At 42.5% G+C, this 50,677-nt stretch overlaps 2 protein-coding genes across 3 annotated transcripts; one reads left to right on the forward strand and one right to left on the reverse strand.

The window, feature by feature from the left end:
• The first annotated feature begins 297 nt into the window (after window positions 1-297).
• On the forward strand, window positions 298-43,564 carry SMIM13 (small integral membrane protein 13). Its single transcript, XM_003950720.5, has 2 exons — window positions 298-921; window positions 40,728-43,564. Exons 1-2 carry the CDS (start codon window positions 846-848, stop codon window positions 40,925-40,927), a joined length of 276 nt encoding a protein of 91 aa, XP_003950769.1. The 5' UTR covers window positions 298-845; the 3' UTR covers window positions 40,928-43,564.
• On the reverse strand, window positions 9,036-18,244 carry ERVFRD-1 (endogenous retrovirus group FRD member 1, envelope). 2 transcript variants are annotated; one of them, NM_001080784.2, is made up of 2 exons: window positions 18,195-18,244; window positions 9,036-12,177 (listed from the first exon to the last, which is right to left on the reverse strand). In NM_001080784.2, exon 2 carries the CDS (start codon window positions 11,855-11,857, stop codon window positions 10,241-10,243), a length of 1,617 nt encoding a protein of 538 aa, NP_001074253.1. In that variant the 5' UTR covers window positions 11,858-12,177; window positions 18,195-18,244; the 3' UTR covers window positions 9,036-10,240. The 2 variants fall into 2 exon arrangements, with proteins under 2 accessions (NP_001074253.1, XP_063668045.1); XM_063811975.1 differs by lacking the exon at window positions 18,195-18,244 and having other exon boundaries at window positions 9,036-10,309; window positions 10,453-12,177.
• Window positions 43,565-50,677: the final 7,113 nt, after the last annotated feature.

The raw sequence follows: 50,677 nt of genomic DNA on the forward strand, positions 1-50,677 counted from the left end.
GCCGCCTCCTCTTTCCTCTCTCGCCGTACTTCATCGATTACGGCTAGAAACAAAACGACTTTGTATACGGAGTAATGGTTGAAATCTCACTGGCGCCTCAGCAGGACGGGCAGCCAGATCCGCGGCCTTGGAGAAGGCCAGCCCACGGTCGTCCGACTGAGGCGACTTGGGCAAGACCAAAGGCAGAGCCGCCCGAGAATGAAAGCAGCGAATCCCGAGTGGCCGTGCATTCTGGGAGTTGTAGTCCCTGCGAGACAACGCCCTCCCGACTCCACCAGGCTCTGCACTCCATCTCCCAGCCGACCCCGCGCCGCGGAGGAGGCGAGCTTGGTGATGAGCTGCCGCAGCGGTAGGGGGCCTGGGGCGGAGAAGCCGCTACAGCCGCGGCTGGGCGACGCTGACATCTGGCATCCCTGGGGTCTCAGAGACACGGGTGGACAGCGACGAGGGCCTTGTGGCCGCCGTGTGTACCCGTGCTTACCCTCTGTCCTCCCTACAGGCGCACGGCGTCCGCCATGGAAGCGCATCCGACCGCTGGGGTCTCTGGGTGCCGCGGCCTCGGCTCTCCGGGGCGATGAGGGACTAGAGGCGCCCTGAGGCCCGCCTGCCTCCCGCGCTCTGGCCACCCCGGCGGGAAAAGGATCGGGCGGGCGGGCGGTCCCACAGTGCCCGCCTTTGCGCCGCCCCACCCCCTGGGGGCGCTGCCGAGGGGGCGCCAGCCGCCCATGCCGCCCCGGCGCCCAGCCGCGCCTGGCGCCCGCCGCTGAAGCGCAGGACGCGCCGCCGCCCGCGCTCACCGCCGTCCGCGCCAGCCGCCCCGAGCCGACTGCCCTTCTGCCCCCAAGATGTGGCACAGCGTCGGGCTGACTCTGCTTGTGTTCGTGGCCACGCTGCTGATCGTCCTGCTGCTGATGGTGTGCGGTGAGTGGGGGCGGTAGCCGCGAGGCAGTTCCACACGCCGGGTCGCTGATCTGCTGGGGGTTTTTTTGTTGTTGTTTTTTTGTTTTTTTGAAAAAAACAAAAGGGCGTGGACGGACAATTGTCTTAAAATCAACTGTTGTCCCTTAGCCTCTAGGGCTGAGCGCAGAGGTGGGCCCTTTACTCGTGGCCGGCCCTCGGGCATCCTGGGGAGGGAAAGGACAGGCTCCAGGGCTTCCTGCCTCTGAGTGAAACTCAGTCTTGCTTCACCGGCAGCGTCTGCTCTTTCATTCTCACCACAGGCTGCCCAGATTGTAACCTTGGCCTGCATTCGAAGGTGAAGTGATTGATTGGTCCTTTTTCATTTGCACAGATTCTGACCTTAATAATGAGAGGTGTCACCTTCGTTTCATCAGCGAGTGGGGTAGAGTTGGGTTTTCAGCACGCGTGAAATTGTTTACTTAGAGTTCAGCCTTAAAGTCAATTCCAAGCAGAGATGTGGAGACCAGGCAGAGCTTAAAAACACCGGCTATATTAAACTTGCAGGGTCGGGTAACCTAACTCTCAGTTCTATAATAATGGTGCTATTTCGAATGCTGTGCGTATTTTCCTTCTTGGAATGAGAGGACGTTCAACTTTTTTCTTAAAATAATGGTAGCCCAATTTTAGATCTTTTTGATTTCTTTGTACATGTATAGTAGCTGATAACCACAGGTCTCTTAGCAAAGTGGCTAAGCAATTGTGAAAATCTAAAAAGTATGTAGAACACGTGTCAGTGAGTTTACACATATTTATAAGACTGAAGTATGGGTTCAGGTTGATGTAATAATGGGTCAGAATTCATACAGATACTATAGGGCTTGTTCATTACACGATAAATGTACAAATTAGTGACGCTGTGGAATATATGTGTGCACTTGTGCATACGCATGTGTATGTATTTATAAACTTATATGTTTATTTTATTTTTTGAGATGGAGTCTCGCTCTTGTTGCCCAGGCAGGAGTGCAATGCAATGGCCTGATCTTGGCCCACTGCAACCTCTGCCTCCTGGGTTTAAGTGATTCTCCTGCCTCAGACTCTCGAGTAGCTGTAGTCGGGATTACAGGTGCCTGCCACCATGCCCAGCTAATTTTTGTATTTTTAGTAGAGATGGGGTTTAACCGTGTTGGTCAGGCTGGTCTTGAACTCCTGACCTCCTGTGATCTACCCGCCTTGGCCTCCCAAAGTGCTGGGATTACAGGCATGAGTCACTGCATCCGGCCTTGTATGTATGTTTAAAATTTGTTGTGCTTTTCTGTAACACCAGGTTAAAGCTTCTAATTTACAGCCTTTCTTTTCTGATGAGATAAAGCAATTGAATAACCTTTCTCAATTTTCTGCTTGTGATATCAACAAGCAGAAGAATATTAGAATATTGAACTAATTGTAGATGTTTAAGGTTCTTGAAGTAAGGAAAACAAAATCCTTGTGATATGTTTGGATGTGGGGAAGGAGGGAAAGCATTTATTATCCTTTCTAGTTTGAAAATGCGAGCTACGTGGACATGGGAATGAATGTGACACGTAGACCCTACCATACCTTCGCTAGGATATTTGCCAAATTTACCTTTATGGCTTCAGAAATCCAAATTGCTCTCTCATCTCTAAACAGCTGTTTGATGGTTTAATTATACACATTTTTCTAAAAGTGCTTTTAGTTTCAGAAACATTAAGGAATAAGAGAGATGAGGTGTGCTACGACAGCAGTCCCCAACCTTTTTGGTACCAGGGACTTGTTTTGTGGAGAACAATTTTTCCACAGACGGAGCAGGGATGGTTTTGGGATAAAATTATTCCAGCTCAGATCATCAGGCATTAGTTAGATTCTCATAAGGAGCGAGCAACCTAGATCCCTCCTATGCGCATTTCACAATAGGGTTTGTGCTCCTATGAGAATCTGATATGCCGCTGATCAGACAGGAGGCGGAGCTCAGAGGGTAATACTTGCCTCCTGCAGGGAGGAGGGATCTGTGTGCTAGGGCTGGAGAGCCCTGTGCTAGGACACCTTAGTTTTTGGAATAGTCAAGAACTAAAAGCTCTATGATGAAGTGATCAATACTTTTTTTGTTGTTGTTGGGAGAACTGATGATGGAGTAGCCTCATCTTTTGACTAGGATGGGGTGGGAACTTGGGGAGAGGAGGCAAGGATCAGACCAGACTTAAGAGAGAAATTAGAGTGCGATATTAGTTTGCCAGGGCTGCCATGACAAAATACCAGAGACTGGTGGGTGGCTTAAACAACTCATTTCTTTTCTTTGTTTTTCTTTTTTTTTTCTTTTTTCTTTTTTCTTTTTTTGAGTTGGAGTTTCACTCTCGTTGCCCAGGCTGGAGTGCAATGGCGTGATCTCGGCTCACCGCAACCTCTGCCACCCGGGTTCAAGCAATTCTCCTGCCTCAGCCTCCCGAGTAGCTGGGATCACAGGCATGTGCCTAGCTGATTTTCTGTTTTTAATAGAGATGGGGTTTCTCCATGTTGGCCAGGTTGGTCTCGAACTCCCAACCTCAGGTGATCCACCCGCCTCGGCTTCCCAAAGTGCTGGGATTACAGGCGTGAGCCACAGTGCCCGTCCCCAGTGCCTGGCTAATTTTGTATTTTTAGTAGAGATGCGGTTTCTCCATGTTGGTCAGGCTGGTCTCGAGCTCCTGACCTCAGGTGATCTGCCCACCTCGACCTCCCAAAGTGCTGGGATTACAGGCATGAGCCACCCATGCCCAGCCAAACGCATTTATTTTTTTACAGCTCTGGAAGCTAAAAGTCAGAGATCAGCAGGGTTGATTTTCTCCTGAGGCTTCTCCCCTTGGCTTGTAGATGGTGGTCTTCTCCTTATGTCTTCACATAGTCTCTCCTTTGTGTGTTCTAATTTCTTTATAAGGACATCAGTCACTGGATTATGGCTCCTCACCCTACGACTTTATTTAACCTTAATTACCTCTTTAAAAACCTTTATCTGCAGGCTGGGCATGGCGGCCCACGCCTGTAATCCCAGCCCTTTGGAAGGCAGAGGCAGGCAGATCACCTGAGATCAGGAGTTCGAGACCAGCCTGGCCAACATGGCGAATCCCCGTCAGTGCTAAAAAAAAAAAAGAATACCAAAAATTTGCCGGGCATGATGGCACATGCTTATAATCCCAGCTGCTCAGGAGGCTGAGGCAGGAGAACTGCTTGAACCCAGTAGGTGGAGGTTGCAGTGAGCCGACATTGCACCATAGCACTCCAGCCTGGGTGACAAGAGTGAAACTCCGTTTCAAAAAAAAAACAAAACCTTATTTCCAAATACAATGCAGTCACACTGGGGGTTAGGATTTCAACATATGAATTTGGATGGCACACGATTCACTCTATAACAAGCACCATGTCTTTAGCACTGGCTGAAAGCTAGGGAGTAGCTGTATGCCCATAAAACAGTTGTTTTTACCCTTCTAGCGGTCACAAGCCCTTTTGAGAGTCTGGTAAATGCTGTGAACCTTTCTTTTTTTTAAAAAAAGAAAAATTCACCCACATAACTTATCTGCTCCCTGCTCGCCGCCCCCCCACCCAATTTCTGAGATTTCATGGACTCCTCTTCCTTGAATACAAACATGGAGTTCAGATCAAGAGGCTCTGCTCTTTGGGCTGGGTCTCCTGTTTTCTTATTTCATTCAGTTCAACAAACTGAATATTGAGTGTCTACCAGGAACTGGGAACACAGTTCCTGTCCCTAGGAATTTATGTAGTTTTCTCTAGAGCTCTGACAGACTCCTTCACCTAGTGAATTCTGATGTCCAAAGTTCAGATTCCTAGGCAGGTTTCCCTTCTGTCTACATTGGTTGTCTCTGCTTTCTCACCTCTCATTCATTCCAAGGTGTTTTCTACCCCCACTATTCAGTGATGCTGCTGTTGTCAAAGTCAGTAACAGATGGCCTCCATATTACCCAGCCTGTGGTGGTCGCTTCTTAGTCCTAACTGAGCTTAAATTGTCATATTAATTCCTTACAGTTAAGTGATGTCTGCTAGAAACATTTAACGTTTCTTTTATTTACTTTTTTTGAGATGGAGTTTTGCTCTTGTTGCCCAGGCTGGAGTACAGTGGTGCAATCTTGGCTCACTGCAACTTCTACTCCTGGGTCTAAGTGATTCTCCTGCCTCAGCCTCCTGAGTAGCTGAGATTACAGGTGTCAGCCACCATGCCCAGCTAATTTTTTGTATTTTTAGTAGTGACGGGGTTTCACCATGTTGGCCAGGCTTGTCTTGAACTCCTGACCTCAGGTGATCCACTTGCCCCGGGCTCCCAGGGTGCTGGGACTACAGGCATGAGCCACCATGCCGGGTCCATTCAACATTTCTTTGGCTTTTATATACTGTATTTCCATGATGTTCTTCCTACCACAGTGGCTATTATTTTTTCTTAGCTTCTTCTCATTCCCTAGAATTTTCTTTTTTTGACCACAACCTACAATAGAAAATAGATTATTCCTAATATGTTCATAAGTATACAGATTACATGTGTTAGTCCATTAATACATCTATTTACTTATCGTCGATCTCTGAAATAAAATGTTTATGGACTAGTACTTGCCTACTTGCCCTTACTGTATGAGAAGATTCTATTTTTTTCTATTATGTTTCTATAATATACTGCAAATACATTTCCCTTTTCTTTTACTCCCCAAGGTCTCCTATCCAGTCCTAGAGATTTAAATGTCTGCTCTAGCTAATGACTCAAAAATTTGTTTCTCTAACTCTTATGTCTCTCCTGAGACCCAGGCTCATGCTTCAGACTTTTTTTTTTTGAGACGGAGTCTAGCTCTGTCGCCAGGCTGGAGTACAGTGGCGAGATCTCGGCTCACTGCAACCTCCGCCTCCTGGGTTCAAGGGATTCTTCTGCCTCAGCCTCCTGAGTAGCTGGGATTATAGGCGCCCGCCACCACACCCGGCTGATTTTTGTATTTTTAGTAGCGATGGGGTTTCACCATGTTGGCCAGGATGGTCTCAATCTCCTGACCTCGTGATCCACCCGCCTCAGCCTCCCAAAGTGCTGGGATTACAGGTGTGACCCACCGTGCCTGGCCCATACTACATGTTTTACTTGTCCATCATCTGTCTCCCACACTAGAGGGTAAGGCCCAATGAGGGCAGGCATTTTGTTTTCACTACCATATCCCTGACACCTACAGAAGTGTCTGGCACATAGTAGACACTCAATAAACATTTGTTCAACAAATGAATAGATGAATGCTGCAGAATACCCAAGCTCCTACAAATAAAACACCTGATATGCCCAATGGAGATCTCAATACAACAGATAAGAGTTTATTTTAATTCTGTTACTCCAGTTCTCCTAGTGGTAAGGGTAGAGGTAGAGAAGCATCATAAGCTTTACAGACCTAAATAGCCACTATATATTTTTAGACATTATTAACCATGGTAGATGCTCCATCCATTTCTTTCTCTGCTTGCCATTGATAATACATTTAGCTGACTTAATAGTGTGGATTTATATTTTGACTCTGTAAACATTATTCTCTGCTGGTTAAATAGTGTAATATGACCACACTTTCATTTTTACATGGTTCTTCAATTTTTTGAAGTTAATACATAATTGCCTTTTTAGCTTACCTAGTATTACTTTGGTACATTGTTTTTTTGTTTTTGTTTTTGTTTTTTTTTTTGAGAGGGAGTCTCACTCTGTTGCCCAGGCTGGAGTCCAGTGGCGCGATCTCGGCTCACTGCAACCTCCACCTCCTGGGTTCAAGCGATTCTCCTGCCTCAGCCTCCCGAGTAGCTGGGACTACAGGTGCCTGCCACCATGCCCAGCTAATTTTTTGTACTTTTAGTGGAGATGAGGTTTCACCGTGTTAGCCAGGATGGTCTCGATCTGCTGACCTCGTGATCCACCCGCCTTGGCCTCCCAAAGTACTGGGATTATAGGCATGAGCCACGGTGCCTGGCCTACTTTGGTATATTGTTATGTGCCCCCTACCAGATGTTCCACAATCTCTTACACTCATCAGTGGTATTTCCCACGTGTTCAAATGGATTGCTTTTCCCCTCCTTCCCCCACCCAGATCCAGAACCTTCCTTCTTTCTCAACAGCTGTCATTCTGCAGAAAGTTGTACTTTCTCTATTACCCTCTTCTGTACCCTGTTTTCTGGATCTCATGTCATTATCTTTTTCAGTTTCCATTCTTTTTTTGTTGGAGCACATTTTCTAGTAGCTTTCTAGGAAAGAATGCATGAAAAATATTTTTTTGAGCTAATGCATACCTGAAAATGTCTCTATTTATTTATATTTTACCTTTATACTTGATTGATAATTTGAATAGATTTTGGGGTTACAGATGATTTTCACCCAAAATTTAAAAATGGTTACCCCATTGATTTCTTGCTTCTAGGTCTGGTATTGAAAAATTTATTGCCTTCTGTTTCCTTGTCATTATACATGACTTGGTTTCTCTTTCAAGATGCTTTTTGGATAGCCTTTTTGTCATTGTATACTGAAATGTCATAATGATGTACCTTTGTGTGTGTCTCTTTCATTTTTCTAGGTCCCTTCAGTTCAGATTTTTTCCTCATTTGTGGAGAAATTTTCTACTAGATTTGTGATCAATTTCCTCCTCTCCATTTTCTTTTTTTTTTTTTTTTTTTTTCTGTTCTCTCTGAAACTTCTGGTAGTTGTATGCTGGACCTCTTGGGTTGATTCTTTAATTTTATCTTTTTATCTCCTAATTCCCTCCTCCCCCTTTCTTCTGGAGGATGTTTGGGGCTTTATCTTCTGTCTCTTAAATTGAATTTTTAATTTTAGCTGTCCAGTTTTTAATTTCAGAACTTGGTTGTTCTATGTTTAGCGTTGGACCTGGGCTGATCTGTGACTGTGTGATCAAGTCACACAGCTAGCGTTGCCGCTTGCTAGCTGTGTGGCTTGAGGAATGCAGTCAACCTCTCTTATTTCAGCAAGTAGATAAATTCACAAATAATTCAGGAATACTGAGGTTCGACTTTGTTTCTGCTTATTTATCTTACATTGAGGTACTATAACTGTAATAGAGCTGTTTCTCGCAATACCAGGTTGCAGTGAAGAGGTTCTATGGTAGGGCTTCCGAAGGAGGAGATGGAAGGAAACACCAAATCCATCTTGGAGGGGTTTGGGGCTAGGGTTTAAGGGTTTTGGAGTGGGCCGATTGATTGGTCAAAGAGTGCAGGGGTGAAACCATGGAACAGGGAGATGAAGACACTATTCTCATGCTGATTTGATTCCTCTGTAGGGTGTCTTTAAACTGGTCTTAAACTGGTGACAGCTGTTTTACTGTAATTCCAGAACCTGAAAAACATCTTAAGCAATTCTTTTTTTTTTTTTTTTTTTTTTTTTGAGACAGAGTCTCATCTGTCGCCCAGACTGGAGTGGAGTGGCACAATTGCCGCTCACTGCAACTTCCCCCTCCTGGGTTCAAGTGATTCTCCTGCCTCAGCCACCCAAGTAGCTGTATTACAGGCATGCGCCACCACACCCTGCTAACTTTTTGTATTTTTAGTAGAAACGGGGTTTCACTATGTTGTCCAGGCTGGTCTTGAACTCCTGATCTGGTGATCCGCCCACCTCAGCTTCCCAAAGTGCTGGGATTACAGGTGTGAGCCACCACGCATGGCCTCATCTTTAGCAATTCTTAAAAGCCTTATAATTCTAACTCAAAAATCTTATTTTTAGGAACCATGGAGATGTAAATGGTCAGTATCTAGTGTATTGTGACTTTCGGTTACAAGAAAATGGGTCAAAATGCAGCTTGATTAATGCTTAATTATAATTATGTTTCTGTCCAGAATTCTCATTAACCCTGTGAGGATGGCTTCAGTACAGGTGGATATATATGAATTAATTGACTTTTGAAAAATCAATTTTTAAAGATTAAATTTGGTTTTAGAAATTTAAACTATCCTTAGATTAATACAGTTTTACTTAGGATAATGTACACCTTTCAAAGATAGTAGACTGAGGTAAAATGTGTTGATTACAGAAAAGTGTGAACAAATTTTGTAGGTTGTCTAGTTCATTGGTTTTCCTACAATCTGCAAAGATGTGTTAAGAAATCAACTTAGGCACATTAGCATTTTAGAGAGTTTATTTGAGCAAGGGTGATTCATGAACAGGCAGGGCCAAACTGCAAGCAACTGGGTCTCTACTACAGAGGTACAAGGGGGAAAATTTTATAAGGTGCCCACAGAAGCAAGACAAAGAAAATACTTGGTTAAAGTTGAAAGGACCTAGTTAGAGGTTAGATGGTGGTTTCTAATTGGTTAAGCTTGTTTGGCTGTTTACACTGAGTCGGGTGTTAGTTTGCTTGGTGCTGGAACCTAAATGGTGGAACTGTTACCAGCAGCAAATCCGATGGGTCTGCAGCAGACTCCATCCTTGCCCCCCGGAGGAGAGGAGGGAATTTGGCCGGGGAGGTGTAAGGTAGCATGACAGTCCAAGGCAAGTTTTAGAGCAGGAGTAAAAGTTTTAGAGCAAGAACAAAAGGAAGCAAAGTGCACTTGAAGAGAGCCAAGCGGGTGACTTGAGAGATCCAATTGCCTTGCTAGGCCCTTGACTTGGGGTTTTATACATTGGCATGGTTCCGGGGTTTCCATTTCTCCTCCTCTGATTTTTCTTTGGGGCGGGCTGTCTGCATGCACAGTGGCCTGCCAGCACTTGGGAGGGGACGCATGTGCAGTGTTTTTACTGAAGTTGTGCACGTGTTCACTGGAGGAGTTTTTCCCTTACCAGTCAAGCCTTTCTAAAGGAAGGTCATATATGAGTTAAATGCCACTATTTTGCCTCTTAGGGTGCATGCTTGAGCCTGCGCGCCCAACTCCTGAGATCTTATCAGGAAGCGGCTGATCACCAGCTTCAGGTGTTTCCTATCTATTGGGAGGCCATCGTTCCCTGGCGCCAGCTGCCACTCATTATTATGTTAGAGACACAGCTTAACAACTGCCTGACCATCACCTGATGGTCGCCTGACATTCCTGGTGAGGGGGCCCTCCCCTGCCCTGCTCATGTCTGACTAGCTACCTGCTCCAACATTTCCCCCCCTCAAGAGTCCAAGACCCAATTATCTGGGAAAATGGACGAAGGTCAGTCTTCTTTAACTGCTTCCTGCTGACAGAGGGGCTGTAGTGGTTGTTCTGTGGGTCTTGGCCTCTTGCTAGCTGTCAGGGCAGGATGGCTCTGTGGATTGGCAAAAACCATATCCAGCCAGGTCCACGGGAGACGGGGCAGGATTTCGCCTCTGTCGTGTCCCACTAGCGAGCAGTCTAGGGGTCCTCCTTAGAAGGGTGACTCTTGAATATTGCGAGGATGGCGTCCTGCACTGAGATTCGTCTGGAGCTTTATGGCCTGAAGGCGAGAGGAGACAAATTGGGTTATTAGATTTAGGAGACATGGACCAAAAAGGAGCAAAAGTAGGAGACTAACAAGTGGGCCTGTAAGGGGAAGAACCCAAGAGAACCATTTCCAAGTTCCTTCCCAATTTAACCAACCCTGAGTGGCTCGTTCCCGTAAACTGGAGGCTTGATTTAGGAGTTGTCTGATGTTGTCTTGTACTTTTCCTGATTGATTTACCCAAAAGCAACATTTTTCATCTAAGGCCAAACAAATTCCTCCCTGTGCTGCCGTTAACATGTCTAGTCCTCGACGATTTTGAAGGACTACGGCTGCCAAAGAGTCGATTTGTTCTTGCATGGTCGTTAAGGCTTTAGCCATGGTGTCAATGTTGTTGGCTATTTCCTTTGAGAGCTGGCTATAGGTGAGGGAAGCTTTTGTGATTCCAGCAATTCCGGTTCCCGTACCAGCTAGAATGCCGAGTCCCGCAAGAAGGGGAATGAAATGGATTGCCCTCCTCACCCTGGGCAACTGGGAATTCCCATAGATTGGTATTGGAAGAGAGAGATTGCCAGGGGCTATGAAGATGTCTGGGGTTACATAGCCTATGGTACAAGTTCCAGTCCAGTTACTGGGGAGGCATTGGTGAATCGACTGGCCACAAATATAAAAGGCTCCTTGAGTTTTAAGGCATGTAGAGATATGGAAATGAAATAAGGGGGTGAGGGAGGTTCCAAAAAATTCTGAGACTGCTGATATGCCCAGGTAGCTGGTGGCTATAGTCATGCCTGCTAAGACTTGGACGCAGGGTGTTTGGCTCTGGTTAGCTCCCTTGGTTTTATTTTCCCAAAAAAGAGAATTTCGAGTTTGGTCCAATAGAACCCATTCCGCTGTAGAGCTGAGGTTGGAAATTTGCAGACATTGGTTATAATCAGCAGGCCGGAACCAGAAGTTTCGAGTACTGCATGAGCTTGGGCGTCCCTGGCAAAACCGGCTGGATTTATCTAGCAAAGTTCCCTGAGGAAAAGTAATATTTGGAGGTTTGGGGAATCTTGGTTGATGGCGGAATTGGTTGTGGGTGTATGTTTGGTAAGTCTGTTGGTTAGAATCTACAGTGAAAGTAACATTACAGACTGTACTTGGAAGAGTGCCTACATTTGTTCCATTTTTCCTTTTGGCCATAACACAAATAGGGGCTATTCCCATTAAGTTGATATTAGTAAAGATGGGTCCGAAAATGGGAGGTTTCTGGCGGATATCAGGGAAATCTTGCTTTACCATTGAAAGAAGGCTATTTGCAGGCCTCATCAGTCCTTTCAGATTAGGGTCCCATCGATAGGAAATATGTAATTCCGCCTCTATGCTTGTCCATTCTCTGGGCGAGGCTGGATAAGCTGTCCCTGGTGTTTCAGTGGAAGAGCTAGTACATAACCAGCAATTGGTGGAGTAAGGGGATCCTGTACTTTGGAGCAGTTGCTGAGCTTTTTCCAGTAACGGGAAATCAGGATGGCGGTAGGCTGCTAGTGAAGGCGTGAGAATGAGAACCAGCAGGAGCAGGCCCATGGTGACCTAAGAGAAACTGGTCACAAAACGAGCTGCCAATGGAACTCCTGGTGGTGTACAAGTTAGGGTTAAAATAGTGATAACAATCAGAGCAATTGCCAATAAAATTTCTAATATTGGGATCACCTTACTTTGAGGTGAAAGGATGTTGGTGGGGCATTACTTATCTTTTTGTTTAAAGAGGAATTTTAGATCTTCCAGTGCCTTGCAAGTGTATTCCGGAGCTGAGGTTGCTGGTTCTGGCTCTGGAGTTTAAGGGCTTTTCCACAGCTTCACTTGGGTGTGATGGATCTAGCTGGCAGTCTCCAGTACTGTAATGGCTGTAGGGGTAGATAATAGAATGGTGAAGGGGCCCTTTCAAATAGGAGTTTGTTGGGAATTTGGGGTTCCATCCTTCCAGGCGTTAATGAGAAGTTGTGAGCCTACGGGGTATAGAGGTGGGGATTTTTCCCCTTCAGATTTCAGGTTTGTTTGTAAACCATATTCCCAGAGAGCCTGTTAGAAGCCTGCTAAAGAAGAAACATAGTGGGTGATTTTAGCAGTTTCTTCATCTAGTAATGACAGAATATAGGAATGGCCTACCATATAAAGCCTTGAAGGGGCTTAATTGCAAGGGAGCCTTAGGGGCAGCAAATCAGAAGGAGGGCTAAAGCTAAGAGGTACACCCATGGCTGTGCTGTTTCCTGGCAGAGTTTGTTGGGGATGTGTTTGAGGGTTTGGTTATTTCCACTTTTCCTGAAGATTACAGTCTCCTGGCAGAGTGAAGCTTTATGTCCAGGGCACTACTAACCTGTTGAGTTAATTGGGAAATGAAGGATGGACCATTGTCATTCTGCAATGACCTAGGTTGCCTGAACTGAGGAATGAGTTCCTTTAGGAGGAATTTAGCTACCTCCTGTGCCTTTTCAGTCCTTGTGAGGCAGGCTTCTACCCATCCTGTGAAGGTGTCTACACAGACCAAGAGGTACTTAAACCTGTGGTATGCAGGGGGCTGAGTGAAGTCCATCTGCCAGTCCTCCGCAGGGTATGTACCTCTCCTTTGGATTGGACTTACTGATGGAGAGGGCTTCCCCGTCTGGGGATTATTTATAGTGCACAAAGTGCAGGCTTGACAAACCTGTTGAATAGTTTTATTTAGTCCCTCCCCCACTGAACACTGGTTTACAAATTTGCCTTAGACTGTCTTTTCTAAAGTGGAGGGAGTCCTGTAAACTCTTGATGATTTCCATTGGTAGGCTTTAGGTAGACGGAGAAGTTCTCCCAACCTATATCATCCATTGGTTTCTTTTCAATACCCATGTTGGGTGGCCCAATCTGTTTCTTCCTTAATGTATTGGAGAGAGAGCAGTTCACTGGGGAGAGAGATGAGCAAGGCCCCCAAGAAGGTATCTTTTGAGATGCCTGTCTCTTTAGCTGTTTAGTCAGCTAACCTATTTCCCTATGCAGTTTCATCAGAGCCCCTTTGGTGTCCTTTACTGTGCACTATTGTCACTTCCTGGGGCAAATGAACAGCTTCTAATAGCTCTAAGATTTGAGGCCCATACTTAATTTGAGTATCTGGAGCTGTTAGGTACACCCTCTCCTTCCAGATAGCCGTGTGAGTGTGAAGAACCAGAAACGTGTATTTGGAATTTGTATATACTCTTTTTCTTTCCCCTAGTTTAGGGCTTTGGTCAGCACAGTGAGTTGGCTAATTGCACAGAGGTCCCCGGGGACAGAGCTTTAGCCTCTATAATTTGTTGAAGGGACATTGTACCATACTCTGCATATCTAGTTCTATCCCTGACAAAGCTATTCCCACCTGAAAACCGTATGTCATGTGGATTATCTAGGAGCTGATCTTTTAAATCTTCCTGGCTGGCATAAATTTGGTTAAGTATCTCACAACACAAATGTGGTGTTATGGTCTCCCGGTAGTGGCAGTAAGGAAACTGAGTTAAGGGTGGAACACTGCTCAACTGTTACCTATGGGTTTTCTAACAACAAGACTTGGTACTTTAGGAGTCTGTTTTCAGACACCTTGTATTCTCTGTCTGCAAGGAAGTTTGGTATTTGGACTAGATGTTGGATTCCCAGTTCTCTTGTTGGGGAGCAGATTAACAGGTCATCCATGTATTGTAGGAGACACTCTCTCCTCTCAAGACTTAGGTCCTGCAAATCTCTAGCCAGGGCTTGCCCAGACCAATGGGGACTGTCTCTGAAACCCTGTTGAAGCACTGTGCAGGTGAGCTGTTGACTCCTTCCTTTTCATTCTCCCATTCAAATGCAAATAGAAATTGGGAGGATGGGTCGAGTGGGAGATACAAAAGAAAGAGTCTTTAAGGTCTAAGACTGGAAACCACTGAGCATCTGGAGGTTGGGGAAGAATTACATATGAGTTGGGGATCATTGGGTGTATTGGGACTACTGCCTCATTTATGATTCTCAGGTCCTGGACTAGCCTGTATTTTTCATTGCTCTTTTTAACAGGTAAGATGGGGTGTTATAGGGTATTAATAATCCATGTTTTTGAAATTTTTCAGTCAGAAGCTGAAATCCCTCTTTGGCCTCCAGCTGAAGAGGAAACTGCCTTCTACAAGGATAGCTAGAAGGATTCTTGGGCTGAATTACTATAGGCATTGCCATTATGGCCTTTCCTGTTATTCCTGAGGCCCAGACCTCTGGATAAATGGAAAGGTCTGTGAACAGTTCATCCTTGTGTATGGTTTCCTTGAGGCATAAGATTGCATTTGAAAAAGGGGGTGTTGGCCCTGGAGGAAAGGTTAACTGAGCCCCTAGTCTGAGCAAAATATCTCTACCCAAAAGGTATGTAGGGTATTCTGGCATCACTAAAAATGAATGAGAAAAGACGGTTTTCCACCACAGGCAGCACAGAGGAGGAGTAAACCTCCAGGTTACGGGCACTTCATATCCTCCCAGGAGGATAATTGCCTGGGAAAAGAGGTAAGCATTGAGCAGGCAGCCCTCATGTCCAAAAGAAAACTTACAGTCCTACTGGGCACATCCAAGGCAGCCCTTGGCTCTGTCCCTTCAATAGCATTATTTGATCCAGGAGCCAAGTGGAGCGTAGGGCCCCCTTCAGCTCAAGGAGCTGAAGGCCATCCAGTTGGGATGTCCTGAGGGCCTTTCAGCTTTCAGGGTAGTCCTGTTTCCCAGTGGCCAAGATTGTGGCAATTGGAGCATGGAGAGCTGGGGGTGGGGGTCCCCATCGGTTTGGGCACTGCCTTCTTGTGTGGCCTGGCTCCCCACAAAAGTAGCATTTGGGCAAAGGGATCTCCCTGGGGCCTGCCAGAGGTGGCTGGCAGGTTTGCAGGGCAGTCAGTAGTTGGAGCTGTTGCTTTTCCTTTTGCCTCTCCTTTTCTTGAGCCCTTTCCTACTCCTCCTGGTTTTGGTTGTAAAAGACCAAGGAACCTACTTTGCAGATGTCAGGCATAGGGGTACTGGGATCCAGTGCTAGTTTCTGGTGTTTCCTCCTAATATCTGGGGTTGAGTTAGGGAAATGATCCTTTATGAACAGTTGTCCTTCTAGTGGGTCTGGGTCTAGCCTATGTTTCACTAGGGCCTCTTCTAGCCTGTCTAAGAAAATGGTGAGGTTTTCATAAGGCCCTTGATCTGTCAAGCCCAATTTATTACAGTTCACAGGCTTTGCTCTGCTAGCTTTCATTCCTTCTATCAGATAGAGGAACATGTGGTTCCTTGCTCATGTACTCCCCTGGATATTGTAATCCCAATTGGGGTTGACCTGGGGAACTATGGTGGCCCCCACAGGGTAGCCACCAGTGTCAGTCATGTGCATTGTGTTTGCAAATTGTTGGACCGCCACCATAATGGAGTCACATTCTCCCTTAGGCAGAGTTTGCCCTAGTATGACTGAGAGGTCCCTCCTGGTGAGTTCAGATGTTAAGCCCAGTTTATAAAACACTTTGATGTATTTGTCAGGGTCCTCCATAAACTTCCCTAGTTCCATTTTAATTTGGCTCAGGTCTTGCACAGTGAATGGAGTCTGGACTCCAGTGGGTCCACTGGGACCACTAAACCTCCTGAATGGGGCGTAACTTAAGGAGGTGGTGTCCAGAGGATGGCCCTGGGTAGGGAGGAGAAGGCTTCTGGGAGACTTCGATATAATTGGGTAGAAGGGGCAGTGGGGCTTGAGCTCTGGGTAAACCTGATGAGGGGCCTTCTGAACCAATGGGAAGGGGCTGCATGACTATGGCCATGGATCTGTTTTACAAGCCCAACAAAGGTCAGGGTTGTTTCTTAGGGCCATGAAGGCCAGCACATAGGGGATTTCTGTCCATTTTCCCTGGTGGTAGCAAAACAAATCTAGTTGATGGATCATATTTAAATTTGTGCTTCTATTTTCTGGCCAAGATTCCTGGTCCTAGAGCTTTTATTCAACCCAGGCTGTATTACAGAAAAATATTAGCCTTTTCCTTTTTAGGGTTTGGGAGTCAAACTTTTCCCAGTTCTTGAGGATGTATCCTAGTAGTGTGTCCTGTGATTACCTGTCCACAGAGAGAACAGAGGAGAGAAGAGAAAAAGAAGGCAACCCCTCCAATTTCCCTACTGTCTTTTTCCTGAACTTACAGCAGACCAGAGTGGGTAGGGCATTACCCCATTCATCCATTTTTCCTTTGCGTATGGCAGTGTCCCCCATTCATTCTAGGGGTTCCAGAATGAACCAGTGCTTACCAGGTACCCCTAACCTTGGTCCCATCTTGTTTTATTGAGGCACAATTACCCGTTTGTAAAGAAAGAACAGAGGCGAGAAGAGGGCATCTCCCCTTGTTCTCTTAATCCTGTGCCTATGGCAGACTACAGTGAACAGGGTGCCCTCCCACTCATCCAAGGGGTTCTGGAATGAACCCAGTGTTTACTGGGTACCCCTACCCTGATCCCATCCCATTTCTGGACCAGCCTTCATCTGTGTTGCAGTGGTAATCTGTTTTGTGTTTGTAGCCTGGAACTAGTCTTCATCTCTGTTCTATGGGCACTTTGGTCTCTTGCATCTGCCTCCTTGGGCTGTCCTATATCCTTGTCTCCATGACCTTATAGTGACCCTTGTTCAGAGCATTCTAGCAACAGAATCTTCTCAGATTCTCATTTCCCATGTTCTTTAAGAAGACGAGAAGTCTGTTTTTCTGCCAATTGCTGCAAGGGGGCTGGACTTCTCTCCCTTCAAATATAACTTTGAAGGTCCTGATACATATTGAGAAGGGCGTGGAGGTGATTAGAGGAATGGAGGAAAATTTGTATTTGGGATTCTTCATCCTCCCAGGGTAACATGCAGAACAAACGCTTAACGAGGTAGAACAATCCCTCTGCTACAGGAGGAAGCGGGAGGAAGCAAGAGGAATACTCATGGAAAGCCTTCATATGTTTGCAGAAACAGCAGCCCTTGGATTTGAGAGGGCAACGTTTATTTGCCCTCTTGATATAAAGGAGGAACCTCTGGAGGACTTGGTGTTTGGGATAAGATCCTGCAAATGGCAGAGAATTTTCCTTCCCCACAAAGGGGTACTAACTCAGAAAAAAAGCAAGTGGGTGGGGTCCTTAAGGGCTACAGAGTGAGGTCCTATGCAAGCAAGCAAACCATTCAAAAGCCAGGGAGAAACATGGCCCTGGAGCATAACAGGGATGAAAAGCATATGGTAAGTCATAAGGAGCTGACAGAGCTAAGGTTCTGATTAGTGTCTATCCCGGCAGTGAGCCAACAGACAGGGAAAGGGTTGGAGGTCATCCGAACTGGTAGGGTAACAAGTATAAATATCAAGGGACATCCGTAAGGGAGTCCATCTCTTGGTTGCCAGGCTAACACAGCAAGAGCTGCGGGTGCATGAATAACAAATAGGGAGTGTGTGTTTAAGGCAGAGAAGAAAGTTGCAGGGCATGCAAAGTAAGAACAGAGAAAAGACAGACTTACCCCCAAGGCAGTTGGTCCAATGGGTGTGCGAGGTCATTTTGGAATACATACAGAGAAAGGAAAATAGGTGGTGGTGGGTTTTTGGGAAAGAGCTGATTTTAGTTGAAAAAGCAGAGGAAACCCCAGATACTACATGGTTGTAGGTTTTAGCCCTACCACTCTCATCAGCCTCCTGTCCGGGGGGGCCATTAGTGTCTCAGGTCTACTTAGTGCAGACTCCAAGGTCCTTCCCACCCCTGCAAGCCATCCTTCGGGGTGAGCAGAGAGAGCAGCCAGGGGGAGCAGAGCCACTGTGGTTGAGAGGAATCGTTCCAGGGGTAGGTTAGTAAGCAGGAGAGTGAAAGAGGAGAACGAAACCACGTACGAGGGTTGAACGCCTCCAGCCGAAGAAGGCAAGGCGTAGAGGTGTCTTACCACTAGGGAAGGTATCCGAGTCACTGCACCATTTGAGAGATCCAAGTGCCCTGTTCAGCCCTTGACTTGGGGTTTTATACATCGGCATGGTTCCGGGGTTTCCATTTCTCCTCCTTGGATTTTTTTCCTTGGGATGGGCTGTCTGCTGTGCAGTGGCCTGTCAGCACTTGGGAGGAGCCACATGTGCATTTGTTTACTGAAGTTGTGCGCATGCTTTCTTGAGACATTTTTCCCTTATCAGTCAGGTGTTCCTAGAGGAAGGTCACATACTGGTTAAACTGTCATTTTGCTTCTTAGTGCGCATGCTTGAGCCCACTTGCCCAGCTTCGGAGATCTTATCAGGAAGTTGCTGATCACCAGCTTCCGGTGTTTCCTGTCTTTTGGGAGACTGTCTTTCCCTGGTACTGGCTGCAACCCATTATTATTATTTTAGAGAAACAGTGTAACAACCGCCTGATCATCACCTGATGGTCGCCTGACATTCCTAAGCTGGGGGCCCTCTCCTGCCCTGCTCATGTCTGCCTGACTACCTACTCTAACAGAACCAGCTTAACCTAATGGCCTCCTGATAGAACTGCTTGCTTTTTTTTTTTTTTGGAGACAGTCTCGCTCTGTCTCCCAGGCTGGAGTGCAGTGATGCAATCTTGGCTGACTGCAACCTCCACCTCCCGGGTTCAAGTGATTCTTGTGCCTCAGACTCCTGAATAGCTGGAATTAACAGGTGTGCACCACCATGCCCAGCTAATTTTTGTATTTTTAGTAGAGACAAGATTTCACCATGGTGGCCAGGCTGATCTTGAACTCCTGACCTCAAGTGATCTGCTGTCCTTGGCCTCCCAAAGTGCTGGGATTACAGGCATGAGCCACCACACCTGGCCCAAACTGCTTTCCATAAATATAAATTTACCTTTCTAATGTAAATCGAATCACACAACATGCTTTTTGTGTTTGACTTCTTTTTGCTAGCATAATGCTTTTGAAATCTATTTGTGTTGTGTATATCAGTAATACATTCTTTTGTATTGCTGAAAGAGTATTCCATTGTATAGATATACCACAATTTGTTTATCCATTTACTCATTGATGGACATGAGAGTGGTTTCCAGCTTTTGGCTGTTAGTATTATTATTGTTTTATTTATTTATTTTTTTGAGATGGGGTCTTGCTCTGTCGCCCAAGCTGGAGTGCAGTGGTATGATCTTAGCTCACTGCAACCTTTGCCTCCTGGGTTCAAGCAATTCTCCTGCCTCAGCCTCCCAAGTAGCTGGGATTATAGGCGCCTGCCACCATGCCTGGCTAATTTATTTTATTTTATTTTATTATTTTTTTGTATTTTTAGTAGAGACAGGGTTTCACCATGTTGGCCAGGCTGGTTTCGAACTCCTGACCTCAAGTAATCCACCCGCCTGGGCCTCCCAAAGTGCTGGGATTACAGGCGTGAGCCTGTAGTAGTAGTATTAGTAGTTAGTAGTATTATTAACATTCAGTTGCAAATCTTGGTGTAGACATATGTGTTCATTTCTCTTGAGTAACTTTATAAGAAACTGCCAAACATTTGCATTGCCAGCAGTCATGTGTGAGAATTTGTTACTCCGCATCCATCACCAACATTTGATGGTATTGTCTGTTTTTAATTTAGCCATTCTAGAGGATGGGTATTATGCTTTTGATTTTTGTTTCATTAATGACTAATTATTTTCAGCATCTTTTATGTGTTTGCCATTCTTTTTACCTTCTGTGTAAATCATCTTTACAAGTTTTTTCTACTCATTTAAAAAATTGTGTTACTTTTATCAAGTTGTAAACAATTCTTTATTCTGGATACAAGTTTTTTTTTGTTTGTTTTTATCAGATATGTTTTGCAAGTATTTTCTTCTATTCTGTAGCTTGCCTTTTTATTTTTATTTTTTTGAGATGGAGTCTTGCTTTGTTGCCCAGGCTGGAGTACAGTGGCACAATCTTGGCTCACTGCAGCCCCCGCCTCCTGGGTTCAAAAGGTTGTCCTGTTTCAGTCTCCCCAGTAGCTGGGAATTACAGGCATGTGCCACCATACCTAGCTAATTTTTGTATTTTTAGTAGAGGCAGGGTTTCACCATGTTGGCCAGGCTGGTTTCGAACTCCTGATCTCAGGTGGTCCACCCATCTCGGCCTCCCAAAGTGCTGGGATTACAGGCATGAGCCACCGCACCCGGCTGCCTTTTTATTTTTAAATGTCATTTGTTTTGTGTTGTTATTGTTTGATAAGTCCTTCTTATCAAGTTTTTAAGGTATGACATATAAAGTTATTCTTTTTTTGTTTTTTGTTTTAATTTTTTTGAGACGGAATCTCACTCTGTCGCCCAGGCTGGAGTGCAATGGCGCGGTCTTGGCTCACTGCAACATCTGCCCCCAGGATTCAAGTGATTCTCCTGCCTCAGCCTCCTGAGTAGCTGGGATTACAGGTGCGCGCCACCACGCCTGGCTGATTTTTGTATTTTTAGTAGAGATGGGATTTCACCATGTTGGCCAGGCTTGTCTCGACCTCCTGATCTCAAGTGATCTACCTGCCTCGGCCTCCCAAAGTGTTGGGATTACAGGCAGTTGAAGGTAGTTTTACCTTTTCTTCCCAATGTGTACATTTGTCTTTTAGCTTTTGCCTCATTGCACTGGCTAGGGCCTTACAATGTTGCAAGAAAGGAGTGAGAGCAGACCTTCCTCCCTGATCTTTTGGAGTGAAATATTTAGCCTTTTACCATTAAATAAATTATTAGCTGTGGGATTTTAATAGATATTCTTTATCAAGTTTAGGAAGAAAACTTCCCCTCTGTTTCTACTTTGTGGTGATTTTTCTTTTTTTTTAAAATCAGGAGTGGATATTGGATTTTTTTTTTTTTTAATGATTTTTCTGTATTGAGATGGTCATGCGCTTTTTCTCTTTTCCTTTTTTTTTTTTTTTTTTGAGATGGAGTCTCACTCTGTCGCCCAGGCTGGAATGTGGTGGTATGATCTCAGCTCACTGCACCCTCCTCCTCCCAGGCTTAAGTGATTCTCGTGCCTCAGCCTCCTAAGTAGCTGGGATTACAGGCGTGTACCACCACACCCAGCTAATTTTTGTATTTTTAGTAGAGACGGGGTTTCACCATGTTGATCAGGCTGGTCTCGAACTCTTGACCTCAAGTGATCCACCCACCTTGGCCTCCCAAAGTGTTGGCATTATAGGCATGAGCCACCACGCCCGGCTGTATTTTTTCTCTTTTAAGTCTGTTAATATGGTGGATTTTGTTGCATTTCGAATGTGAAAGTAACCCATTCCTCAGATAAACCTGTTTTGGTCGTGACATGTTATCCATTTTCTATACTGTAGCAATTAATTTAGTAAACATTTAAGATTTTTCTCTTTATATTCATGAGAAATACTTGTGGTTTTCTTAAACACCCTTGTCTGGTTTTGTCATCGTGTTAATGCAGACCTTATTACATGAGTTGCGTACTGTTCCTGTCTCTTTGGATTTTTGGAAGCATTTACATACAATTGCTATATTGGTTTTCTATTGCTGCATAACAAATTCCCATAAATTTAGCAGCTTAAGACAACGCACAGTTATTAGATATCAGTTTCTGTGGGTCAGGAGTCTCCACCTGGCTTAGCTGGGTCCTCTGCTCCTAAAGCTGCAGTCAGGGTGTTGGCCTGGCTGCGTTCCTTTCTGGAGCTTGGGTTCCTCCTTCAAGCTTATGTGGTTGTTGGCAGGATTCAGTTCCTTGTGACTGAGGACTCAAGGTGGCTCACCTCTTCATGCCAGTTGAATCTCTGACACCAGGGAGGGTCCCAATCCCTCTTTTAAGGTTTTTACCTAATTGAGTCAGGCCCACCCAAGGTAATTTCACTTTTGAATAACTAAAAATCAACTGATTGAGACCTTAATTATAGTTTCAAAATCCCTTCATCTTTACCAAATAATATAACCTAATAAAGGGTTTAACTATCCCATTACCTTTGCCATGTTCTTTCTTTTTTCTTTTTTTTTTTTTTGAGACAGAGTTTCACTTTCGTTGCCCGGGCTGGGGTGCAATTGCTCAGTCTCGGCTCACTGCAACCTCTGTCTCCTGGGTTCAAGCAATTCTCCTGCCTCAGCCTCCCAAGTAGCTGGGATTACAAGCATGGGCCACCATGCCTGGCTAATTTTTTTGTATTTTTAGTAGAGACGGGGTTCCTCCATGTTGGTCAGGCTGGTCTCGAACTCCCGACCTCAGGTGATCCGACTGCTTCGGCCTCCCAAAGTGCTGGGATTACAGGCGTGAGCCACCATGCCCTGCCGGCCGGCCTTCCTTCCTCTTTTTTTTTTTTTTTTTTTTTGACTGAGTCTCACTCTGTCACTCAGACTAGAGTACAGTGGTGTGATCTCTGCCCACTGCAACCTCCGCCTCCCAGGTTCAAGCGATTCTCGTGCCTCAGCCTCCCAAGTAGCTGGGACTACAGGCATGCAGTACCACACACAGCTGATTTTTGTATTTTTTGCTAGAGATGGGGTTTCCCCATGTTGGCCAGGCTGGTCTCAAACTCTGGGCCTCAGGTCATCCGCCCACCTCAGCTTCCCAAAGTGCTGGGATTATAGGCATGAGCCATTGCTCCTGGCCAGCTTTGCCATGTTCTGTTGGTTAGAAGCAGATCAGTTTCTACCCACATTCAAGAGGAGGAGTCATATAAAGATTACACAAAGGATTGACTCATTGGGATTACTAGAGTGTGTCTGTCACATTTGACATAATTTCTTTGTAAATGTTTGGTAGAATTCATCTGGGCTGGGACTTTTCTTTTTGGAAAGATTTTCAACTACAAATTCTGTTTCTTTGTTAGATATTGGACTATTCCACTTACCTGTTTCTTCTTGAATGAGCTTTCAGAGTTTGTGTTTTTCAGGCACTGTGTCTGTTTACTCTGAATTGTATAATTTACAGGGATAAAGTTTATAATATTTCTTAATTAGCCTTTTAACACCTGTAGGATCTGATATTGATTATTTGTGTCCTTTCTTGTTTGTTTGTAATTGGCCTGACTAGAGGTTTATAAATTTTATTGATCTTTGCCAAGAACCACCTTTGGTTTAATTGATTGTTTTCTCCCTATTGCTTGTCCATATTCTGTTTCATTGGTTTATGCGTATATCTATATATCTTTCCTTCTGCTTATTTTGAGTTTAATTTGTACTTCTTTTTCAAGTTTCTTATGGGGAAATCTTGGGTTATTGATTTTAGACTTTTCTTATTTTTAAGAAAATAGACATTTAATGATAATTGTTTCTTTTTCTTTTTTTTTTTTTTTGAGACGTAGTCTTGCTCTGTTGCCAGGCTGGAGTGCAGTGGCGCGATCTCGGCTCACTGCAACCTCCACCTCCCGGGTTCAAGTGATTCTCCTGCCTCAGCCTCCTGACTAGCTGGGACTGCAGGTGCCTGCCACCACGCCCGGCTAATTTTTGTATTTTTAATAGAGACGGGGTTTCACCAGGTGGCCAGGATGGTCTCAATCTCTTGACCTCGTGATCCGCCTGCCTTGGCCTCCCAAGGTGTTGAGATTACAGTCATGAGCCACCATGCCTGGCCGACGTTTAATAGTTGTTTGTAAGTATTGATTTTGACATTTAAATTTTTATTCAATTCAAGATATTTTCTAATTTCACTTGTGATTTCTCCCTTGAACCATGGATTATTTAGAAGTATGTTGTTAAATTTTGAATATTTGTTCTTTTCCAGATATTTCGTTATCAGTTTCTAATTTGACTTTTTTATGGTCACACAATGTATTTTGTATGATAAAATTTAGGAGGGTTTACTCTTACATTTAATGGGACCTATGATACAGAATATGGTCTATCTTTTTTTTTTTTTTTCTTTTTAAGACAGGGTCTCTCTCTGTCACCCAGGCTGGAGTGCAGTGGCAAGATCTCCGCTCACTGCGACCTCCGCCTCCCGGGTTCAAGCGATTATTGTGCCTCAGCCTTGCAAGTAGCTGGGATTGCATGCCCGACAAATTTTTGTGTTTTCAATAGAGATGGAGTTTCACCATGTTGGCCAGGCTGGTCTCGAACTCCTGACCTCAGGTGACCCACCCGCCTCGGCCTCCCAAAGTGCTGGGATTACAGGTGCATGCCACCATTCCTGGCCAATTTTTGTATTTTTAGTAGAGATGGGGTTTCGCCATGTTGGCTAGGCTGGTCTCGAACTCCTGACCTCAGGTCATCTGCCCACCTCAGCCTTCTAAAGTGCTGGGTTTAAAGGCGTGAACCACCACCTGTGGCCAGTATATGGTTTGCCTTTGTGAACGTCCCATATATAATCGAAAAGAATGTTTTTTTCTGCTATTGATTGAAATGTTCTGTACATCTCAGGTCAGTTTGGTTGAGGGTTGCAAGGTACTTTTGTGAAAGGGCACCAGCAGCTTTTGCTATACAGTAGCTACTATTATATAGTAGGACTCTTCAGAGCAGACATTGAGCTCTGTAATGAATCAATTGGTCAAATTAATTAAATCTTGATAGTTTTGGGAGTGGGGTTGGGACAGGGAGAATAATAGTTGATTTGTTTTGAGTATCTGCTTTGTGCCAGGTGCTGTTTTAAGGCATAGTGAACACACTGGAAAACTGGTTAAACCATACGTTTCCTTTTCTTAAGAAACTTGTGTCTCATAGGGAAGGTGGTCAGTACTATGCAGGATGAAAGTGAGCATGAGGTGCTAAAGCAATTACCCAAAATAGGTCATATTGAAGTAATAGTATTGTAGAACGATCTAAAAGTTATATATTAATAATGCTTAAAATTCTTAGTTACAGTGGTAGTAGTCTCATATCTGTATTGTTTGCCTTAGAGGGGAGGAGGTTGGAGCCTATGAGATGGTAACAGAGCTAATATTTGATGAGTACTTATTATGTTTTAGGCATTCATTTTAGCTTGTTACATGTATTAACTTTTAATTACCACATACCCTTTGAGAATGGGTACTGTTATTCACATTTTATAGAACATGAAACTGAAGCACATAGAGGTTAACTTGCCGAAGTCGGAAATAAGTTACTGAGTTAGGATTCATGGAATAACATTGCAGTCTAACATGCCTCTGAGATATAAGAAATTATGGGGACAATCCAGTTGATAGATACAAGGATGTGATCTAGGATAGAGAATGACACTAGGAGTGTAGAGAAGGAAACAGATGTGAGAGGGTTTATTAAAATAGAATCTATAGCACTGGGATAAGATAAAGTGGGAACAAAATGCTGAAGAAGAACTCTTTTCTGCCATAGAGATGGGGAGAGAATGTAGTTCTCCCAAAGAGCTGTTGGATGGAGACAGACAGCAGACACATGCACGTGCACTCTCTCCTCTCTCTCTTTCTCTCTCTCACTCACTCACTGTTTTTGAGATGTCTTCAAACTAGCCAGGTAGAAATTCCCTCTTGAGGTTCAGGAAAGGTGGAAAGTATGGATGAAAATTTGGTCCTCGGGCCGGGCTCGGTGGCTCACGCCTGTAATCCCAGCACTTTGGGAAGCCGAGACAGGCGGATCACGAGGTCAGGAGATCGAGACCATCCTGGCTAACACGGTGAACCTCCGTCTCTACTAAAAACACAAAAAATTAGCCAGGCGTGGTGGCGGGCCCCTGTTGTCCCAGCTACTCGGGAGGCAGAGGCAGGAGAATGGCGTGAACCCGGGAGGCGGAGCTTGCAGTGAGCCGAGATCGTGCCACTGCACTCCAGCCTGGACGACAGAGCGAGACTCCATCTCCAAAAAAAAAAAGAAAATTTGGTCCTCATCATCTATAATAACGATGATATTTGGATCCATGGCAGTGTTGTGATCACCAGAAGAAGAAGAAGAGAACAGAAAGAGGAGAGAAGAGATTTTAAAAGGTAACTTGAAATGTCTTATGATTATTGAATAGAAAAGCTTTGGATTTGGAGGTACTATGATTCAAATTTGTATTGATTTGATAGTGGTAACTCCAGGGGCTTAATAACTTCTAGCATTGCCTAGTGTGTCATTGAGAAAGGGGTGTGTACAATAGAGGGAGAATTTTAAGAATTAGAAGAGCTTGGCTTACTTGGTTTAGTCTACATTTAGGATTTGGACATACTGTCTCATAGATGAGCCTTTGCTGCCTTCAGAGTAAAATGGAAATAAGGTAATAAGATTGAAAGTGGAAAAGAGCTTTTTATAAATGTGAAATTGGTAGTGAGCCAGTCAACTAGCTACTTAGATACTATCATGAAGGTGAGATTATATAACTCCACTGGAATGATTCCACAATTTACAAAGATCAGAATTTGTAGTTATACTGCACCTGGGCTTTTGGACTGAAAATACCTTGGGTAGTGTGTCTTAATCGGTTTGGGCTGCTGTAACAGAAATACCATAGACCAGGTGGCTTATAAACAACGGAAGTTTATTTCTCATGGTTCTAGAGGGCTGGGAAATCCAAGATCAAGGTACTGGCAGATTTAATGTCTGGTGAGGGCCTGCTTCCTGGTTCATAGATGTCTGTCTTCTCACTGTGTCCAAACATGGCAGAAGGGGAAGGAGTGAGGGAGCTCTCTGGGGTGTTATTTTAATAAATGTATTAATCCCATTCATGAAGACTCCACCCTATGACCTAATCACCTCCCAGAGGCTCCACCTGCAAATACTGTCACATTGGGGATTAAATTTCAATATATGAATTTTGGGAGCACACAAACATTCAGACTACAGCAAGTAGCAAAATCATATTCTCATTCTCTAGATAGTGCTTTGTGTTTCAGTCATACTGTCACCATGAAAATCTGAGAAATTTGATACGCTGTTAAGATTCATTGCTCTGTCTTATGTAGCTGGCTGTCTTCCAATGTCATGAGTCACTGTGTGCCTTTATTTTCTTATTTAGAAAATGGGAATAATGATTGCTGGTCTCATTCAGATGGATCGTGTAAAAGCACTGTGTGAACTGATAACTGTGTAATTGAAGGTGAAATTACGCTTCTCCCCTGGGTTTGTGGTGTGTTGATAGTGATGGTTCATCACTCAAGTTCATCTATCACAGCCCTTCTGCTGCCAGCATGTTTATCTTACATAGAAAACAATTTACAGTGTGTTTCATGAAATTCATCATTTGAACAAATGCTTAGTTATTGGCACACAGAAGTGAGTGCTCTTTTGCCTATCTCAGAATACACACCCTCTATTGCTGATTAGTTATTCTGGCATACAATGCGATACTGAAGCAAGACATAAACTTCCTTTTAAGCTGAAAAACTGCAAAACCCATCTTAACAATCAGTATATTGTGGACTGTACTTTGCCCCTCACCTCTCCTTTCTTCTTTCACTCTCTACTGTTTCTGTCTTACTAAATCCCAGGACATGGTTCCAGACCCATGCCCATAGAATAAGAGTTAAGAAGTTTCTGATATGTGCACTTTGGGTCTGGGAATTGTATAAGCTATACTTCTGTTAGAAGTCCGCTGTAGGCATGCAGGGTGCAATGGGTAAGTCTTTTTCAGAAGAAGGCTGCCTGGGTTTTAGTGGTTTTACTTCCTTCATTCCCCTGTCCCCCAAAATACATATGCTCACCTGGGAGAAGTTAGTCATTAGGGCCCAGAGTCCGGATTAGGTTGGTCTATATTTATGGTTATACAGGTGCCTCTCCCCCTCCCAACACACACACCTGCATACACACCCCTCTGCTGTTATTTGGTGCTCTCTTACCAATATCATGTAAAGGGTGATGCTTTATTTTCTATTACATAACTTTGCACTTGTCTTCTCTTCCACTCATTGTATAAAAGAGAACGAGTTCTGAATGCATAAGTGCTGTATTAAACATTCTGTTAACCAGACATAATACAATTCTACTTGGAGCAAGATACAATCATTCTTTATGTCCACTTCTGACTATCCATTATGTTGGTCATCATATCCATGGTCCTCCTGCAGCATTGCTCCACTCATCAGCAATGTCTGGCCAGTTTCTTTGTTGCTCCCCTTACATACATACCTACACCGTCTCACTAGTAAATACTGATTTTGCATTAAGCTGCCTTTTCTCAAGTGGAGTCTTCTCAGGTTCTCTGGTCAACTGTTGTTCTGTCTATCCCCCATGGGCACCCCACAGCTAATCTTTTTCTTCTTTTCCTTGGCCAGTCTCCACAATTGATTGGCAGCAGCACTCATGCTTCTTTTTCACTGCTTTTTGTCTTTTCCAAGGCTGCATGTCCATCGCAATCATCTAGGGAGCTTAAAAAAAATGAATAAGCACAATCCCTGGAGATTGATTTTGGGATATCTGGGGTGAGCTCTTGGCAATCTGTGTTTTCTAAAAACTCCTCAGCAGATTTTGAAGTTCGAATGATCCCTCTTGTGAAGGGTGCAGTGTGATAATCACATACCTTTAACTAGAATCGTTCCACTGGATAATAATTTTGAACTTGCCTTACTTTTACAGGTGTTCCTTTCCCTAAAAGGGAAAATATGAATCCTATCCTCTTGTGACCCTACCTTGCTCCGACTCTGAGTGGTTCCTCTGCCCTAGAGGTGGAGGACTTTTTGCAGTGTGGACCAAAAGTCAGGCCTGTGACCTTTTTGCAGTATGGACCAAAGGTGAGGCCTGTGACCTTTTTGCAGTGTGGACCAAAGATCAGGCCTGTGACCTTTTTGCAGTATGGACCAAAGGTCAGGCCTATCCTCTTGTGACCCCACCTTGCCCTGACTAAGTAGTTCCTCTGCTCTAGAGGTGGAGGACTTTTTGCAGTGTGGACCTTTATCAAAGGTCAGGCTTGTGTTTTAAAGGAATTGAGGCAGATTCCAAGAAGATTAAAAGTTTTGGTTAGACATTATCTAACAAAATAATTGCCTGTCTGGGTTTTTTTTTGGGGGGTGGCTCCTGTGATAGAGGCTGTCCTCCAAGAGCCTATTGTCTAACAAAGGTAGAGGAGATATCATTACTGGGGATCTTTTTCCAGGCTGTTCCCTCTACTCCCCTCTTAAATCTCAAAAAACACCCATGTCAGCTGGGAGTGGCAGCTCACACCTGTAATCCCAGCACCTTGAGAGGCCAAGGCGGGAGAATCACTTGAACCAGGAGTTTGAGACCAGTCTGGGCAACAAAGCAAGACCCTATCTCTACAGTAAATAAATAAAAACATCCATGTCCTCTCAGGGATAGGCCCTATATCCGTGTTCACTGTACCTGCTCCTGGGGCTGACACTTGAACTCAGTTTAGGGCAGAGATTCTACGTTGTGTTTTTTCTAGGTTTGTGTTTTAGAAAGCTGGGGGGAGGAGGAGCAATCTACAGAGAGAAGCGTAGAGGAAAATGGAGCCGCTGTGCAGAGAGAAACAGATAATGCTGAGCAAATGACCTCAGTTCACGAGAACCTTCTCCTAGTGCTCGTCCCTCGTAAGGGCGCTTCCTCCCATGCTCTCTCAGACACCTCTGTAGCTTTTAGTAAATTCCCCTTTTTTTGTTTAAGCTAAGTCTTTGGAATTCTCTAACTTGAACTAAAAGCTGCTTTATTAAAATAACAAGAGATGAACTATGTGTGTGACTTTCTATTTCATGTTATATTTGTCATAAGATGATTACCAATACCATAGATGAATAGATTTTGAGCCCTATTAGCAGCAAGGAGTGTGGCATACCAGAAGTGTATGACAGAACAGTTTAGTTAAACTGAATAACAATTTGGCCATTAGATGATATGTGCAAAGCATTTTCTTACAGTTCTTATCCCAGAGTTTTAAAAGTTAGCTGTTATTATTTTTATTGTTACATAATAATCATACATATTTATGGAGTATATATGATATTTCAATACATACATATAATTTACCATGATCAAAGCAGGGTATTTAGCATATCCATCACCTCAAACATTTATCATTTCTTTGTGTTGGAAACATTTCAAATCTTCTAGCTATTTTGAAATATACAATACATTATTGTATGTATTTTTTATTTTTGTGGGTACATAGTAGGTACATATATGGGGTACATGAGATATTTTGATACGGGCATGCAATGCATAATAATCACATCAGGATAAATGGGGTATTCACTACCTCAAGCATTTATCCTTTGCATTATAATTCTTTTATTTTCTTTTAGTTATTTTTATAAATGTACAGTAAGTTATTGTTGACTGTAATCACCCTGATGTGCTGTCAAATACTAGATCTTATTCATTCTATCTAAATATGTTTTTGTACCCATTAACCATTCCCACTCCCTGCCCCTTCAGTACCGTTCCCAGCCTCTGGGAGCTATCATTCTACTTTCTATAAGTTCAGTTGTTTTAATTCTTAGCTCCTACAAATAAGTGAGAACACGCAAAGTTTGTCTTTCTGTGCTTGGCTTATTTCATTTAACATCCTCCAGTTTCATCCATGTTATTGCAAGTGACAGGATCTCATTCTTTTCTTTGGCTGAATAGGATTCCATTGTGTGTATGTACCACATTTTTAAAATCCATTTGTCTGTTGATGGACACCTAGGTTGCTTCCAAATCTTGACTATTGTGAATAGTACTGCAGTAAACATGGGAATGTAGGTATCTCTTCAGTATATCGATTTCCTTTTTTTAGGGGGGTAGGTGGGGAAATACCTAGCAGTGGGATTGCTGGATCATATGGTGGTTTTATTTTTAGATTTTTAACGGAACCTCCGAATTGTTCTCCATAGTGGTGTTACTAATTTATGTACACAGTGTTTCCACCAGCACTGTACAAGGGTTCCTTTTTTCTCCACATTCTCACCAGCAATCGTTATTGTCTATCCTTTGGGTAAAAGCCATTTTAACTGGGTGAGATGATATCTCATTGTAGTTTCGTTTTGCATTTCTCTGATGATCAGTGATGTTGAGCACCTTTTTATATACCTTCAGGTGGTTTCTTATCAGTAATGTCCTTTTCTTTCAGGTTGAAGAACTCCTTTTAGCACTTCTTGTAGGACAGGTTTGGTGTTGACTAAATCCCCTAGCGGGAAAGTCTTGATTTCTCCTTCATGTTTGAAGGATATTTTTGCTTGATACACTGTTCTAGGGTAATTTTTTTTCCTTCAGCATTTTAAATATGCCATGCCATGGCCGGGCGTGGTGGCTCACGCCTGTAATCCCAGCATTTTGGGAGGCTGAGGCCAGTGGATCACCTGAGGTCAGGAGTTCGAGACCAGCCTGGCCAACATGGTGAAACCCCATCTCTACTAAAAATACAAAAATCAGCTGGGCATGGTGGTGTGCGCCCGTAAGGCCAGCTACTTCGGAGGCTGAGGCAGGAGAATCACTTGAACCCGGGAGGCGGAGGTTGCAGGGAGGCAGAGGTTGCAGTGAGTCGAGATTGCGCTACTGCACTCCAGTCTGGGCAACAGAGTGAGACTCCATCTTAAAAAAAAAAAAAAAAAAAAAGGCCTGGTGTGGTGGCTCACGCCTGTAATTCCAGCACTTTGGGAGGCCAAGGCGGGTGGATCCCTTGAAATCAGGAGTTTGAGACCAGCCTGGCCAACATGGTGAAACCCCGTCTCTACTAAAAATACAAAAATTAGCTGGGCATGGTAGTGCACACCTGTAATCTCAGCTACTCGGGAGTCTGAGGCAGGAGAATTGCTTGAACCTGGGAAGTAGAGGTTGCAGTGAGCCGAGATCGTGCCATTGCACTCCAGACTCCAGCCTGGGTGACAGAGCGAGACCCCGTCTCAAAACAAAAGACAAAACAACAACAACAACAACAGCAAAATGCCATGCCACTCTCTCCTGACCTGTAAGGTTTCCACTGAGAGATTGATTGCCAGACATGTTCAAGCTTTTGAGTATCTTACTTGTTTCTTTTCTCTTGCTGCTTTTAGGATCCTTTCTTTGTCCCTTACCTTTGGGAGTTTGATCATTAAATGCCTTGAGGAGTCTTCTTTGGGTTAAATCTGCTTGGTGTTCTATAACTTTCTTGTACTTGAGTATTGATACTTTTCTCTACGTTTGAGAAATTCTCTGTTATCTCTTTAAATAAACTTTGTACCCTAATCTCTCTCTCTACCTCCTCTTTAAGGCCTGTAATTCTCAGATTAGCCCTTCTGAGGCTATTCTCTAGATCTTATAGATGTACTTTATTCTTTTTTCTTTTGTCTCCTCTGACTGCATATTTTCATTTATTTTATTTATTTATTTTGAGATGGAGTCTCGCTCTGTTGCCCAGGCTGGAGTGCAGTGGCACCATCTCGGCTCACCACAACCTCCGCCTCCCGGGTTCAAGCAATTCTCCTGCCTCAGCCTCCCGAGTATCTGGGACTACAGGTGTGTGCCACCACACCCAGCTAATTTTTGTATTTTTAGTAGGGGCGGGGTTTCACTATGTTGGCCAGGCTGGTCTCGAACTCCTGACCTCGTGATCTGCCTGCCTCGGCTTCCCAAAGTGCTGGGATTATAGGCGTGAGCCATGGCGCCCAGCCCTGGCTGCGTATTTTCAAATAGCCTGTCTTCAAGGTCACTAATTTTCTTTTGCTTGATCAGTTCTGCTGTGGAGAGACTCTGATGCATTCCTCAGTATGTCAGTTGAAAGTTTCAGCTCCAGAATTTCTGCTTGATTTAAAAAAATTATTTCAATCTTTTTGTTAAATTTATCTGATAGGTTTCAAATTCATTCTCTTTAATTTTGTTGAGCCTCCTCAAAACAGCTATTTTGAATCCTCTCTCTGAAAGGTCACGTATCTCTGGGAGTGGTCTCTGATGCCTTATGTAGTTCATTTGGTGAGGTCGTGTTTTCCTGGATGGTCTTGATACTTCTGGATGTTTATTGGTGTCGGGCATTGCAGAGTTAGGTGTTTATTATGGTCTTCACAATCTGGGCTTGTTTGTACCTATCCTTCTTGGGAATGCTTTCCAAGTTTTGGAAGGGACTTGGGCATTGTGACCTAAGTCTTTGTTCACTGTAGCCATGTTTGCATTGGGAAGCATCCCAAGCCCAGTTATGCCGTGGCTCTTGCAGACTTGTAGAGTCACCACCTTGGTTGTCTTGGGTAAGATCCAGAAGAATTCTCTGGGTTAGCAAGCAGAAACTCTTGTTCTCTTCCCTTACTTTCCCCCAAACAAATGGAGTCTCTCTGTGCTGAGCTGCCTGGAGCTGGGGAAGGGATAACATAGTCACCCCTGTGGCCACCACTGCTGGGACTGTGCTGAGTCAGACTCGAAGCCAGCATAACAATGGGTCTTGATTGAAGCTCATGGTGACCACTGCCTGGCCACCACTTATGTTTGCTCAAGGCCCAAGGGCTCTACAATCAGCAGGTGGTGAATCTAGTCAGGCTTCTGTCCTTCCCATTAGGGTGGGGTGAGTTCCCCCCTAGCTGTCTGGGAGCCAGAGCCAGGAGTTGGGAAACTTACAAATTTACCTGGTGCTCTCTATTCTACTGCAGCTAAGCTGGCACCGAAGCTGTAAGACAAAATCCCTCCCAGTCTTCCCTTTCCTCAAACAGAGAACTGTTTCCTTGTGGCCACAGCTGCCCTAGGCCCACAGGGACTACTGTCTTCCAGCCACCAGTGTTCACTCAAGGCTCAGTGTATTAGTCCACTTTCATGCTGCTGATAAAGACATACCTGAGACTGGGCAATTTACAAAAGAAAGAGGTTTAATTGGATTTACAGTTCCATGTGGCTGGGGAAGCCTCGCAATTATGGTGGAAGGCAAGGAGGAGCAAGTCCTGTCTTACACGGATGGCAGCAGGCAAAGAGAGAATGAGGAAGACGCAAAAGTGGAAACCTCTGATAAAACCATCAGATTTCGTGAGACTTATTCACTACCAGGAGAACAGTATGGGGGAAACTGCTCCCCATGATTCAATTATCTCCCACTGGGTCCCTCCCACAACACGTGGGAATTATAGGAGTACTTGTGTGGGGACACAGCCAAACCATATCTAACTCAGTTAGCTTGTGGTGAGATTTGGGTGGGGACACAACCAAGCCATATCACGCAGTTAACTTGTGGTGAGATTTGGGTGGGGACACAGCCAAGCCATATCACTCAGTTAACTTGTGGTGAATGCTGTCAGGACTTAGTCTCTCCTTCAGGACAGTGGGCTTCCCTCTCGCCCAGAGCAGGTCCAGAAATGCCATCTAGGAGCCAAGGCCTGGAATTGGGGACATCAGGAGGCTGCTTGGTATTCTATCCCACTGTAGCTGAGCTGGTACCCAAGCTGCAAGACAAAGTTCTCTTTACTCTTTTCTCTCCTTTCCTTGAGTAAGAGTTTCTCCGCATAGCCACCACAGCTCAGAATGTGCTGGGTCACATCTGAGGCCAACATGGCTCTGAGTCTCACTCAAGGCCCTCAGTAAGTACTGTTTGGCTACCACTGTTGACTATTTGGGGCCCAAGGGCTGTCTACTAAGCAGGCAATGCATCCTCTAGGACTGGGTCTTTCCATTCAAGGCAGCAGGTTCCTATCTGGCCCAGGGTGTATCTGGAAATGTCAGCTGGGAGCTAGGGCCTGGAATGGCAACCTCATGACTCTGCTTGGTGCCCTATTCTAGTATGGCTAAGCTGATACCCAAGTTGCAAGACAAAGTCCTCTTTACTGTCTACTCTCCTCTCCTCAAACAGAGGGAAGAAGTGTCTCCCAGACCTGTGAGCTGTACTGCTTGTAGTTAAGGAGGGGTAATGCAAGCATTCCTTTGGTTGCCCCAGGTGGTGTCTCACTAGGTTGTGTGCCCTCTAAGTCCACTGGCTCCAAGCCCATCCTAGCACAGCACCAGGACTTGTCTAGGAATTTTAGTCCTTGTGGCTTAGATTCCCTTTCAAGTTTATTGAGGTCCCCAGAGCACTTTAGCGCATGGTGGTAGGGCTTGCTGGAACTCAGGTTCCAGTTGCTGGGGTGGGCAATTTCCCTATGGTTAGGACTGGTCTAGCTGCTCCCTCTGTGGGTACAGACTGAGTTCTGTCCTGTCTTGCTTTCTCCTGTGACAGGACAGCACTGAGTTTCAGTGCAGAGTCCCATAATCACTGTGCTGTCCCTCCCCCAGGCATACAGATACTCTTTGCATGGCATGTGACTGCTGCTGGCAGGGGAGGGAGGGTAGCGTAGGCATTTCAAGACTATCTGTCCTACCCTCTTCAGTGCCTGTTTTATTAATGTGATGTTAAAACCAGGTACTGTGATCGTTCACCTGATTTTTGATTTTTATGGAGGTGCTTTTTTGTGTGGATGGTTGTTCAATTTGGCATTGCTACCGGGGGGGGGATGATCACTGGAGGCTTCTGTTTGGCCATCTTCCTCTGCCTCCCTCCTCTCTAATTGTATTTTTATACCCACTAATCAACCTCTTTTCATCCGCTCCCCACCTCAACACTTCCCGGACTCCGATAACCATCATTCTACTCTATCTCTGTGAGATGAACTTTTTTAGCTGCCACAGATGAGTGAGATGATGTGATATTTGTCTTTCTGTGTCTGACTTATTTCACTTAACATAATAACCTCCAGCTCCATCCGTGTTGCTGCAAATGACAGGATTTTATTCTTTATGGCGGAATAGTATTCTATTATGTATCTGTGCCACATTTTCTTTATCCATTCATCCATTGCTGGCACTTAGGTTGATTTCATATTTTGCTATTGTGAATAGTTCTGCAATAAACATGAGCATGTATGCAGATATCTCTTGAATATACTGATTTCCTTTCTTTTGGATGTATAAACCAACAGTAGAACTGCTGGATCATATGGTAAATCTGTTTTTAGTTTTTTGAGGAACTTAAATGTTCTTGGTGGCTGTGTCAAAAATCAGTTAATACATGGATTTATTTCTGGATTCCCTATTGTGTTCCGTTTGTCTATGTGTCTGCTTTTTTATTAGTGCCATGCTGTGTTGGTTGCTCTAGCTTTTTGGTATATTTTTAATTCAGGTAGTGTGATGCCTCCTAGTTGTTATTATTGTCATATCTAACATAGCAGTTGAATAGCTTATTGGCAGTTGTATCTGGCACAGTAATACCTTTCTTAGTTTATTCTTTGCTCAGTCATACTTTTCCTGGTATGTATTCCTTGGGGCTTTAATAATGGTTTTTTTCCTCAAAACAGATGTGTCATGTGTCGTTTTCCCATTGAGACTACCTGGCATTTTTAGTCTCATCCTTTGTTCAGACTATGAACACTCTTTGATAAACAGCCTGTGGTAGAAGCATCAGATCTTACTAGTCCTAAGTATTATGATATGGAAACACCCCGTCTTCCTGTCCTCCTCCTGTCTCTCCCCAAAATTACACCTCTGTAAGAACTTAGTCATTTTACTTGGAGGACAACTTGTTGAACTTTCCTCAATTTAGTGAATTTACTGCAATTCTTATCTAAACTACAATTTATCTCTTTCCTTTGTACTCCCAACCTATCATTACAGTAGTCATTGTAAAAAAAAAAAAAAAAAAAAAAAAAAAAACTGGGTGTTTATTCTTTTTGGCTGCCCAGTAGATGAGCTCCCTAGTTATATTAGGGGAATTCCATACCTCACAGTGTTTTGTGAGAAACAGTGTAACTACTACATGTTTTCCCCCAGCCCTCACACAGCCTATACCCAGACAGAATTGGGAGAAAAATGCATACTGTTCAAGCTTACCTCTCTCCAGATTTGAGGATAAAAATTACAGCAGTGTGGAATTGGAGTGGTTCAGCTGGCCAGGGTGGGGAGGGGAGTGGTGATAGTAGCCATAACTTGCCTCTCCAAACTCTAGAGTTTTTCTCATTGATACCACATTCTGGTTCTGAATTTTGACTTGAGATTGAATCCCTTACATTGGCTGCTGGCAGTGATTACCAAAAATATTTTTTTGATTCCTCTTACTAAAATTGGGGAAGAGAGAGTCTGTGATCTAGCTGAATGCTCTTGTATCCCAAGCCTCTGAAAGCTACAGCTGTCCTTAGTTCCTTACCTTGTAGATTTCTGTGCTGAGAGACTTACTCTTTCTTAACCATTCCAAGAGCACTATAGTACTTTATGGCAGGAACCCCATTGGTGAGGCCCTTTATCATAGCCTTTTCAGTCAAAAGACTTGCTCACTCTTCTTTATGGTCATTTTATACATTGTAGCCACTGTTGGAATCTTTGGTTTTAATGAAATCAAGACTATCAGTTTTTAGAAAGATTATAATTCTCTGATAGTAAATTTACCACTGTAATATCTGTTTAGATATTACAAGTGAGTTCTTGTAATATTACAAGATATTACAAGTGATCAAGTGAGTTCTTTTAAGTTACATTTTCGAGGCTAACCTAAGAGTTAAGAGAAGTTTTCCTTAGTATTTGTTGAAGTCAATTGACCATGTTAATTTAGGCCAATTAATGGCATTGAGGTATTTACAAAATATAAGTCTACAGACTATTCATGATTTATCTTACCAGTTTCTTTCTTATTTATCCCAATTACCAAAGCCATGTTTTGTTCATTGTGGAAAAATTTGGTAAGTACAGAGAAATATATTTTTTAAAAAAAACAAGGTGGGTCTCCAAATTGATCTACAGATTAAATGCAGTCCCTGTCAAAATTCTTGATGCCATTTTTTTTTTTTTTTTACTGAAATCGACAAGATGATTCTAAAATTCCCATGGAAATGACTCAGAATAGTCAAAACAATCTTGAAAAAGAACATTGATGTACTCACATTTCCTGATTTTTAAACTTAGTATAAAGCTACTGTAACCAACATGGTATGCAACTAGAATAATGATAGGCATATACAGGTTAATGGGATGGAATTGAGAGTCCAGAAATAAACTGTAACATTTATGGCCAATTGCTTTTTGACAAAGGTGCCAAGATAATATAATAGTGGGGGAAAATAATCTTTTCAACAAATGATCCTGGAACAGCTTGATTTCCTCATGCAAAAGGATGAATTTGGACCCCTCTCTTATACCAAAATTAACAAAACTGGATTGAAGACTTACATCTAAGAGCAAAACTGTAAACTCTTAGAAGAACTACATAGATGTAAATCTTCATGACGTAGGATTGGTCAGTGGTTTCCTAGATATGCCATCCAAAGTACAAGCAAACAAAGGAAAAAATGATGCATTAGGCTTCCTTAAAATAAAAAACTTAGGTGCTTCAAAGGACTTTTTCAAGACAGTGAAAAGCCGGCCCACAGAATGGGAGAAAATATTTGCAAATCATATACCTGATAAGCATCTAATAGCTAGAATATACTAAGAACTCTTACAACTCAATAATAAAAAGACAAGCAACTAAATTTAAAAAATGAGCAAAAGAAATGAATAGATATTTCTCCAAAGAAGATAACAGATGGCTAATAAGAAAATGAAAAGATGTTTAACATCATTAGCCGTGAGGGAAATGCAAATCAAAGCTTCGTGATATACCATCATGCCTGCTAGGAGTCCTGTAATAAAAAAGATGGACAATAAAAAGTGTTGGCGAGGATGTAGAGAAATTGGAACCTCATACATTGCAGGTGGGAATGTAAAGTGTTGAAGCTGCTTTGCAGTTTCACAAGTGTTTAAACACAGAGTTACCATATGACCCAGCAATTCCCTTCTAGATAGATATACCCGAGATAAATGAAAACATATGTCCATGGAGAAACTTGTACACAAATATTCATTGCAGTCAAAAAGTGGCAACTTTGTTTCTTATAATAGCCAAAAGTAGAAACTTCTAAATGTCTATCAATTGATGAATCCTTAAACAGAATGTAATATATACATAAAATTGAATATTATTCAACCATAAAAAGAAATGAAGTACTGATGCTTACAACACAATGGACACACCTTGGAAACATGGGCTGAGTTTGAAAAACCAGACACAGAGGCCACGTATTGTATGATTCCATTAAAATGACATGTTCAGAATAGGCAAATCCATAGAGACAGAAAGTAGATTAGTGGTTGCCAGGGGCAAGTGGGAGCAGGGATGGGGAGTGACTGTTAATGGGTATGAGGTTTCTCTTGGGGTTGATGAAAATGTTTTGGACTTCAGTAGTGGTGACGGTTGTACAATCTTGTGGATATACTAAAAAACACGGAATTGTATACTTTAAAAGGATGAATTTTATGGTATGCGAATTACATCTCAATTTAAAAACTCAACAGAAGATACCTCAGATCCCACTGCCTATGGACAACCACAACTGACATCAATTGAGCATTTTAGAAAATGCCTAATGCCAGGCACCTAAGCCCTTTTGATACCTTCTCATTCATTCCTCACTATAGCTTTGTGAATATTCTGTCAGAACTGGAACTCCTGACTTCTTCCTTGGTGTTCTTTCCACTAATTCGCTCTGCCTGTTTTACACAGAATTTTGGGTAAAGAGAGAAGATGCTAATTTGGAATATCATTAAAATAATATTTTACAAAGTTGGGTGCTTTACTCAAACACACAGTTGACCAAAAAATATTTGTGATTTGGTTCAGGTAACACTCAGCACTCAAGCTTAAAGCAAAAACTTGAGAAATGGATTAAATCTCTGAAGTTTGTCTTTAGTGTCAAGGGGTTTATAGTAATTTTTTTTCCAGAGATAGTAAGAAAAAAAACAAGTAAAATTAGAAACTCCCCTTACGTATCTGTTTATCTTGGCCTGGATTAACACTGGGCTAGAAAAGCTGGTTGTATTTTGTTTTCACAAAATATGCTGTGTTTCATTTCTGTTCTATGCAACCAGAGTCTTTAAAGTAGGCAGCATCAAGAAAACATGTAAGCATGAAAAACCTTGTTAGCGTGGTTAATTTAGTTTATTTTATGCTCTTAACATTTTAGAGCAACCAAGCATAGGTTCAGAGGTTTTCTCCTGTGTGTTCCTTTATTGATTAATGTTTGTTCCTTATTAGCGAACATTTAAAAACCTTTACTACTCCTTGCAAAAACAAAACTTGTTTTTTTTTTTTTTTGTTAAAAGAGAATTAGTCATACTTTTTAATGACATTGACGTGAAAATATCGTATTTTAAAAATCTGTGTTTTAAACATCTTGAATCTAAGATATTGGTGCCGTGGCTTTAGTCTTTCATCATATAATTTAAGAAAATATATTTTCTTCGAAAAATTATTTCCAGAAACTTACGAATAGCTTGGTCCTGACTGAGTAGTTTTCATCATAGTGCAGTTAAGTCCTGCTATTTAAGGCCTTATGGATTCTGATCGAAACAAACTTGCTTTTAGTAAATAAATAGCACCGAGATATGAAAGTCCAAGTAAATGGCAAAGTGAATTCTTTCTTTCCCAGAAAAATGCTCTCAAAAATTTGATTTTAGTATAAGTAACACTTTTACTTAGATATCATAAACTCATTATGATTTTACTGTAGATAGACTCAGCCCGAATTCTAAATTCTATGAGGGTAGAGACTGTTTTTGTCATTACTGTAATCCCAGAGTTTATCCTCATTCCTTGTACAAAAAACGTTTGTTATATCATTATATATTTGTAATTATGTATATTTTTATATGGTATTTTGTAATATACCCCCCATTAACTGTAACATTCTGAATTGATAACATTGTGTGTAATAACTTTTCTTAATGTTTTTGTCTTTCTCTGTAGGTTGGTATTTTGTATGGCATCTTTTTTTATCAAAATTCAAGTTTCTCCGGGAACTGGTGGGAGACACAGGATCCCAAGAGGGAGATCATGAGCCTTCAGGGTCTGAAACTGAAGAAGACACTTCCTCCTCTCCACACAGAATCAGATCCGCTCGCCAAAGGAGGGCACCTGCTGATGAAGGCCACAGACCCCTGACATAGTCCTGTATTTGTGAAGGATGAAAAGGCAGTTGCCAGCTTCTGTCTTTTAGTGACTTGGCTTTGAAATTTACTAATGACTGAAGAACATTTGTATTGGATTTTAAGTCGAATTTTAAAAAAGATTTACATGTAAGCCATATAAAAATACAGGGAACTGAAACCAAATTGGACTATTATAAATTTCATCTTAAAGATAATCTTTTGTTTCACCAGCTTTCTACTTATACACTTATTCCTTGGCTTTTGGGCTTATTTTCTTGCACTGGTGCAGATCTGGTAAACATTAAAGCCTTGAAAAACCATATTTTGTTAGCCCTAAAATGTACATTTTTCTTCCCATTTTAACTTATCTGAAATTGGGATGCATCTCATTACTGTCAACCAGGTGATAGTCATGTAACGCTCCTACCGTGTGCATGTGCGAATTTACAGCTTGTCATCGTGTCATCCCTTTAACCAACATGTGTTTTGTTGGTATCAAATGTGTCAGGTTTAATTGACATTTTAAAATGTCTTCAAAAAGATTACACTATGATTCAGCATTGAAACGAAAAGTTATTGTGTATGCAGAAAAGCATGGAAACAGAGCAGCAGGGCGTACATTTGATATTAGTGAAGCAAATATTCGTCGCTGGAGAAATGATCGCAATTCCATATTTTCCTGCAAAGCAACAACAAAATGTTTTACGGGACCTAAAAAAGGTAGGTACCCACAAGTAGACGAAGCTGTACTACGTTTCGTCAGTGAGACACGTGCGAAAGGATTGCCTATCACACGCCAAGCAATGCAATTGAAGGCAGGAGAAATTGCCAAAACCCTAGGAATTGATGAAACAAAATTCAAAGCCACAAGAGGCTGGTGTGACCGATTCATGCATCGAGCAGGACTATCATTAAGGCATCAAACATGGTTTTGTCCCAAGCTCCCCACTGCCATTAAACAGAAGACAGTGTTGGAGCACTCTTTCAAGAAGTGCTGCATAACCAGTACTCTTGACAACACCGGGAGAGACGTTCTGTGGAAAAATGCAGACATCAATGACTGTGGTTTGAAAAGTGATTCAGAAGAGTTGGATTCAGAATATGAAGTTATAATTATAACTTAACCGATTTATTTCACACATTTTCTTTACATATGCACAAGATTGATGTGATAAAAATCTGTTTAACTCAAAGCGCTGTTTCAATAAATATAAAATAAACATTTTCTGTGATATGAAAGCATTGTGTCATAGTTTAATGGGCAGTGTTTTTCCTTAGTGATACATATGGTGCATCTTAACAATTGGTAGTGTCTTAGGTTAAATTAAAAATGGTAGCTTGTGAATTTATTTTTCTTTTTAAGATAGCAGTTATTTATTGGGGAATTTGATTCTGACTCTTACAATGTTAAACTTGTTATCCTGTGTGAAACACATGTTTTTGGGGGGGAGGGGGTAACCAAGATTTTAGGGTAGTAACTTAGGAATCTAAGAACTATCTTCTACTTTAGGAAGAGTGGGATTAGTTACTCCCTTTGTATAGGAGGACTTTATGCTCAAGGAATGTGTTGTGGAGAAAAACACTTCTTCACAAACAATTCAGTGACAAGACCTCAAAGGTAATGCGTATTGAGGAAAACAGTAGTGGGTGAAAATTCCCGCTTAGCTGTAAAATGACTCTCTTGCCAGGTTTCCGTGTTTGTCTCAACTGAACTCTGGGCTGAGTGTTTACCAGGGAGAAGAGATGTGAATTAAACAACCTTCCTGTTTAGTGTTACCTGCTTTGTACAAGAATGAAGTGCAAAGCCAACTTATTTTATTAATCCAAGTTCTTTTTATGTTTTTCTTAACCTTTATTAAGGACTAGTCATCACAAAATATCTATTTAACCTCTATTTTATGATGGTGTGTTATTATGTTTGATACCTCATACTTCTTGCTTAGAGTTTTGTTTAACAGTTCACTGGCTCTGTCCCAATGTTTGTGATGAACACCTTTTTGCTATATTGTAGCTCTTGGAGATACTAAAAGAGAATTCACAGAACATAACTTTAGTTTTATGTGTTTGCTAGGGGAAGATTTCCTAGCAGCTGAGAGCAAGGCACAGTCTCTGTCTTCATTTCTTTATTAGATACAATTTTCTATTTTTATGTGACTCTAGGGCATAACAAAACAGTGACGGTTTCAAGCGTTAATTTTAATGCTTCCTACTAGCTAATATCATCTTAAAATGATTATCAGAAAAAAAAATAATGCCCCCAAAAACTTTTGGGGGCATTATTTGGTACTGGGAGGATATTTAAATTAGATTTTTCATAGTCTATTGTTTTGAACTATGGATTCTGTTTTATGGTGGATACCTAAGGTTTATATAATAGTTGCTGGAAAACTTAAAGTAGCTGGTGAGCTTCCTGTTATGTCACTATTAAAGAATGATGGCTGATGTAACTCTCCCCCTGAAATCTACAAGGGTCATGCCCAAATTAATACAGGTTAACCTTTGTAGAGGTATATATGTTGGCATTATTTATTGACATTTATGCTTCAAGCATGTCTTATTTTATGTAATTTTAAGAAATACTCTATTTAACTTGTGAAATATACCTAAAAGCATACTAGTTAGCTCTTAGACTCTCACTTAGGGAGGGTAAAGAAACATCACTGATGCCAATATGAAGATCTATAAACAAATCCTTTGTTTAGAACTTTTTTCTCTTCGTGCACCTCACAACACACTTACCATGGTACATATTTCTTAATGCCACTAAGAAAGGCAAGATAGTGAACGCAGAATTATTTATGTGGTATAGTGTTTGTTTTCCTGTTTTAGTGCTTTTGTAGCTAAACTTACCGGAACTGCATCACAACTACATTTGCAGTCTCAGTGGGAGGTGGACTAGCCTGTGGTTAACTTTAGAGCTTAAAAGTTGATAAGCATTAAAAACACATACATGTATTAGAATCTTGTCTAACCCCTCACAAAGGATGATGGTGATCAGCATGCCATCTTTTGAAGATTAATTCTAAAATTGAGGACTCTGGTAGGTTGTTTTATTTCTTTCCCAACCAGCCATTCATTTCCAATTGTTCTGCCTTTGAAACTTTTTGTGAAAATTGCCTGTACCAATTGCATTGGTTGCATTGTTCTGATTTAAATGCCAAAAACACTAAATATTTGTGTAGTGCTGTTAAATGAGGTTTTTCATATTTCCATCAAAATGAATATAAAATTCACTTGATGGATTTTGTAGTGATATTTTCATAGTTGAAACAAACATATTGCTGTGCGGTGGACAGCCACTTCACAGACATGCAGACCCATTTCTTTAGAGATATTAGGTTTAAAACCCATTTTAATTTTATTTTGCTGAAGGTTTGGAATATATAAAGTAATGGATTCACAAAATATGATATCTTAAAACATGTTGAAAGATTTGAAAGTGGTGCATTTTTACTTTTAAGAGCAGCAATCTTTGAAATTAGTCAACAATGCAGTCTTTTTTAAAAGTCAGTTTTCTCAAGTAGTATGTTGTAACGTAAGATGTAACTGATATAACTAGATTTTGACTGGTAAACTTAAAGTGCTTTTTATATTTGAGGTTGACTTTAAAAAGCCATTGAGCAGTCCTCAGAGGTTATGGACTCTCAAGCGACTAATGGAATAGTGTTCTGTTGTGAAGTCTAGAACTAAAGCACCTTGTATTGTCTGCTTCTAAAGTGTCCTATAGTTTTTAACTTAAAGTGTAAAGAGTAACATTTTATCTTATGTCAATTAAAGTTACATTTTTCATTTGTTGGTGTACATGTGCTACCTGTTTAATGGGGAATGTTTAACACGATCCTCCAAGTTGGTTCTATGCATAACCATTCACCAAATACTGCTGCTGTGATTCCTTGAAGGAAATATTCTGTGCTCTGCTATGATGCATTGCCATCTTGCTGCTTGACAATAGGTTTATAAATAATTAGAATTATGTGTTTTAATAGTACCTTTGTATATATAACAAGATGTAAAATTAAAGATGAGGAATGTGTGTAAATGATCATTCACTGTTTTTGTTTTAAAACTGGTCAGTACTATAAAGCTTCTGTGGTTTGTATGATGTTTTAACTTTCACTTTAAACTGCATAGAATAAATTAAATTGAAAACAACAAAAGTTATGTGTCTCTGGTTGATAAAGGATAATAAGTATGAACGGTGCCTTGGACATGAAGGGATTTGAAAGCAGCCATTCTTAGTAATGGTCCACACTTCACCCCATTTTTCAAATGAAAAATCTAGAAGAATTAAGAGAATAGCAATAATATTTCTTAGTGCCATGAAAGTAAATGACTTAGGACATATATATAGCATTAAAGGACACACACACACACACACACACACACACACACACACACACATAGTGTTAGAGCTACATTATTACATTTACCTTATTTAACTTTTTGTTTTCTTCCCATGCTGTATTCAACACCCTCAAGGTTGTTTTGTTAACCTGTTTGCCATAGATCATGTTTCACATTTTTGTTAGTATTAACCACCAGGAAGATTGAGGAAACTCATCAAAGCCAAGTAAAAAGATGGAGGAGTTTCTTTGAGAATGCAGTTGAGAAAGAAAACCATGAATTTCATTGGCTGGGGCAAGTTGTGACTTCTCCAGGAGTGCTCAGCTGCCAAGAATGTAGGATGGGAAGAAGTGGATTGTGCTAGGGTTGGATTTTGCAAGGCAGGTGTGTCTGAAGGGCAGGGTCATTAGAGATTGCTGGAGATTGGCCCTGGAATTTGGGCTGCGTCATGAGAGAAGTTGGATCAGTAAGGCACTGGTAAACTGGATGGAAAGGGATAGGGAATTGAAGATAAAATGAATGTGACGTATATGATAAGTTTGGGATGGAAATTAGGTGAAGTAGTTCTGAGTGATGACATTAATACAGCCATAGAAAAGGGGAATCTGAGAACAGTGACTCATTTTAAGCATATGATGTGAGCCTCAGAATGGCCACTAATATTTTCCACATGATGGCTACAGTTGGAATGGAGAAGGTAACTATGACTTGGGGGGCCATGTCAGGGACTTGGAAGACTGATCTTAAGGTCTGTTATGTCTGGTGGCTCTTAAAAGGAGGAGGGAACTTCCTGAAAATGGAAGAGGAATGTTCTGGGGGAGCTTTGAGAATGCTCTTTCCTCATCCTGGCCTCCCACCCCCTGGGCATCTCTACAAGTGCATTAGTTTATCTTGTGTAAGTACTTCAGCTGAATTGTAAGAATGATGCTGTTTACAAAGAACTTTGTGGGGGTTAGAGGAGGAAGGAGGCAAAAGCTTCACTAAGAATCTTGAAGAAAGGAGTTGGAGTTTTCCAAGTAGAATGAGGATTCTAGATAAAAGAATGTGCACAGGCAGTGTCATGGGAAGGTGCCTTGCTTGGAGAACTATAGATAGTTGGTCATTCCTGAAATAGAGAATGCACGTGTCCGGGGGTGGGGGTGGGGGTCCACTGTTTTGACAATAGAGATGTACAGTCTAGGTCACAAAAAGACTTCGTGTGCAGTGGCAAAGGCTTTGAAGTTCATGTCATATGGGACAGAGAGTACTAAACTGTTTTAAACAGAGAGCACTGATTTGCTTATTTAACATATGTTGAGTAGTCGACTAATCTTCCAGGCATCTGCACTAGTTGCTCGTGCTAACTGCAAGGAGGAGGACTGGTTGGAGGCACGATGGAAACAGGATGTCTCTTAACTGGTCCAAGCAAGAAAACAAAACTAATGGCAGACTGGAAAGGAGCAATGACCATGGGAAATTTGAGGATATGAATAATCAATAGGACTTGAGATTAGATTGTGAAGGAGAAGGAGAAATGAAGGATGATTTCAACATTTAGCAGTTGATAACTTGGAGGGATGCATACAGCAAGAGAAGTAGGTTTGGGATTGGGCATAGGGAGGTAGAAGACAGGAGTCCAGTTTTGGGCATACCATATTTGAATTTCAGGTGCTTATATGATATTATGTAGACAGAAATAACCAGTTGTACAAATAGTATGAGGGACATGGATTGAAAACACAGACTCAGTGTTATCACTATGTGTATGCATTTGAAGCTGTATGCAAAAATAGGATTCCCCAGGGTAGGGGGGTGGAATAAGAAGAGACCCAAGGTGACACTGCTGTGGTTTGAATGTTTTTGCTCCCTCCAAAAATTCATGTGTTGGAAACTTTATGCAATAGGGTTGGGAGGTGGGGCCTAATGGGAGGTGTTCAGGTCATGAGGGCCCTGATCTCATGAATGGATTAATGTCACTATAAAAAAGGCTTTCAGGCATGGGATCCCTTTTTTTTATTTTTTGAGATGGAGTCTCACTCTGTCTCCCAGGCTGGAGAGCAGTGGCACGATCTTGGCTCACTGCAACCTCTGCCTCCCGGGTTCAAGCGATTCTCCTGCCTCGGCCTCCCGAGTAACTGGGATTACAGGTGCCCTCCACCATGCCCCGCTAATTTTTGTATTTTTAGTAGAGACAGGGTTTCACCACATTGGCCAGGCTGGTCTCGAACTCCTGACCTCAGGTGATCCGCAGGTGTGGGCTCTCTTTTCTTCCATATGAGGACACACTGTTCTTCCTCTGCGGAGGATATAGCAAGGAGATGCCATCTTGGAACCAGGGACCGAACCTGCCAGCACCTTGATCTTGGACTTCTCAGCCTCCAGAATTGTGAGAAATAAATTTCTGTCCTTTATAAATCACCCAGTCTCAGGTATTCTGTTATAGCAGCACAAAAAGAACTAAGGCTGTTAACAGTGTGGATATTTGTCCCCGCTAAACCTCATGTTGACATTTGATTCCCAGTGTTGGTGGTGGGGCCTAGCAGGAAGTGTTTGGATCACAGGGGAAGATCCCTCACGAAAGGCTTGGTGCCATTCTCTCAGTAGCGAGTGAGTTCTTGCTGTATTAGTTCCCAAGAGAGCTGGTTGTTAAATAAAGCCTGGCAGTTCCTCCCCAACCCCTGCTTCCTCTTCTCCATGCAATCCTGCACATGCAGGCTCCCCTTCGCCTTCTGCCATGAATGGAAGCAGCTTGAGTTCCTCACCAGATGTCCAGTCTTCCAGCCAGTCAAGTCAAGAGCCAAATAAACCTTTTTTTAAAAAAAAAGAAAGAAAGAAAAAAAAGAGGCTGGGGGCAGTGGCTCACGCCTGTAATCCCAGCACTTTGGGAGGCCAAGGTGGGCAGATCACGAGGTCAAGAGATGGAGACCATCCTGGCCAACATGGTGAAACCCTGTCTCCACTAAAAATACAAAAATCAGCTGGGCGTGGTGGTGCACACCTGTAGTCCCAGCTACTTGGGAGGCTGAGGCAGGAGAATCACTTGAACCCGGGAGGTGGAGGTTGCAGTGAGCCGAGATTGCGCCACTGCTCTCCAGCCTGGCGACAGAGCGAGACTCCGTCTCAAAAAAAAAAAAAAAAACAAGAAAGAAAGAAATTACCCAGTCTCAGGCATTCCTTTATAGCAATACAAAACAGACTGAGACTCAGGCCTCTAAAGAACATTGGTATTTCTCAAAGAGGTTGGTAAAAATTTCTTAAAGAGACTGGTGAAAGAAGAAGTTCATTAAGGACTCTGAGAAGGACTGGTAAGAGAACTGGAATATACATGAAGGATAGTAAGGTGCTAGAAGCAAAATAAAGAAAAAACTTGAAGAGCAAGTGTTCAACTGACATATATTGTAGAGTGATGTTGCTTGGATCCGACTTTCGAAGAAATTGTGCCAACAGGAGGCTATTGCAGTAGTTTATGCAAAAGATGACATGAGTGCAAGGCTGGTGGTAGTGGGGACAAATTGAAGAGATACTGATGGGAGTCAATTTGACAGGTTTTGATAATTGGTTAGATACAGGAAGTGAAAGACAAGGATTAGTCAATGGTGAATCACTGCTGGACACTGGGGTGGAATGTATTTGAGGGGACAGTTTGGGCATAAGCCCAGGTGCGCGTAAGACCAGTGGAAATGGCCAATCCAGATCTTAGGATCTCAGTCAGAAGAACTGAGATCCCATCCAAATGCTATAACTTGACAGTTGGAAATTTATTTAACCTCCCTGTTTCCTGGTCTGCTAAATGGGAATGATAATATCTATCTCATAGGATTAATTTTTAAAATACCCATCAAGCATATTAATATATAGTAAGAAATCAGTAACTTCACTGTCCCCCTCCCTTCTCCTTATTCATCTTTTAAAGTGTAGAAACCTTCTTCTTCCTCTTCCTCTTCCTCCTCCTCCTCCTCCTCCTTCTTCTTCATCTTCTCCCTCTCCTTCTTCTTTCTTCTTCTTTTTTTTTTTTTTTTTTTTTTTTTTTGAGACAGTCTTGCTCTTTTGTTCAGGCTGGAGTACAGTGGCGTAATCTCAGCTGACTGCAACCTCCGCCTCCCAGGTTCAAGCAATTCTCCTGCCTCAGCCTCCCAAATAGCTGGGACTACAGGCTGCACCACCACGCCCAGCTAATATTTGTATTTCTAGTAGAGATGGGGTTTCACCATGTTGGCCAGGCTGATCTCGAACTTCTCACATCAAGTGATCCGCCTGCCTCGGCCTCCTAAAGTGCTGGGATTACAGGTGTGAGCCACCGCACGTGGCCTAGAAACCGTCTTAATGACAACTTGGTTTGGGAGTTACTCATTTCGTTGAAAAATCCAACTGAATTGTGTTACACTATTTCTAGGTAAGGCCAAGTTTTCTTTCACTGAATATAGATTCATTAGAGTTGCATCTCGTTTTCTTTGCATGTTAGACATAATTCTGTGATTTATAGTCTTGTTCTCTTAAAATGTGAACAAGAACAGAAGCTTGCAAATATTTAGCTATATTTATGGTATATTTATACTATTAATACAGTATAATTTTACATGTTTTATCATGTATACAGTCTGTATATTTTATAGTTAATAACTGTGAAGGATACGTGTATTTTACAGTTGTCTCACTTGTAACTAGATGGACAGGATTTTTAGCATCTTACCTTTATCGAGTTTTCCCGAAGCAGTTAACTATGTTATCATAGTAACGGCAACCGTCTTTTCACATTATTTCATTGTTATATTTAATTAAACTATGTAAATACAATACCAGAGACAACCGGAATAAACAGGTTTGGGAACAATTTTGGCTAAACAAGTGATTTGGCGAGAATAGAAATATGTGAGCATACAAAATACGAATCCTCTGTCCTTGATTGCACTGCACTCTGGCAGGGACTGGGCATCTTATTTTACAGAGCAAATCGAAGCCTCAGCCTGGAATCCACTTACCCCTGTCTGTATCTATTCCCGGCCTCTGCTTTCCTCCTGCTGCCTTAGAGGACAGACCCTCCTGCCTGCCTGAAACAAATCCCTCCTCCTGTGCTTCAGATCCAGTCTCCTCCTACCTTTTCAGCAAATTGACACTATCAATGATTTCTTCTAATATATTCAGTCACATCCTGTCAACTGGGTCATTTCCTTAAACATTGTTAAATACATTCAGTAAACATATTCCATCTTGAAAGAACGGGGGATGGGGGAGGCCTGCTTCTTTTCATCCCCTAAGCTGCCAGCCACTGTTCCCTCTCCACTTGACACCAGATCCCCCCTAAGTTTTTTTTTTTTTTTTTTTTTTTTAAGAGACAAGATCTTGCTCTGTTTCCCAGGCTGGAGTACGGTGGTGTGATCATGGCTTACTGCAGCCTCGATCTCCCAGGTTCAAGTGATTCTCCCACCTCAGCCTCTCAAGTAGCTG

This window comes from Pan troglodytes, chromosome 5 (genome assembly GCF_028858775.2).
Source record: "Pan troglodytes isolate AG18354 chromosome 5, NHGRI_mPanTro3-v2.0_pri, whole genome shotgun sequence".
In the NCBI taxonomy this organism is placed as follows: Eukaryota; Metazoa; Chordata; class Mammalia; order Primates; family Hominidae; genus Pan; species Pan troglodytes.

What these genes read in the sequence shown, in the direction of transcription:
- ERVFRD-1 (NM_001080784.2), bottom strand. Translation starts at nt 11,857, where the DNA reads ATGGGCCTGCTCCTGCTGGTTCTCATTCTCACGCCTTCACTAGCAGCC.
- SMIM13 (XM_003950720.5), top strand. Translation starts at nt 846, where the DNA reads ATGTGGCACAGCGTCGGGCTGACTCTGCTTGTGTTCGTGGCCACGCTG. An exon ending in CCTGCTGCTGATGGTGTGCG is followed by an intron (nt 922 to 40,727) that starts GTGAGTGGGGGC and finishes CTTTCTCTGTAG; the next exon opens with GTTGGTATTTTGTATGGCAT.